We start from the raw sequence: 67,573 nt of genomic DNA on the forward strand, positions 1-67,573 counted from the left end.
GCGGGTCCAGGAAAGGCCAGTAGCTTGGGGACCGCCGCCTTGTCGGCAATTGAGACTCAGGGTCGGTGTATTGAAAACAGCATTAAAACTGTAATGTCTCGCTTTAAATTCCCAGGTATTGTCCGGGTCCTCCTTGCAGGTCATGGGCTCTGCAGGGGAACGTGAGACCCGAGTCAATCTGCAGCGAGTCAGCTCGCTAGAGCCAGCTGGAGTGTGTTGCTGCCTTCAGGAGCAGCCTGGTTTGTCTCCCTCTGTTCTTTTGGTTCTTAGGTGTGATTGTTCTGGAAAGGAGGAGACACTGCGACCCTGCAGCAAGAGGATTTCTGTGTCTTACAAAGCCGTTCTCTGGCTGGGTGCCAGGCACATAGCCCAGAGGTGGAAGGGAAAGAGTGGGAAAATGTTATCAATAATGACACTCGGCCCTTTTCTGGACCATTATCTCCATCCAGCCGACCCTCACCCGCCATGCGCGCACGCGGATGTCTCAGGGCAAGTGATTTTTGACGCAGGGTCAAACGGTTTGGTCCAGATTCCTCATCCCCTGCTCAGGTAAAGGGGCCGGGTTGGAAAGCTGCCTGCCTCCACCCGGGGGGGGGCTCCTGCTTCCCCGCCATCGCTGCGTGGCCCCTGAGGCCCTGCTGGCGTGGCAGGAGGGCCTGATCCTGCCCGCTGCCCGCTCCCCGAGGGCTGGCAAGCCGTCCCACACCTTTGCTCGCTTGGGCCAGGCCCTGCCAGCCAGTCGGTCCCTCCCGTGGACTCTACTCAGGCCCCAGCTGCAGGGAAGACGTAGATCTCAGTGGAACATCAGGGCAGCAAATCTTTGCCGGCCCAAGAACTTCCTTCATGGCCTCGGGCTTCAGGGGAAGATGCTAGGTAGGGACCCTTTGCACCAGACAACGAAGAACTAACCGCCCCAGATCTGCCCAGACACCTGCCCCTAAACCCGGCTCAGTAAGGCGGGGAGAAGGCCAGGCCTGGACGAGGGAGGATGGCTGCGTGCTGGCCCTGAGGGCCTCCCCCCCACCCCCCGCGTCCCCAGTTTACCCACCCCAGCTCCTGTGCCTTTCTTTTTAACTCTTCAAGTCACTGAGCCGTGACTCCCCTCCCCCCGCCCCACCCCCAGCCAGCCAATCCTGCGCCTCTCAGCTCCGCCAGGCAGCTGGGGGCTGGGGTGGGGGGGCTCCACGGGATAAAACCAGCTGGAAATGACTCTCTCATTGGAAAAAACTTCCTAAGCAATCAAAAGTCAAACGGAGATTTCTGGTGGTGCTTCTCCCCCCCCCGCCCCCTCCCCCGCCGGCCTGATACTCAGAGACAGGCAGATAGAGGCGTGTGCTGCGGCAGAACAGGTAAACAGCCCCCCCACCCCCCCACCCCCGATATTGATGAGTGCCCAGCTCCCTGCTCCCCAGGGCAGAGGGAGCCCGGATTTCGGGGGGGGGGGAGGGGATTAAAATCGCGGTTCCAAGTGAAGGGGGCGTTGACCCTAAGCAGAGGGTTTGGGGTGTGACCCCCCATCTCCCAGAATGGGTTGTATTTTCACCCCCTAGGGTCTGCCCCGTGCCTCTTGGCCCCCCCCCCGGCTGCAGAAGGGGGGGCTGCTTTCCTTTCGATTGGCAGGTTTTAGGCTCCGCCGGGTCGAGATCTAACCCCCCCTTTCTCCCCTTTCTAAGGCGTGAAGAATTTTTGGGGGGGAGACGACGGGGGAACTTGAGATCCAAAGGTGACCCCCCCCCCGCTTCTCTCCAGCCCCCAGCGCCGGCTTGGGAAGAAACGATCTGTCGCCAGCAGCAGAGACCCACCTTCCTTCTGCGGGGCGAGCTCCCCCGGCCCCCCAAAAGCCAGCCATGCCCCATAACACGCTCCGATCAGGTAAGCTTCCCCCGTCCCTTGGCCTGCTCGGCCGTCGATCTGTCTGTTCCCCACGCTAGGGGCGGGGGGGTGCATTTGGGAATCTCGCTTTGCGGGGAGGGGGGGGGGGCGTGTGTGTGTGAAATACTGGCTCCGTTAAAGTCCAGGGAGAAATTCAGGCTGAGATGAACCCCTCCATTATGTCACCTCCGCCTGCATCCCGGCGCTACGCTGCTCGGACCGCTGCCGGTCTGAGATCTGGGCACGGGCCGTGTCTTCCCTCGGCGGGATCGGGGCCATCAGGAGCATTTGGGCCCCGGGTGTCAGCGAGCCCCGCGTCCCCCCGGCCTGTGTGCTGGCTCGCCACGCCGCTTCGATGGCGGGTTTATCGCGGGCCCCTCGCCCCGGGGACTCTCCCCGGCAGGCGGCCTGCGTGATCCGGGGGGGATCGCAGCTTCCCCCGGCCCAGAGCGTGGGGTAAAGTTGAAAGTCAATTGCCCGGACTCTGCCCGGCTCCTTTCTCAGTCCTCCGGGTTTCCAGTCGCTTCCTTGCGTCTACATGGAACAAACCAGCTCCGCTTTAGAAGCCCCCACGTTCCGGAGTCGCGGAGGCTTCTTTCGGGCGCCTGGCGAAGTTGATTCGCTTTGTGGATCCTTTTTTATTTTTTGGTAAAAGGGGCAAAAAAATCTGCCGAGTTCTCCCGGTCACCCGCCTTGATCCCGGGGTAGCGAGGGGCTGACAACATGCCCATGGAGACACGGGCCCAAGCGACCCACCCTGAAGCGATCAAAGGGGGGATGTTGGTTGTAGGTTTCGCCATGTGTCAGTTTCACTTGATTTCCTGGGGCGCTAAGCGAGCAGCTGGGCGGTGCGGGGCGACTCGGGGGAAACCCTGACCTGACCGACGGGGGGTTGTTGAAATACCCAAAACCCGGTCGGATCAAGGGGCTGGGGGCGGTCAGGATCTGATAACGGATCCCTGGCCCGGCGGGAGGAGAAACTCCCGGTAGCGGGCGGCTCCGGGCCGGGGCAGAGAGGCGAGCTGTGGGCCGACAAAACAAGCCCCCCGGGGGGGGGGGGTGCTGCCAGCCGGCCCGTGCTCCCAGCTCCCCCGGCGCAGGTGTGTGTGGACAGCCCAGCACCAGCTGGGAGTTGGCAGAACTTTCCCCTTCGCTCCGGGGTCCTGGGGGCCCGTGGAAAGGGGGATCGGAGCAGGCGGCGGGGGGCTGGTCTCATGCTCTGCCGTGGGGCAGGCGGCGGGGCTCGGGGGGGGGCGGGTGTTGGCTTCTTGATGCCTTGCTCAACACGGGAGCCGCTGTTAAAAAGGCCATTCCCCAGAGCCGCCCCGGGTCGCCAGGAACCCAGCCCCCCGCGCCCCCCTTTTCTGGAGGGGGAGTTACTCCCAAGCGGATCCACGTGGGCGTTTGCCCCCAGACGATCGGGCTGAAGCCACTGGCCAGGGGCCGGCAGCCGGCGGGGTTGCCCCGAGGTGAGGTTCCGGGCAGGGAGGGGCGAGAAAAGTGAAATTGACAGACAGCTTCGCGGCGATCGATCCCGGCCCCCGACGTGAGAGGAAATCGATAGAGACCATTAACTCCAGCGCCGAACACGAGGCGTTTGTTATCATAACACAGCGGGTCAGAGCTGGGGCCAGGGGGGGGGGCACTGAGATATCTATTGATCTCTGTATTGTGGCTGTGTGTGTGTGTGTGTCTGTGTCTCTCTCACACACACACACAGGGGCTGTTTTCTAGGTAGGCCTTGCACGCCCTTGTCTAAATCCAACCGTCCCAGGGAACGGGGGCTGAGGATTTCAAGGGGGCCGAGCGAAACACCCGGGCCCCCCCTGGCTCGACCGGGCCGGTGCCTGGCTGGACCCCCCCGCGGCCCGGCTCTGGAGCGGGGTATCCCGGCCCGTCGGGTCTGCAGCGGCGGCATTTCAGCGGCCAATGGACTGAAGGTGGGGGGGGGCCCTGTCTGATCTGGCGGTGGGGTGTCCAGGTAAAGGGCCGGCGGGGAGATCCGGCTTCCCCCGACGTGGGGCGGGCACCCGGGGCGGCTCTGGCTGGTGTGTAACTGACCAGGCCGGCCAGGCGGCTGGTTAATTTCCCGGCTCGGTTCAGTTCAGGCTCTGGGTCGGGGGGACCAGCGAGACCCCGATTTACAACAAAGGCAGCGTCCCTGGTGCTAGAAATTCCCCCTGACCCGGCTTCAGGGAAGTGACCGAGCTCTGCCCGGCGCCCACCTTCCCTGCCATCGGGCCCCTTGTCAGATATTTGCTTTTCATTGCCTGGGATTTCAAAATAAATCTCCCGCGCCCATTTCTGGAAAGTCCGGAGTCGAACTGGAAAAGGCCGGCCGCCCGGCATTTCCACCAGCGGGATCTCGGCAGATCCCTTTCCCTTCGCCGCCCAGCCCGGCCGCTTCGAAACCGATGAGCACATCGGAGCTACACGATGGAAACTGGAGTCTGAATTGAGTTTAAAATATAGAAAAAAAAAATCAGACCAAGCCCCTGGGCTGAAATGTAACAAAGAAAATGGAAGAGGAAATCTATTTCTCCCCGGATTGCCAGAAACCAGAAACGCGGCCAGTAAACTGAAAACGATTTCGGTGATTCGCATTCGCTTCTTTTTTAATTGTTACATTTCCTTTGGTTTCTGCTTAGGTCGCTTCCTTTTACAGGGAGAAATTAATATCTCAAGATGTAAATAAAATGCGATCTCCTCTGGGGTTGGGTTTTTTTTTGGCCCCTGTGATTCAATTCTAATAAAAGCCATAAAGTTTTAAAATAAAGAAATGGTTACTTCATTAAACAGGGGGGCTGTCCTCTGTAATCTAAAGAAACCAGGTTATCCCCCCCCCCCCCCATTTCTGTGTATGTTATCATTTCCAAATGAAACTGCAACAGAAATCTTCATTTTCCAGAGAAGCTACAACCAAAAAAAAATATTTTCATTTTGCAAAGGGAGTTCTTTTATTAAGTGTCATCTTTAAAACAATTTTAATATAGATTCTAGGCGATTCTGCTCACAAAATTTCCAGCATAAACCAAAGAGGAAAAGTTTCGTTTTGGTTTTGTCCTTGTATTTTATCTGACTCAGTCTGTCTAGCTGGTCCATTATCTGCACATCCCTTGTGTCGCTGATTTTGTTTTCGTGGGATGTGTCTGGCTCTGCTTTGATTCCCCCCCACCCCTTAGCTCGCTTTGTTGGGAGCAATTGGACCATCTGAGGAGCCTTGAATTGCTAAAGTCTGCTTCTTCTGATTTTTCGGCTGTCTCTGCTGTGTGGTGAAGTGACAGCTAAAAAAAATAATTCATATCTCAACTAAATCGGTCACTTTGTTCCCAAAAGACATTGCCAAGGGTCGTTTTCCAGGGAGGGAAGTGTTTTCTAAAGGATGCATGCCAAAAAGAGGTAGCAAGACTATTTAAAAAAAAAAAAAGTTAGGGGGGAAAAAAAATCTAAAATAAAATCCACGGTGTTTTCCGGCCATATCCCAGTTTATTTCAGTGGGGGAGAATTTTGCCTTTGGGAAGACAAAGCTGCAGATGAGTAATAATTTAATCTGTGGGACTCCAGAGAAAGGATCTCAGTCTATACAGAGGCAGGCTGCAGGTCTAAGACCCATCTTTGTATTTGTATTTATTTTTTTGGACGGTTCCCTTCCTCTTCTCCCCCCCCCCCCTCCCCAAAGAAAAAGTCCTCAATGAAAGTTAATTAGGAGATAATTTAGCTACCTCCTGAATTAGTTTCCAGATAAGTATCTTTTCGGGTTTTGTCACTTTAATTGCCCCCGTGATGGACGGGGCGTAATTGTTTTTGACTGACACTTTTTTTGAAGTCACAGGCAGGAATTTATTTTGTTTTCTTAGTTTAACCAGGGTTTTTTATTATCTTGTCCTAAATCTAAGGTTACACGCCACGGGGGCGGGGGGGAAAGGCGGACGAGAAAGGTTAATTAATTTTAAAGGGTCACCCCTGCGAGGCGTCCTGCTCGTTTGATTTGTTTGAAATATGACATGGGACAATGGGGCGAAAAGGAATCAAAAGGAAGTTGGGGGCTTGCTGAGGGAAGGGGTTAAAAACGAAAAGACCTGGTGCAACCGCCGTCGAAGTCCAACGGGCCGCCGTGCTGGTGGACGTTAACACGAGAGAAACAAATGAAGACATAAAAGAAACGACGCGGGCACTGCATGACTATTCTCTCCTATTACTGTGTGTGTCTGCGGAGCTCTGTCTCTCGATGTACAGCCACGTATGCCCTCTTGCCTAGATATATGTGTAGGTTTCTGTGTGTTGGTGTGTCTACAGCCTACTTACAAAGTGTAGAGTTTGTGGTTATATTCTGGAGACACAAGGAGAAGTGTTGTGGGACGCTCTTATAGCCGTGGTGTGTGTCTGCGGAGTGCAGTGACATTTGAGAACCAGGCATTTGTAGCTGTGTACATGGTATGGATAGCCGTGTGGCAGTCTGCTTCTGATCAGCGTGTGTCTGTGTCTGCACCACGCACTAACCCACAAGTGCCGCTGTGTAAATAGTGATAAGAAAGAACGGCCGTGTCTCGAATGCAGACACACGGACGTGTTTAGAAAAGGCAGCTGGTTGAACGCGTACAGATGGGTATAAAAAGTACATAAACACACACCCGCGTTGTGTAGCTACCCTCTCGCCTACCCGCGTACCGTATACACATCGCATGCACACCTAGCGCTCTGTGCAATTCGGTTTCGTGCCGGGCCGCATCTCCGCTTGCAGCTCGTAGCCCCCGGCGCCGCTGGCCGCGTCCGTTGTGAAAGTAAAAAATTGCTTGCGGCCCCGGCCCCTCTTTCGTGACGAATTAAGGCCTGGTTTCGTGCGAATCCCGGCTCAAGCCGCTTCGGTCAAAGACACGAAGGGCCGGGCTGTACCGACATAGCTACGGCTGCCGGATCTCTCAGTGGAGGCTAAGTTTACACGGGCAAAATGCGTCTGTGGCTGGGTGTAGTTGGTACCAGATCCCCAAGTGAAACAAGCGACAGCAGCCTCTGCCAGTGGCCCAGGCTTTCGCCGGCACAGCCTGGGGGGGGGGACCAAAAAAAATCCCCCCTCCGCTCCATGGAGCCAAGCCAGCAAAACTGGGAAGCGTGGATCGGCCGTTAGGCCTTGGGAAAAAGGCCTCTTTCGGATGTTTTCCTGAGCAAGAGCGGTTCAGCCCAGGGTCCGACGGGTCAGGGCGCCCGCCCTCACCTCTGCTCCCTGATTTCATAGGATCCTGGAAGATTCGGGCTGGAAGGGATGTCAGGAGGTCATCTAGTCCTGGCCCGGCTCAGCAGGACGGGATAGGGGGACCAGATGTCCCATTACTATCGGGACCGTCCGGACATTAGGGGCTTTGTCTTATATACACAGCTAGGCCCCCCAAAAACAAGTCTCTCTATTTTTCACGCTTGCGATCTGACCCCCTAGGGCAGGATCGGGCTAATAACGCACACCCGGATCTTTCTCTCTTATAATTCGCACCAACTCCATTCCCTCTGAAGGACCTGGGGTGAAGGGGCAAGGACCGGGTCCCCCCCCCCCATCCACGGGCCTGATCCTGTGTCAGCTGCGGCGGCTGAGGGTTTGGTTCTGCCAGGGGAGCAGGCCTGGGCAGCAGGAAACGGTACCGCCCGCCTTCCCCCCACTGTAATTATTAATAGGCGCTGGTGTGCAGGTGTAGGGAACGCCCCGCCGCAGTGGAAGGGTTTAATCATTCACCTCCCGGAGGCGTGCGGAGAAATGAGAGGGTTGTTTTTTTAAAAGGCATTAAAACGCTTTAAAAACCCGTGCAGAGCCCAGGGGTGTGGGGAGCCGTGGGGCCCAAGCAGAGAAGGTAGCACCCGCCACTGCGCCCCACCCCGCCCGCACCACACACGCCCCACTGTGTCCCCACACCCACACACACGCGGGGGTGACCAGATGTGCCGGTTTTATAGGAACAATCCGGCCATTTGGGGCTTTTTCTGACAGAGATGTCTAGCCCCGATTTTTCACACTTGCCGTTGGGTCGCCCTAACACGTGTGCCCTTCAGGGTATGAACATGCATCCTCACACTGGCACCCAGGCTACACCTGTCAACGCACAGATCACCGCAATCCTACGGAGCCCTGAAAAGACCGGGACACGCACAACCTTATACGTGCACAACCCACACACACACACAGCCAGGCCCTGCGTCTACAAACACCTGGAACCCCATCCGGGCCCCGTCATGCCCCCTGGCGCGGGTATATAAACCCACACGATCAAGTAGCCGGACAAACACAGCCCTGTACTGACAGACCGAGCCCACACGCCCATGTAGCCGGAAAACACATGCGCGGCGCGCAGGAATAAATATGTTTCAGATCGGAAACTACACTGGAAAAATACTGCGCATTTTGGTTGCCAGCTGAAAATACTGCGCATTTTGGTTGCCAGCTGGAGCCTCGCGAGGTGGCGAGATGCCCAGCTGGCATGGCATTGGCACGGCCCCAGCTCCTGCAGATGCCCAGGGACGCTCCAGCCCGGCCTCGGGAACGCGGTGGGATGTTTTTTCTCTGAGACAAGGCAGGAATCTGAAAGAACCGCTGGGATAAATACAAACGCGTAAGGCACCGTGTGTTGCACAAAGCAGGCAGACGGGGCTTTTCCTTCCTGGCAGGGACTGACGGAGTCGGGGGGGGGGGGGGCATAATGGATAGTCACTTCTCCTGCGGTAATAATAGCGCTTCACGGGGTGGGGGCAGATTTTCAGAGGGGAACCCAGGCTCCTGGGAAGCCAAAGGGGCTCTGAGGATTTCTTCCCCCCTTCTTTGAGCCTTTGGAAAATCAACCCCCTACTTCATTGCTGATTTACACCAAGTAAAGATCTGGCCCTTTAATCACCATGTCACACAAAGGCACCCTCCTGCCCGCGACCAGGTTCCAAGAGAAAAGAGGGGACTGGAAATGGCTGGGCCGCCCCTGAAATGCCCACCGCGGGCGCCCCAATTTTTGCCCCAAGGAAACGGCTTTTCAAATCCCTGGTCACCCCTGGGTGAGCTGCAGACTCCAATCCCCCCGTGGGGAGCGGCTGGGCTGGGACGGCCCCCCTGCCAGCAGAGGGGTGCCCCGAAAAATGCGGTGAGGCGCGAACCCTTTGCAAATGGGCAGCTGGGTAGCCCCTGCCCCCCCTGGCATCTCAATGATGGCCACTCTGGGCAACCCAGCGTTCCTATTAATTGCCCAGGCGAGGCAATGTGACGGCGTGTGGGGCGGTCACAGGTGGGGGGGCGATGCCACCCTGCAACCCGGGGGCATCTCTGGGGGGCAGGGTCCCGGTGGGAAAAACCCCCAAGCCTGGAGCAATTCACAAGGCGACCGATCTCTGACCAGCCCTTCACTGCACAGATAGCATGAATCCCTCCTTTGCACTCTCTCTTGGAAAGGGCCCTGGATCTGTGCAGGGAAACGGACCAGATGGTCTAAGGGCCCCCTGTTTGTATGGCCGAGACCGTGTTTAGGGCTTCTCTACTCAGGGGGCCGGGGACTGTGTCTAAGGGGGCTGTGAAGGACTTAGACTGGAAACTGACTGAACTGAATTCAGCCATCTGTGCAGCCCGTAGCTTTGCAAAGAGATCCGCCCCCCCCCCCCCAGCTGAATTTTTTTAGGCGTCCGCAAATGAAAAAAGATTGGGGACCCGCTGGTTTAGGGGCTGTCTGGGGAGCCCGCAGCTGGGGGGCCGGCGGGCGTTTTACTGCCAGGTTCTCTGGGGGCCTTGCGCTTGGCTTCCTCTGGGCCGCGTGACGCGTTATCTCGGAAGGGAAAAGCAATGCTTCGTGGAGGCGGCTCAGCCGGAGAGCCGAGATCATCAGCGCTAATGGTCCCCAAAGAGCCACTCAGGCCGTTGCGCGCCAGCCGAGCGTCGAATGGGGCCGTGCGCCGCGCTGATCGCGCTGGGGATTCGCAGGCCAGATTCTGTCGCTCGTTGTAGCCGGGGCACGGCTCTGCTTTCTGATTCAGGCCCTGCCCCGTGCCTCGGTTCTCCCCCACCCCCCGGGATGATGGCGGTTGGGGAGGGGTGGCAGGCGCAGCTTCCCAGAGGGAAGGCGTTTGGGGCAGTCGTTTTATTATTAACACGTGGCGATTTCGACACACTCTGGCCAGAAACACGGCAGCTGGGGACGCTTGGGCCTGGCTTAGCTCGCGGTGTGTGAGTCCTTCCTTTGGCTGGCCTGCGGCGGGGACCGGCGGCTCCATGGGGCAGGCACCGGGCTAATAAATAGGGGCTTTCATCCCGGCTGGATCCCCAGCCCCCAGGGCTGGAATCTCTCCAATCCCACCCCCCCATACACGGCGAGGTTGGCACGGACCCTCAGTCGCACCCCGGAAATGGAGAGTTGGGGTCAGGGGGCCCTGATGTGAGCGTGAGCCCGTCACTGGTTCTGGGTGGTTCTGGGAACGGTCTGGCCCAGGGGGCAGATGAGGTTGGGGGGCACGAAGCCACGTCCCTTCTCCCCGCAGAGCAGAATTGGGCTACTGGCTTTACCCCCTGGAGTCCCTCCTGATTCACACCAGCTGGGCCGTTCCCCTGGTGCCGTCGCTCTGCTGACCTAAGCCCCAGTGTCTCCCCGTGTCTCCGCCCACCCCGGGGACCCTGGCCTTTGCTCCTGGCGCCCCAGGCGCTGGCATTGGGCTGAGTCACGGGGCGCGAGTTCCCTTCCCCCCGGGGGTTTTGCCCCGACCCAGTCGCCTCGTCCGCACGTTGCTTTCAGATCTAAAGACAACACTTCCTTTCCCGTTGGCCTTTTCAGGCCTCACGTGAAAGGGCCCCAGCTCTGCCGCCAGAGACAAAAAATTAAGGCGTGGCTCCATCCCTGGGCAGCGCTTAGAAGGTGCCAGACGCCAGCAAAGCACCACGTCTATCAGTGTACCAAATAATACTGAGCACAGTCTGGGCGGGAGGTCAGATTCCCCGGCCTGGGCCGTACGCAGTGGGTGGTCAGACTGGTCCTTTCTCCGCTTGAAATCTACAATAACGATGATGAATAATCAATAATATTCCTGGTTAATAATAACATGGGTAGCCAGTTCCATGGTTATTGGCGTTATTGCATGGCACCAGTATGTGGTAACAGCAATGAGTAGCCCCTTTTTGATTATCATAATCATCTAGCAGGTAGCCCGCGGAGCAGAGTTCTGCTAGCGAATTTCGCGCCGGCGAAAGGCTGATTTTCATAGACTCAGAGAAGAGGAGGGTTGGACGGGACGTCAGGAGGTATCTAGTCCAACCCCTGCTCAAAGCAGGACCAACCTCAGCTCAATCATCCCAGCCAGGCCTTTGTCAAGCCACAGCTTAAAAACCTCTAGAGATTCCCCCACCTCCCCAGGTAACCCATTGCAGTGCTTCACCACCCGCCTAGTGACCAACTTTTCCTAACATCCAACCTAGACCTGCCCCACTGCAACCTGAGACCATTGCTCCTTGTTCTGTCATCTGCCACCACCGAGAACAGCCTAGCCCCATCCTCCCTGGAAGCCCCTTCCAGGTAGCTAAAGGCTGCTATCAAATCCCCCTCATTCTTCTCTTCTGCAGACTAAACAAGCCTAGTTTCCTCAGCCTCTCCTCATAAGTCTTGTGCTCCAGCCCCCTCATCATTTTTGTTGCCCTCCACTGGACTCTCTCCAACTTCTCCACATCCTTGTTGTAGTGGGGGCCCCAAAACTGGACCCAATACTCCAAATGTGGCCTCACCAGAGCCGAATAGAGGGGAATGATCACTGCCCTCCATCTGCTGGCAATGCTCCTACTAGTGCAGCCCAACGTGCTATTAGCCTTCCTGGCACCCACTGCTGACTCCTGTCCATGACTTTCCCCCGACTATATCTCCACGCCAAGCTAAGGTCGCCATTGGCTCCCCCAAGCCCATGGGCCGCCGGCCCTCGAACGCAGGAGGACCCCCGAGGCGCCACGATCATAAAACCAGTCAGATGCTATAAGTGCCGCCATAAAAGTGGCTGAGCCGCCGCCAGCGCTTGGCAAGGGGCTGGCTTTTAATGTTACAGGCATTTTAACGGTGTGTGGTGTCTCCCCTCCCGGCAGGGGGGAGAAGGGCCCGGGCCTGGTGCCGCGTGTCTCTCCATCTACAACAGCCATTCTCAGCCCTGGAGAATGAAACGCGTCCCCCTGCCCGCTCGCTTGTAGGATGGGGACCTCTCTTGTGGGGCTGGGCCCTGCAGGGTGACCTGGGGCGGCCTCACAGCTCCCCTCAGCCGTACTCAGTTTCCTGGGAATGGGCTGTGAGTTGTTTGGAAAAAACCACAAACTCTGCCCTAGAGGCAGTGTCATGGAGCGCCCCCTTCTGGCTGGGGTTGAATTGCAGCCCCAGTGGAGAAAGGGGAAAAAAGGCGATTGCTGGGCGTTGTGGTGGTGGTAGCAGCCTAGAGGGGCCGGCCTGGCCCAGCAGCCCATTGTGCTCTGTGCTGTACAAACGCCGAGCAAGGAGACGCTGCCCCGAAGATCGGGGACGTTTCAGGCTGTGTTGCCGGCCTCACCGGAGGAGAGACTGGGTCCAATTTTTTGAATTCAACTTCTTTTTTTCATTCCAAACCGTCATTTTACTTTTTTTCAAAATCAAATATTTGGGTGGAAAATTCTCCATTTCTTTGCCAGATTTTGGGGTGCGGTTTTAAAAACGCGGTCAGTGGGCAAGCTTTATTTTTCGCTCCCTTTTTCCACCCTCACATTTTTTTAAATTGAGTTCTCTCCCTTCCCTCCCCCCTCCAGCACCATCCTTCCTCCCACAAACAACTGAGGGGAAAGCAAAGAGGAAGAAGGAGAAAAGAAAACAGAGCCACAACAAATATTTATAAAACCATACCAAAGTTTTGTGGGGAAAAAAACGGGCTTTGAAATTCCATCTAATTCCATGGAATCATTTTCCCTTCCCTCCACACCCCGATCTGCTGCAGCCTGGTTGTAGGTTGGGGCAATGGGTCAATAATGACCTTTGCTCTTATCAGCCCCCTTTTGCCCAACCTTGATAATGATGCCAAAGCTGTGTGAGACCCCTGGTTAGGAGCAATGCTCTGTGAGCCCTCTGGCATGGCCAATGATAAGGGAAGCCAAAGGACACAAGGAGAAATCTCTGGCCAGGAGAATTAAGGACAATAAGGGGTTTTAAAAAATATATATCCAGAATAAAAGGAACCCTAACGCTGGTATTTGTCCATTACTAGATGGTAATGGTAGAATTATCAGTAATAATTCAGAAAAGGCAGAAGAATTCAATAAATATTTCTATTCCGTGTTTGGGGAAATGCCAGTGAAGTATTCATATCATAAGATGATGAAATACTTTCCATTCCAACAGTCACTCAGGAGGCTGTAAAACAGCAAATGCTAAAGTCAGACATGTTTATATCAGCAAGTGCAGGTAACTTGCATACCAAGAGTTTCAAAAGAACTGGGAAGGTGCTTCATGGACCGGTGATGTTGATTTTTTTTTAAGAAGTCACGGAGCACTGGAGAAGTTCCCGAAGGCTGGAAGAAAACGAACGTCGTGTCAATATTTAAAAAGGGGACGCCTTGGGTAGTTATGGGCTTGTCAGCCTGACGTCAGGCAGTAGGATGCTCCTTTAATAACGACTAATGTCATTAATGCCAATCAACGTGGGTTTGTGGGAAACAGATCCTGTCCAACTCACTTTGTATCTTTTCTAATGAGAACACAGGTCCGGTTGATAAAGGTGATGGTGGTGTTGTAATAGGCTTCGACTCTTCTAAGGCATTTGACCTCATCCAGCCATTTTGATTAAGAAACTGGAACACTAACGAATCGACGTGGCAGACCGTGCACGGCTTGCTAACTGGCTAACCGATAGGGCTGGAAATGTGACTGTAAATGGGAAATCCTCACTGAGCAGCTGTGTGTCTGCGGGGCTTCTACGGTGCTAGACTCATGGTGCTGCGCTGTTTAATATTTTGATCGGTGACGGAGAGGAAAACATCCAGTCTCTCGGAAAGTCCGGAGGTAATGACAAGGACCGGTCACTGGTGCAAAGCCAGCTGGGACGCTGGTAAACTGGACCTGCAGACATCACAGGTCAATGTAGGGCAATGCATCCAGGAACAAAGAACGCAGGCCATGCTGACGGGCTGAAGGGCTCTCGCCTGGGAAGCAGAGAGGTGGCGGCGTGGCGGAGACTCAGCTGAACACGGGTGATGCTGGGGCCAAGAGGGCTAATGCGATCCTGGGATGGATAAACAGGGGAGCTAACGTAGGAGCCGAGAGATCTAACGCAGTCCAGTGGCTGGAGGTTGAAGTTCGACAAATTCAGACTAGAAATACGGTGCACATTTTTGCCTGTCCGGGTAATTAGCCGGGGGAACAACTTCCCAAGGGCCGGATGCTTGCTCCATCCCGGCCCATTTTGAAAGTGAGGGCAGGATGTTTTGCTCTGCTCTGGTTCGAAGCGGGATTCGTTCAGGGAAGGCCTGTGGCTTGGGTTACACAGGAGGTCGGGCGAGATGATCCTCAGGGCCCCATCTCTGGATCCATCTACCACCCCACTGCCAGGAACCCAGGGATAGCCTGGCGGTGGCTGGGGGGAAGCAACGGAGAGCAGGGAGCTGGGGCGCTGGCTGTACCACTAATACTCACAGGAGCTCAAGGGAAGGGGTAAAAGGGCTGGGGAGGGAAGTTGAAAAGCCTGGGGGTGTGTGGGGTGCTGTACGAGGGGAGAGGCGATGGAGGATGGTGTGTAGGGTTGGGGGAGCAGGGGGTGGGGGTAGGGGACAGGGAATGGAGGCGCAGGCATGGGGGAGGGATGCTGGAGTGGGGTGGGGATAGGAGTTGGGGTACAGAGCTGTGCCATTAACTCACCAGAGCAGAATCTTATCCACAAAGCCAACCCCGAAGGGTCAAAACCCAGGAACCAGGCCCCCCAGAACCAAGAGGTGGGCTCAGAACGCATAGCCCTTTTGTCTTTGCCGTCCGGTGGTGGAGCCTTTTGCGGGGTGGGGGCTCTGGGGCTCTGCAAACGGGCAGGCTGGCGCCGAGAGTCCCCCCTAATCCCATGGCTCCGGGAGCTGGGGCTTCCCAGTGCGAACAGTGAAAACAGTGCGAGACTGGTGGCCAAATCCCCAGAGGCTGCTGGGCTGGTGCCAGGGACGGGCCTGGCTGGGTCAGGGCCTTGTGGGGGGGTGGGGTCTGGCTGTAGGGCAGGCCTCTGGTGGGCGGGGGAGCTGGGATCTCGGGACTCGGAGGGGGGCATCTGTGATGTGGCTTGTTTCTGGGGGTCCCCAGGGCAGGCAGGCTGGTTAATTTAAAGGGGGCGCAGTTTGGGGACGCACGGCGAGGGGAAACCAGATTAATAGAGAACTGGGGGGGGGGGGCAGCGGCCCATTAGCGAGATGAAAAGGAAAGCAGGCCCGAGCAATAGAGAAGCAAAAACTAATACCAACGAGGGAGAAATAAATGGAGATTAGGGCGAGCAAATTAGCCATAATGGGCTCGGCGCTAATACAAGAATAACAGGCGAGTGGAGAATGCCTCAGAGGGGAGCCGGGCGGCGGAGCCGGAGCACTCATGCGGGCAGTAATGATTATGCAGGGGAGGGGAGATGGGGGTGGGGAGAGATGGGGAAAGAAAGAAAGGGGGGGCAGCTGGCGGCCAGGCAGTGGGTGTCGTGGAGAGGACAGGCTGCGGCTCTGGGCAGGGCGCAGCGCGGGGGGCAGTGCCCCCCGCCCTCCTCCAGTGATTCCCTTACCCGCTCCCGGGCCGGCCCAGAGACCCGCCGTCCTGCCGCGGGCCGTATGGGGCAGCCCCAGGGCGGGGCAGAGCAGGGCGCACTCCATAGCGCTGGCCAAGGGGAGCGGAAAAGGCCTCTCCGAATCTGTCGCCAGTGGGGGCTCTGATAGGGCCGGATCCTGCGAGGTGCCAGCTCTCCTCAGTCACTGGAGGGGGGGTTGCTGCACCCCACAGGACCGGCACCAGCAACAGGGAGTCGGGGACGCTCAACTTGTCGAGGTAATGAACATCGCTCCCCCGGCGATCACAGCAACAGAGCTAGCCGTCCGTCCGTCCACATGCACGCCCTCTTTCTGTCCGTCCATCCATCCCCCCCCGATCCACACCTCTCTCTGTATCTGTCCATCTGCTCGCACACTCCCTCTCTGTCTGCCTGTCTGTCTATCCATCCCCATACACACGCCTTGTCTATCCATCCATCCCCATATCCAGCCAGCCGTCGCACTTCTCTCTCCATCTAATCGGAGGGTTTCATCCTTCTGCCCATCACGGTGGTATCTGGGCACCTTCCACATCAGATCAATAGAAAAGTCCCTAGTGGATTTCAGGGGGTCTTTGGTGTTTCTCCCTTTCCAGGGGCAGGACTCTGCTTGGGGCAGGTGGGTGAGTTTGTGGCTGTTGTTGTGAGGGGCTTAGAGGGAGGGGAGGGTGAAACCTCCCAGGGGGGCTAGGGAAGGGTCGCGATGCTCCTGCTGGACAGAACCAGGCCCTGCAGGCCAAACAATCTGGGAGAAAAGGGGCGGAGCCAGGACAGGAAGGGACAGTATAAAAGGCCGGCCTAGGTACTCAGTCAGGGGGAAGTTGTTGCTGGAGGTAGATGTGTCCCACCAGAGGCTGTGGGCTAGCCCTGATCTAGGCCCTGTGGTTGTGTGGAGTAACTGCCCTGCTGCCCAGGGCCTCCAGCTGTATCCCCGCTGACTCAGTGGCAAAATGCTTTACCAGTGCTAGGGCCCTGGGCTGGGATGCAGTGGAGTTGGGTGGGCCTGTGTCCCCCTCCTCCCTTCCCTAGCCACCCCGGGAGTGCTTGGCTTCCTCTGAGCACCCAGAGGCTACTGACTTTACCAGCCCCACCTGCCAATATGGCCGGGGGCTTTAGACTATTTTGCCTGCCCCGCTTGATTGAGCGCCGGAGGCTATTGACTCCTTCACCAGCCCTGCCCGGCTTGAGGGCCGGGGGCTATTGACTCCTTCACCTGCCCCACCCTGCTGCGGGCCGGGGGGCAATAGACTGCTTGCCTGCCCCCGCCTGTTGGGTCGTGGACTCCTTACCAGCCCTGCCCTATGTGGGGGCCAGAGGGCTACAGACCAGTAAGCCATAAGCTTATCCGTCTAGGGCAAGGTGCCGTGGCCTTCCTCGGAGCCTGGGCCCGAGGAAGGGGCGCGACGTCCCTGGCTGGACCGTGCCATCAGCCTACAGGCTGTCTAAGGGCTCCTAAACCTGCATTCATTAAGCCGTCCAATCCCGCTGTGTGCTGGGGTGACAAGGCAGCTGCTTGGGTTTCCTGAACACAATGCACACAAGCCGCAGATGAAAGGTGATAGCTACACAGAAAGAACGGTAATACGTCCTATGAAATCACCCGACTTTCTGGACCTGTCTGTGGACAAGATCTTCCAAAGTGAGTTTTTAAAAGACTGCGCCATGAGATGTACACGCAGGACAGCTGGATGCAGGTTGCATGGGCAGCCTGCAAGATGGGGTTTCCTCACGTTTGAGGGCTTGACTTTGCAACGTGAGCACTCTTTTAACTTTTTATAGATAGGATTTCCTGTGGTTTTCAAAAATGTAGCAAAACCCCTGCATTTCATCCTGTGGAAGTCTATTGTCACCCTTCCTGGGCCAGCAGCGGGGCTGGAACTGCTACGTCCCCAGATCTCTGCCATCTGAGCTAACTGAGTAACTGGCAGCAGTAGTAGGCTGTTATCTTCTTATGCGGGCGAGCCACTAGAGGGGACAATGCACGGGACAGTTCCAGTGCCCGGCAGCCCTAGCCTCTGGGAGGATCAGTTGCAGGGGAAGTCCTGCTCACTCCTGGCAGCCACGCTCGGTTGCTCTGTGGGGATGGCGCAAGCACTGTCTGGTCACACGCAGGAGCTGTGAGGGGCTGGAGCGCGCTCAGCGCAGCAGGAATCTTTGGAGAATTTAGTTGCCAAACTCTGACAAGTCTCCGCTGAGTATGTGCGAACTGAGATTTTAGGCCAAATGTAGTGAATTTTCATGGGGCTGGCAAAAGGCACCTCACTGACCCCGGGGAGACCCTCCCTCCCGCCAAATTGCAAGTCCTACCTCCAAAGCATGGAGGCGCTGGAGCTGCTTGACCAAAGGGTTGTAAGACGTTTTAAACATGGGCAAAGCGTTGTATTTCCCCGCCCGCCCCCACAGTCTTTTTCTTGGAAACAGCAGAACCGTTTTAGCTGAAACTTTCCACATCGTTTCAGATGGAGGCAGACACCTGGCCTGGAAATTTTCAGCCCCAAATGTTTAAACTGGTATGCAACTGAAAACAGGGGCTCGTGATGGGAAGTATCAGGCCACCTTAATAATGGTGTCACGATCAGTTCCCCCTAAAATAGCTCCAGTGGGAATTCGTAAACCCTTATCCCTGAGATCTGCACGATGGGGCCCAGATCTCGGACCAGGCTCCTAGGCGCTACCATAATATCCCTGGTGAGGCTGGCATGGGGAAATGCCTGTGCCATCCCTGGGGCCAGAGGCTGTTAGCACGGCTGTCAACGCCAAGAGATCACAAATCCTGAGTCAGGCTAAACAACTGATGAGATTGAAAATAAATAAATGGGGGGTATTTGTATTTGCTTTCTGGGGTCACGCTGGGGGTCACATTTTCTCCCCAACCACGGGCGACAGAAACTTACTTTTAAAAAAAAAAAGCCAGCTGAGATTCTCCTGTAATCCCATGACTCCGGGAGCTGGGACTTAAAAGCCAATATCGCCAGACATGCAATGAAATCATGGGCATTGTTGGCTCTGCTTTTGGCTCCGGGACTCTCATTTGGTAGCAGCCCAAGGTTTGCTAAAAATCTCATTGATCCCGGGAGTGTAAGGCCAGGAGAAAGCGCGATGCGACTGCTGCTTGCATGGCTGCAGCTAGAGAACCTGCCCCTGGAGGTCTTTCACACAGCCCGGGCCAAGCCAGTGTAACCAGCCTCTATTTCCAGTGGCAGTAGGCGACCCACTAAGTAATCCAGGTCTCTCCTGGCCTGCCCGGGGCTGGCTTTGTCTCTTGGCAGGGCACGGCGGGTTGAATCAGCTGGGCGGGGCCTTCGTGAATGGCCGCCCCCTGCCGGAAGTGGTCAGGCAGCGCATCGTGGACCTGGCCCACCAGGGCGTGCGGCCCTGCGACATCTCCCGCCAGCTGCGTGTCAGCCACGGCTGCGTCAGCAAGATCCTGGGCAGGTAAGCGCAGAAGTGGGAGCGGTGGAGGCGGGCTGGGGCACCCGCAGTCTCCCTGGCCAGCCACAGCCCGTTTCCCCATCTGACTCCAGCGGAGCGCCCCCAGCCTGTCCCCCGTGGGAGGGATCCAGGCCTGGCGCCGTTGCAGGCTGTCACCCAGTCTGGGAACGGCCCCGCTGCAAGAGAGTAACAAGGGCCTGTCTGGGCAGAGCCTAATGTGACATGTGGTACTCAAGAGCCGTGGGTTCAATTCCCGGCTCTGCCCCAGATGCCGTGTGACCTTGGGCCTGCCCCTGTATTGCTGTGTGCCTCAGTTTCCCCTCCGTCAATGGAGATGATGATCTTGGGGCCTGCCCTTGGCTCTGCGGCGTGGGCGTTAGTTACCCACGCAGCGTACGCTAGGCTGGGGACGGTCCCGCGGGCCAGGGCCTTGAAGGGTCATTTGGATGCTCCCTGACTACTTAGAAATTCCCCATCTGACTCCCCGTGAGACTTTCCCCGCTCTGTGCCTCAGTTTCCCCATCCAGAACCTGGGGCAGCCCATAGGAGCCCCTGCCTCATTCAGCATAGACGCCCTACGCCCTCGTGCCCCCGGCTGGGCCCGCCCTCTGCTTCCCTCGGTTTACCCGGTAACCCTATCGCTTTCTCTATTGGAGTAGGTACTACGAGACCGGCAGCATACGACCCGGCGTGATCGGGGGCTCCAAACCCAAGGTGGCCACCCCCAAGGTGGTGGAGAAGATCGGGGACTACAAGCGGCAGAACCCCACCATGTTCGCCTGGGAGATCCGCGACCGCCTGCTGGCCGAGGGCGTCTGTGACAACGACACCGTGCCCAGCGTCAGCTCCATCAACAGGTCCGGGGGTGGTGAGGGGGACTCTGAGAGCAGGGATGTCCCATACAGGGACCCCCATCCATCTCCCCTCCCATCTCCTCAGGTCCCCCTCCGATCTATCGGGGATTCTCCCACCCTCAATTAGCTGGGACTCCCATCCCATGGGAAGGGCAGGGGGGCGCCTGACATCGATTGAGGGGAGTTATTACGCCTCGGAACCACTTAAATCCCACAGGGGCTGGGCCCCACTTGGGTGAGTCCCTTTCCGTGCTCTGTGCCTCGGTTTCCCCATCCGGCCCACGGGGCTAAAGTACTTTGAGATGCCCCACAGGCAAGGGGGGCCTGACGTGGGACCTAGGATGTAGCGTTGGCTCTGTGCCCAGGGGTGACTCGCCCTCTAATCGGTGCTAGAAACCACGCCCCGAAGTCAAGGGGATCTGCCTTCACCTAATTCCTGGGCAGGACTGGGCCCAGCGAGTCTCACAATTTGCACACTGGACACGCCTGTGCCCACGGCTGCCATTTAATCTCCCTCATGCCCCTTTCTCCCCGTCAGAATCATCCGGACCAAAGTCCAGCAACCATTCAACCTCCCGATGGACAACTGCGTGACCTCCAAAGCTCTGAGTCCCGGGCACAGCCTGAGTAAGTTCCGGCACTGGGTCTGGTATGGCGGCTGGGCCTTCCAGCGATTCCCCGGGCCGCAAGATCTGCCTCTAAGGCAAAGGCAAAATTCAGCACTGTCCCGCCCTGAAGCGGAGTGGGGACTGAACTCACTGATCTCAAAAGACACCCCACTACACTAGCCCCCGTTAGCTTCTAGGCAGTAGCAGGGCTGGGCAAACAATGGATTTAAAAAAAAATCCCAGGCCATTTAAAAAGTTAAAAAAAAAAAAAAAAAAAAAAAATGTGGGGTGGGGCTGAAATGTCGGGGGGGGGGGGGATCAAAAAGCCGGGGGGCATGGGGGAGCGGCTTGGGGTTGAGTGAAAGGCCGTGTTTCAGTGGTGAGCAGTTTTGCGCATTTCTGAATTTGCAAACAGCGCGTCCAAGGCCGTTTTGAAACAAAAAGTCATTTCAAACCAAAAAACGCCCCCCCCTGAAATTTCTTTTGCCCCCCAAATCTTCTTGGTTTCTTTCCCCAAACAACCATTTCAATGGCGAAATGTTTCTGGAGCCCTTGGTCTGCATTTGTTTCTTGCCCCCGGAAACATTTTGACCAAAAAATTCCTCCCAGCTCTACTCATGAACCTCTGCGTGGCCCAGTCCCTAGATGGGCTCAGCTGGCCCTGCCGTGGGCTACAGAAACAGGGCAACTAGCCCTCCTGCAGACGCCTTTTTTCCCCGTCTAACCTGTATTTCGATAGAGACTCGGGGTTTTCATGAAAAGCCTCTGTTTCCTGCAGAAAAAAATCTTGATTTTTTTTTCGATCCCCCCCCGTCCCTCAAATGCACCAAAACTGAAATATTTCTATTCAGAAATGCCGCCCCGGTGCCTCATGGGAGTTGTTGTTTGGTTGCCCCCTATCACTGTTCTCCTCTATGGGCTGGGCTTCCCAGCTGACTACAACTCCCATGATGCCCCACGGGCCCAGCCGCGCTGCTTGCACGGTGCATCATGGGAGATGTAGTCTCACCAGGAATCCTGGCCTATAGGAGAGACTGGGGGCACGAAGCACCAGAACTACAACTCCCAGAAGGTATGGGGGCAGCATTGCCACATAGAAAATGTTCAGGTTTTGCCTGACATTTTTCAGCCTTTGAATTGCCGCTGGGGGAAAAAAATCGAAATTCTTTGCGGAAAACGCCCTCCACTTTTTTTGACCATCCTGTGCCGTTGCCCTCAGACAGGGAAACTGAGGCACAGAGAAGGGATGCTGGCATCCGGGTGAGAACTCCCAGCTCTCCCGCCGCAAGTCTGCACCCCTGGCGGCGGCTGTCTCAGAGCCACCGGTGCACAAGGGATGATGCTGCTGGGACGCCCAGCCTTGCCCACCTTCGGGGCTGGTGGCACAACCCAGCGCCGCGTGGCTCCGGGCCCCGGCTCCGGGCCTGCCCCGGCTCTCGCTCCAGCGCTCGCTGACCTGGGGTGGGGGGGGACGTGTGTGTGTGTTTTCAGTCCCCAGCTCGGCCGTCACCCCCCCTGAGTCGCCCCAGTCAGACTCGCTGGGCTCCGCGTACTCCATCAACGGGCTCCTGGGCATCGCCCAGCCCAGCAGCGACAGCAAGAGGAAGATGGACGACAGTGAGCGGGGTCGGGATGGTGCCAGGGAGCGGGATGGGGGGCGGGGGGCGGGGGGCTCTCTGGGGCCGGGCTGGCAGCAGATTGGTACAGAGGGGTCAGATACCACGGGGATGGGCACAAACACTCCAGGCCGGTGACAGAGACCCGGTCTCCTCTGCCCAGCCCAGGGCCACAACGTGGTCATCGCAGACTCTGCCAGGTTGCCGTGTGATGCCCGGGCATCCCTAGAGCTGCTGGCCAGGCCTGGAGGACCCAGAGGCTGGCAGTGGGAGTCTGGATGGGTGGCAGGGCTGGGGGGCTGGTCAGGCGCTGGCCATGCCCGTGGCTGGGGGACAAGGGGGGCATCAGGCCCTTGGCGTGGCCAGCGGTGGGGTCTCACGGCTGCTTCGCCCGGCAGGCGACCCGGAGAGCTGCCGGCTCAGCATGGACTCCCAGAGCAGCGCCAGCACCTCCCGGAAGCACCTGCGCCCCGAAGCCTTCGGCCAGCCCCCCCTGGAGCCGCTGGAGTGCCCCTTCGAGCGACAGCACTACCCCGAGACCTACGCTGCCTCCGGCCACGCCAAGGGCGAGCAGGTCTGTGTCGCTTCTGAGCAATGGCGGGAGGATGGGGGGGTGAGTGATGTCGAGGGGGTGATGGTATCGGGGGGGGGGTCCCAGCGGGGGGTGGAGCAGTACGGGGGAGGGGATGAGCAGTATTGGGGTGCCTCAGGGGCTGAGCAGTATGGGGGAGGGGATGAGTAGTATTGGGGTGCCCCGGGGGGGGTCTCAGGGAGTCTTGGGGGGGCTGAACTCACCAGGGGTTGCTGACCTGTCCGTTGCCCCCTCGCCCCAGGGTCTCTACCCGCTGGCCCTGCTGGGCAGCTCGCTGGACGAGGGCAAGGCCGCGCTGACCCCCTCCACCACCCCGCTCGGCCGCGGCCTGGCCGCCCCCCAGCCGTACGCGGCCGTGACGGGTAAGTGCTGGCCCTCGGGTGGGCGGGGGGAGCTGCTGCACTCGCCTGGAGCGGGCGTGGGGAGATGCCAGGGGGTCGGGGGCCACAGGGCCAGCACCCGCCGGGACCCTGCTGTATGGGGGGGGGGGCCTGCGGAGGGTGCTCCCAGCTCGGTCCCTCCCCCGCAGAGCCGGCCCTCACCCCCGCCCTGCGCCCCCCAGGGAAACAACCTCTGGGGAAGACAAATATGGAGCTGCAGTTTCTATTGGGACCTTGACCTGCGCCCCACAGCGACCCCCACGGCACCGCCCTGCGCCCCACGGCACAGCTCTGCCCCACTGCGCGCACACGGCACTGCCCTGCCCCGTTCCCCCCACCACACAGCAGTGGCAGCCCTACAACACATGGCCGCCCCCCTCCCCCCAGCACAACCCTCCCAGGACCAGTCCATGGCCCTGCCCCCCTGTTATTACATAGCCCTGCTCCCCACTCCCCCCCCCCACTGCACAGAGCCAGCCCCACTTGAGCCAGCCCGGCCCTTGGCGCTGCCGGCTGCCCCTGCCCCACCAGTGGGGTGCTGAGCGTGGGGGAGAGAAGGGGGCCTGCAGGGCAGGGGTTCGCACCCCCGCCGTGATCCCTCTAGGAGCCCCCAGCTGGGCGTCGGCGTGATCATTTCCTCTCCTTTTCATTTCATTTCGTCTTTTTTTTTTTTTTTTTCACCCCCCCCTCCCGCCCCCCCAGACTCCCACCCCCCCTTCCTTGTAAAGCAGGAGACCCCCGAGGCCTCCAGGGCCAGCTCCACCCCTTCCTCTTTACCTAGCGCCGCCTTTTCGGACCTGCAGCCCGGGCCGCCCTTCAACGCCTTCCCCCACTCCTCCGCCATCTACGGCCCCTTCACCAGCCAGGGCCTCGCCCCAGGTACGGGTCGGCGTGCACGGGGCCCAGGCCAGCGGCCGGGGGCCATCCCTGGGGTTCTCGAACGGCCCGTGTTCTAGACTCGCTCTAGAGCCCCGCCTGTGAGGCGGGTTCTGGATCGGGGGCTCCAGTCCCCAGTTGATAGGACAGATTGGGGTTCCAGACCACCCCCGGCAGTTGTCAGGGGGTGTGGGTTCTAGACTGCATCCAGAATGGGGCCGGGTTCCAGACTCGCTTGGGGGGGGGGACAGGTGAGAGTTTGAGTCCACAGGCCCCCCCTTTGAGAAGACAGCTCCCGGGTGGGTTCTCGAGTGAGGCCAGGTTCTAGGCTCCCTCCAGAACCCAGCTGGCCCAGTGCGTTCGGGGGTCCAGCTGGTGCTGGGGGCTGGATAAATGGGCTCCATGGGTGACCGGCTTCTGGGTTCCCTGCAGGAACCGGGCAGTGGTTCTGGAGCGGAACCCCCCATGGTGCCCTTGGGGTTCTGCCTTAGCCCCTCCCATGTGCATCTTTAGGGCCCATTAACCCCTTCGCTGCCGGATCCGAACCGCCCCCTCCCCTTCCGCCTTGGCCTGAGATCAAAGGCCTTGGCACCTCTCCTGCCTTCTCAATGGTCCTTTTGTTCCGCTTCCCGCCAGGCTGGAGTCCAAACGCTGCTCACGTGCAGCTCCCCAGCCAGGCCTGGAGCCCTGCCCGCCCCCTCCACGCCCCCCACCCACAGCTTGTCTCCTTCCCCCAGGCCTGGGAGAGCCCTGCTCCTCAACTGTGTGTCCCTGGCCCTGCACTGCTCGTGGGGAACGGCGATTCTCCAGCAGCAGACTGGCCCAGCGGAGGGGCAGCTGCCTGGCCCCGGGGCCTGACACGCGAAGGGACTAGAACTCCAGGCTCTGAGGCCGCCCAAGATTTGGGGCGGTTTGGGCCATTCTCTGGGGGCAGAGGCTGCAGCACCAGATCAGAACCAGACCCATCCTCCTGGGGTTTTGTCTCGCATGGGCCCCCCCTCACAGATGGGCAATTCTGGAATCTCTGGCCCCCAGGGGACGTTTCTCTCTGACCCCGTCAGGCCGTGGCCGGCTCACGTCCTGGGACAGGCCCCCATTCATCCATCCGGGTCTCCTCTGCCTCAGAACCTGCCTGGCCCCAGTGGCAGAGAGTTCCACAGGCTAACTGCTCTGGATTGGGACTGCCCTCTCCCATCCCCGCGGGGCTCGGTTCTGGGGTTCTGATCCGGTCCTCGAGGGGGCAGGGGTGGAACAGGCTTGCCGGGCTCCCTGGAAAGCAGGGGACCCGCCGAGCCGGCTCTGGCCCAGAGGCCTCCCCGCTCTTGGCCAGGGGAGAGGAAATGGCTGGGTCTCGGCTCGCTGGAGGGTGACGGGTGGGAGGTCAGGTTGCAGGTCCCTTGGCAACCTGCCAGCTGTGCCGATCCCAGGGGGAGGGGCGTTACGGGCCGTGGGTCCCCCTCGGGAGGGCGGGGGGAGGATTCCAGGCCTCAACCAGCGACAGAGCTCCCGACTGAAGACTGGATCCCCTGGCGCCCCCCCCCCCCGCCCCTGGGTGGCAGCTACGTCGCCATCTCAGAGCCGGCGCCCGCCTGCCCGGCCCGGGGGGGCAGCAGGGGTCACTGACGGGGTGGCCAGGGCAAGTTGGGGACACACCCCGAAGCCTGGGTAGGACGGGCAGCTGGGCGGGCGGGCATGGAGCTCGGTGGCAGCCCCAGCCGGGCAGGGCTGGCCGGGGTCATCTCAGCCTGGCGCTTTAGGGCACTGAGCTTAGCCGCAGGACGCCTGGGTTCAAAGCCCAGCTCTGCCACTGACTGCCTGGGGTTAGTCCCTGCCACGCTCCGTGCCTCGGTTTCCCCCCCCCTGCTGTAAAGGGGGGACAGTCATCCTCTGTGCGCGTGTTTGGACCGTTGGCTCTGTCAGCGGGGCCGTGGGGCGCCCGGGGCAAGCGTTTGCCTTGCCGGCACCCAGCGAGAAGCAGGTTAGACAGACAAGTGGGGATCTCCAGGTACGGGGGGCAAGTGGGCGGGGGGCGAGGTCCAGTTAACCCCTTAGCGTCTGTCTGGACTGTGGAACGCGGCGCGCATTCAGCGAAGCGCTCCTGTCTCGTTAGCGCAGCCACAGCCCCCTGGACCCGTCAGGGACTAACGGAGGGAGCCAGGGGCGTGAGGAGCCCGTGTGTGTGTGTGGGGGGGGGGGGGTCTGCCAGGAGAGCGCAAAGGGGCTGGAGAACAGCAACGGCGCCCTGGCCCTACAACGCCGGCCAGGTGTGGGCCGGCCCAGACAGGCACCGGCTGCAGGAAAGGGAGAGCAGAGACAGAGGAAAAGCTCCCCCAGGTCAGCAGGCGGGTGGATCCCTAGGTAGGTACTAGATCCCCCCCAGGGAGATCCTGCAGGTCGGTAAGTGGGTAGAGTTCGGCAATGTCCATTCCTCAGCTGGGTGGAGGATCCCCAGGGAGATCCCAGCGGGAGATCCTCAGCCTGGCCGGAGGATCACGCCTGCACATCCCGAGGTGGATGCCCAGCTGGGTCGCTGATGTCTGCACGGCTCCCTGGCAGGCTGATGCCAGGCTCAGCCCCCCCCCCCCACCCACGCCGGCTGGGCTGGGGGTTCGTGGGGGCTGCCTCCTGCCCCCTCGGAGGTCCCCGCTTTTCACCTGCTGTTCCTTTCCCTTGCAGGGCGTGAGATGGTCGGCTCCACCCTGCCCGGCTACCCCCCGCACATCCCCACCAGCGGGCAGGGCAGCTACGCCTCCTCCGCCATCGCCGGCATGGTGGCAGGTAGGGCCGGGGAGGGCGAAGGGGCTGCCGGGGCAAGGGGCAGTGGGGACAGGGGGGCAGCGGGCGCTGCCAGCCAGTGACTGTCCCAGGAAGGGCCCGTGCCCACCTGCAGGAGAAGGGGAAGCCCCGGGATAGTTGGCAGGGGGCCCCTCGGTGCCAGGCAGCTCCCATGGGAAGGATGGGCCTACGGGTCAGGAGTGAGGAGCACTGGCCGAGCGGTGGTGGGGGGAGCCTGGGCTCGGGGATACAGCGTGTGAGGGGGTTAGAGCAGGCGGGGTGATTAGAAGCCAGGACTCCTGGGTTCTGTCCTCAGCTCTGGGAGGGCAGTGGGGTCTAGTGGTTAGAGCGGGGGGGCTGGGGCCAGGACTCCTAGGTCCTGTCCCCAGCTCTGAGAAGCCAGGGGGGGGTCAAGGGGTTAGAGCAGGGGGCTGGGGCCAGGACTCCTGGGTTCTTTCCCCAGATCAGTTTTGCAGCTGTCTTTGTCTGCAATGCAAAACCCAGGATTCTCCCCTTCCATCCGCTCTAGCTGTGAGTTTCGGCTCCGGGGAGCTGGGAGGAGCTGTGGTGTGGGGCCGGGGGATGCCTGCGTGTGCATAGCAGGTGGGGGGGGGGGGGTGGACCCACCCCTCCCCGTACCACCCTGATGCTAAGAAATGAGGTGAGGGGGACGGGGCGCTGGGAACCAAGGGGGAAGCGCCCCGGTGATGCAGCCAGCTGCCTGCGAAGGGTTAATCTCCGTGGGCCGTGGCCCAGGTAGCTGCGGCTCCCCTGGGCCGGGAACATGCTGAACTGGCTTGTTGCCGTGTTACCCTGGAGATGTGTTTAATGCAGCGTTGAGAATCCAGAGCCACCCGGGCCGCCCCAGCCCCTCTCCTGGAGCGTGAAATGAGATTGGCGCGCACAGGCCGGGGGGAGGAGGAGGGGGGGAGGATTTGGTTTGACGGCGTGTGCGCCCCTTCAGGTCGGTTCCTTCCCCCCCCACCCACGGCCCACCAGGCCCCCGGCCCGCTGAGCCCTCCAGAGAACCAAGCGCCTCGCTCGGGGCTTCCCCCAGCCGGTGCCAGGGAAAGGCTGGGCATGGACCGACTGATCAGAGCGATTGGCAGGGGCCGCTGTGCGCATCCATCCCCGTCTGTCTGTCTGTCTAGCCCCACACACCTCCAGCCCACCCGCTGTCTTGGCTGCGGGGTCACCGGGGGCCGTGGAGTGGGGAGCGGCCCGGAGCTCCCGGCGTCACGTGGGGTGAGGGCATGGAGGGCCCATCCCCTGCTCTCTGGCTGAGCCCCCCCCGGGGGCCGCAGGCGCTGACTCCTCGTTCTGTCCCCAGCAGGCAGCGATTACTCGGCGAACGCCTACAGCCATTCCCCCTATTCCACCTACGGCGAGGCCTGGCGTTTCCCCAACTCCAGCCTGCTGAGTGAGTGCCGGGCGCGGGACGGGGGGCGCTCCGTGGCGGGGGCGGGGGGAAGGTGTGCCCAGACCCTGCCCGAGAGTGGGGCCCCGTCGGGCCGGGTGCCGCCCAGACCCACCACCTGCTCCAGAGAGCGCACAGCCTACAAAGATGAGAGGGGAAACTGAGGCACCAAGGGGGACAGCGCCTTGCCCAGGGTCCCCCAGCAGGCCAGTGGTAGAGTCAGGACCAGGTCCCGGGGCACCGGCCACGTCCTTCTCCTTGTGGCCGTGAGGCCTGGCGGGTGGGAGATGGGCCCAGTGTGTGTGTGTGGGGGGGGGGGGTTAAGCTGTGATGTCCCGTGTGAATGGCTAATTCTGGGGGGGCAGACTGGCGTTCCCCTCTAACGGGCACTGTTGGTCCTGCCCAGGTTCCCCGTATTATTACAGTTCTGCCTCGAGGGCCCCCGCGCCCCCCGCAGCCGCCACCGCCTACGACCACCTGTAGCTGCCGTGGGAGCCACGACCCGGGACCCCCGGCCGGGCCCGGGGCAGCCAGCCAAAGGGCTTGTTATTTATTACCCGGAGAGAGAGCGGCGCCGGCCCCGGATGCCCGCGGGGAGGGGAGAGACACGGCCGCCGGGAGGCACCGGCAGCACCACAGCGGCGGGCGCAATGGCCTCGTGGGAACACGGGGAGGGGGCAGGCGGGCGACGTGGCTCCACCGGGGAGGGGGATGGGCAGGGGGCACCCGCCATGAGGACGCCCCTGAGCACCAGGGATTTAGGGCAGCGTCTCTGGGCCTGTCCTGCCCCTGGGCTAGAGACGACCCCCCCCTCCCCCAGCCAACTGGGGCTTGAGAAAGGACTTGGGGTCTTCACGTGACCGCTAGAGATCCAGATCAGAACGATCTGTCTGTCTCTTGCTGTATCCCCGTCCGTCTGTTTGTCCCAATGCCCCCATCAGTCTGGGCCCATACCCCCTCTATCTATCTGTCCCCGCCAGTGCCCTATCTGGAGATCTCTGTCCCTTCAGCCGTAGCCGCCCCGTGGCCTGGGGTCCGGCTCTGGGGCGAGGGCCCTGCTGGGCTGCTGCTCCCGTGTTTTTCCCTGGCCCCGTTTCCCCGCTGGCTCTGTTCTCTCCTCTCGCTGGCTGCCCAGCCATGCTGGGCTGCCCACGGGACCCTCGGCTCCCGCCTGGCTCCCACTGAGGATCGGGGCCTGGGAGCTGCCGGGCCGGGGCCTGGCTTTTTTGCCGGTGGCTGGGGAGGGGCAGGGTCCCGGGGCAGTGGGGAGGACCCCGTGCTGACAGCCTGATCCCGCCCCTGGGGGCAGCACCAGCGCCCCCCCCCCCCCCCCCCGGCGCTGCATGACAGGCATCCAAACCCCCCCGGGGGCCGCACCCAGCGCCAGGTGCACAATTCTTCACCCCAGCCTCCCCTTGCTTGTGTATAGACTATACCTTCGCCCCCTCCCCAGGGTGGGGCCTGGGGCTGCCCCCCCCCCCAAACTCTTGCTCTTTCTCCTTTCTCCCCCCCCCCCCTTTGGATGCTCCTGCTTTTTATTAAAGGTTCAATAAACCCGTTGTCCTGGCGTGCCGGTGCGAGCCATCAGCAGCGTGTGGGGGTGTATCTGTCCCGACCCTCTGGGGCAGGGATCGGGGGGGCTGCCCCTGCAGGGGGCTCTGTGGGGCAGTGGTTGGGGAGAGCGTGGGGCTAGGCAGAGCGTTTGAAGAGGAGCGCTGTGGTACCCGGGGAGGAAGGGTGGACGCTGGGATGGGCTGGGAGGCTGCCGGAGGCGCAGAGACCAGGAAATCTGTCCGGCCAGGTGCAGCGACGCCCACGAGCCAGAGGGAGCCCCCGGGGGGGTTAGCCCCTACGCAGCACCAGCTGGGCCCTGAAGAGATCAAAGGAACCCCAGGGTTTGGCTGAGACCCGCAGCCTCAACAGAGAAGCTCCCGTAGCTTCCCCAGGCCTGAGGCCACCAGCCCCTGCGGAGACAGGACTAGGATCCCAGCGCCCCCACGCTGTAGCCAGCCACGGTGCCCACACGGGCGGCCAGAGCCACGTGGCCTCCACAGGCGGCAGCTCCCGGCCGCGGGAGAGGCAGCCCCACAGCACAGAGGTTGGTGGGGCCTGGGGTGGGGAGCCCCTTCCTCCGGCCAGGCAGCTTTGCCCCCTGATCTCGCCGCCAAAACCAGGCTTTAATTGATCCCTCCTCCACTCCCTGCAGCCTCAACCCCACGGCCTGCCCCAGCCAGCCACCGGTTCCGGCCCAGTCCAGGGCAGTACGGAGCAGACGCTGGCCCCAGGCACAGGGCAAAGCCATGGCCCCAGCTCCCCAGTTTCGGGCACCGGCTGGGGCACAGTGGTGAAGGTTGGGGGCAGTGGCTGGCTGGGGGGGGGGGCTCACCCCACCCCTGTCCTGCGGAGAAAGGATTGGGCATCCAGCCCCAAATGTATGCAACAGCCAAAGGGGAGAAGCAGCCGCCTCGTCTGAGTAGCGGGGAACCCGTCTGAGCGGCAGGCCCTGCTGACACCTGACAAGGCGCCCAAGGACGGCAGATGGAGCGTTGGCTCCACGAGGGGTGAAGAAAAACCCAGGGGCTGCCCCCAGGCTGGGCCGAGAATTTCAAGGCTGCCTGATTTAGAGACCCCCAGACCCGGGGGCGATCTGAGCCTTGAAGGCTGGTCAGTTTCAGGCCCGGTCACTTTCCGCAGTTGGTTGTGTGGCTGCATCCCCAGGAGAAGCTGCCTGGCTCTGCAGCGAAGGTGGGGAAACTAAGGCAAGTGGAATAAAGACACCCCGCCCCCCCCATCTTTCCTCTCTGAGCTCCTCCGTGGGTGGTTTTCCCAGGGGGTTGCCTGTAACAATCCATTGCTACAGATGCCCTGGGCTGGGCCTGGCTGGGGTGTGGGGAACTGTGCAAACACACCCTGGCCAGCCCTGAGCGTTCACAACTCACGGCATTGGCTTAAAAAATCAGGTTTAGAACTAATCATACACGTGGGGCTGTCTGGGGCTGCAGCCTTGGTGGGGGGGGGGGGGGGGGTCACATTTTCAAGTCTTTGGGGGGCAGCCACGAGGGCTGGAAATGGACTTCACGCTGCAATTTGAAATCACGGGCATCTGGGGGAAATCCACGCGATACGGGATTAAAATCACCAGCGCTGACACGCCGCCACCGGGCAAGAGACAGGCCCGTTCCCCCCGTTCTAGCATTCCCCCCCCCACATCCCTGTGCCCCAGTGATTGCTCAGCGGGCCCCGTCAGGCGCCACGGTGAAGACGACACCAGTGAAATCAGTGGCAGTTAGACGCCTGACTGGCTTTAAAATCTAGTCCGGAGTGACTGGGCCAACCTCACACAGGGGGTCCACGGGAAAGCCAGGAATTGAACAAAGAGAAAGTCAAGGGGGGGGTTGATCCCAGACTGTCAGCACCTGTACGGGCAACAGCCATTTAATAACAGGCTCCTCCATCATCTACCACACTCCAATGGCTGGAGGGTGAAGCGAGACAAATTCAGCCAGGGCCGAAGATGTGAATGTTTAACAGGGAGCGTAATGAACCCTGGGAACAATTTACCAAGGGTCTTGGTGGATTCTCCAGCCCTGGCAATTTTTAAATGAAGCCTGGACGTTTTGCTACCAAAGAATGAGCCGGGGAGGGGGAGCAGCTCTCTGGCCGGTGCAATACAGGAAGGTCACTCTAGATGCTTCTTTCTGGCCTTGGACGCTCTGAATCTCTAACCACTAGACAAGCCTACCTCTGCAGGGAGGCGCAGCGCACGGAAGGATTTTGATTTGCTGATCTCTGGGCTTTCAGCACGACGAGGCGCCCTGCCTGGGAACACGCCTCGGACAGGAGAGACGCCGCCCAGAGCAGCTGGGCGAGGTGAACCCCTCCTGGCTGTTCGTGTTTTATGGTCTGCGGCGATAAAATATGACAGGTCTCTCTCTCCCAGCCCGTTACCTTTATCGCAGATTTAGACGGCGTGCCGTGAACACTGCTGGCATGCCCGTGGCAGGGGAGGAGAGCTTGATCTGCCTGCTGAGAATGACTGAAAAGGGTCAAGGGATTTCTTTTGGGGGGGGTGGGAACAACTCTTTGGCGAAAGAAGCTTTTCCAGGGACTGGACCTTTTGGAAAAGGCTAAAATGAGACCTGGGTTCTCGTCCCAGCTCTCCTGTTGGCCTGCTGGGTGACCTTGGGCAAGTCATTCCCTCGCCCTGTGCCTCAGTTTCCCCGTCCGTAGCATGAGGATCAGGCCGCTGCCCTCCCCGGCGAAGCGCTTTGAGAGCAATGGCGGAAAAGTGCTTGATCTTATCCCGCGGTGTGTGTGTGTGTGTGTGTGCAAGAAGGCATGTTAGGATTGCTTGTGTTTATGGTAGGACCTACGGCTCCCAGCTGAGCCTGCGTTTGGGGTTGTACAAACACAGCGTGAGAGACGGGCCCTAAACAGACAAGGGAGGAATGGAAAACTGATTAGCCCCATTTTACCGACTGGTAAACTGAGGCCCGGGTCGATTCAGTGGCAGGCCCAGGCTGGAAGCATCCTGGATCCGCAGGGCAGAGGGGCCCCTCTGTGATCACCTAGGCCCATGGTTCTGGCCTGCGGCCACCTGGGGGCGCCTATGCGGTCACGAGCAGCTGGGGAGGGAGGGTGGGGCAAGGATGCCCCCGCCCCCGCCCCCGCCCCCGCCCCTGCCCGGTTTCACCTGACCCAAACCCCGGGGCTTGTTGTAATCAGCCCCCGCAGGGCGAACAAGCCCCGGCTCTCTGCTCCCAGCAACACCATCCACCGCCGGACTGCAGGGCCAAGGTAAGTGACTCCCCCCCCCCGCGTGTCTGCCTTGGGGTCCACACCCCTCCCTGCCTGCCAGCACCTGGGGTCCCATTTACACCTGCCTCCCTCTGGATTCACTCCAGGGCCCTTGCAGGCACCTGCCCTCTGCCACCGTGCAAGTGACCCCCCGCCCCCGCCTTGAGCTGCAGTTCTCCCCCCCCCCCCCCACCTGCAATCAGCCCACTCCCAGGTGGCTCAGGGCAGCTGCTCTGCAGGGCAGAACAAGGAACTCCCCCCAGCTGCCCCCCACTCACCTGTCCACCCGGCAGGTCAGCCAGGGGCCTTCCCGCTCACAGAGCGCCTCCGCCTTTGCTAGTGTCCTGACGCACGCAGTCGCTGCATCCAAACCTGGAACGCACCCTGAGGCCACCCGAAAAATGGTGGGGAGACGCACTGCTCTGGGCTGGCCTCCCGTAGGACACGGGCCAAGGGCCTGTCTGTATTAGTGCAGTCACACAGGGCGTCTGTCACACAGGCCAGATCTTGGGCGGCCTTAACCACAAGAGACACAAGCAGCTGCCGTGCTCCTCCTCAGAGGTAGCTGCATCTGATCACCAGGTGCTGGAGCTCTGTGTAAAAAGCTGCCCTGCCCCACCCCAGAGGCAGCTGCACACTCACTCCCTTTACAGCCAGGAAGCTTTGTTTTTTTTATTTTTTTTAACTCGCTCTAAATTAAAAAACAAAACAAACTTCCCGGATCCAGTGACAATGCGTTCCTTCTCCCACCCCATAACTGCCAAGAGGCAGGCAGGCGTCTGATAAAGCAAGGATTTCATTATGTCGTGCTAGCGATAAAACGCTTGAAAAACTTCTGGCGAATTCCAAGTTGTAAGGAAAATAACCTGCTTCAAAATGTATTTGCTAAATTTAAAAAAAATGTCCAGCCGGGAATGAATCACAGTTCAGGCCCTTTGCATGCGTGGCTCTTCTTCCCCCGCCGCTCGAGTTTATGGCGAAACGCTTGCTTGCGGAACCGGTTTGCCATGCCAGCTTCGGTGTAAAAAGAGGAGTGAGGCTGGGATGTGCTTCGCACAAACCCAGCAGGAAGCCACGCTAGCCAGGCGTGGGTCATGTCGCCTCCTCCTCCTCCAAATCCTGAGATGTTCAAAATAATGTGGGGAGTCGCTTTGGCCTTCACTTTCTGGGGTCCCAGGAGTCCCGTTTTCCCAGCTTTTCTCCCCAGCCACGAAGGCCGGACACTTACTTTTCTTCTTAAGCAAAAGGAGAGAGTCTCCCGCATTCACGGGGCTCCGGGAGCTGGGGATTTAAAGCAGCACATGTGGGCCCCGAGCTGCTCCCAGGCACTCACGGTTTGCGCCTCTTTAGCACCCCCTGAAGCAGCCAGGGTCCCCAGACTTGACAGTGGGTTCAGTGGTGCAACCCACATGCATAAGCCTAGGGGAGTTAGGATCAGGCTCCCCACGTCCATCGTTCTCCAGGGGGGAGCCTGATCCCAGTGTCTGAGTTGCTCGTCTTCACCCTGGCGCCGGGCGGTGCCGCTGAGCAATCGCTGGAGGATGGGGGTGGGGGGTGCTAGAACGGGGGGCAATGGGGTGGCTGGCGGAGCGGGGGGGCCAGGCGTGGGGGGGAGGAGGGCGCTCGGGCATTTGCAGCCTGCACTGGGGGAGGACAGCTGGGGGGTGGAGGGGGAGCACAGGCCTCCTGGGGCAAGAGCTGGGCAGAGAGAGCGGCCATACCGTGGGGCCAGCCCCCCAGCCCAGCTGGCGGGGGGGACGCTATGATTCTCCGCGGCTGGGGCTGCCTGCATCCGTTCCCCTCCGGAGGGGGGCATCCTCTTCAAACTTGCCCCCCCCAGCACGCTGCACCCCCAAACCGCTGTATGCCCCCCACACCTGCACCCCCCAATCCTGCACCCCAGCGTCCCCCGTGCACCCCGGACCCTCCCCGTGCTCCCCGCAAGCCCCCACAACACCGACGCCCCTGTGCCCCTCCCCCCTGCGGCCCCCTCCCCCTGGCTGCGCCTGTCTGACCCCCCCGGGCCGGCCCCCCCCCCCTTTTCGCTCTTTGTTTCCACGCTCTGGTTCCCCCCTTCCCCCCGGGGGGGGCCATTCATCACGGGGCCCGGAGCCGCCAGGTGCGGGGGCGGGGGGGGGCGCAGCGAATCCCGACGAGAGGCGCGGGGGGGGGGGGGAGGTGAATAAATAATAGGAAATAAAAGTTCATGAAGCAGAAAATAAAAGGCAGATTATACAGATGTGGCAATTTGAAGGATCATTGCTCCTGGCCTCCTTTTAACGGCTGCAGCTGGAGTGTCGGAGCCAGGGCTCCCAACCCCCTGCGCCCCGCTCCTAACCCCCCTGCGCCAGGCGGGGCCGGGCCGGGCCGGGGAGCCGGGGCTTGAACCCGCGGCCGGCAACGCAGCCCCCCCCTGCCCTCCCAGCCACCAGGGGGCGCTATGGCTCCGTGCGTGTCCGCTGGCGGGTGTTGGGCGCGGAGCCCTCTGGTGGCCGGGACGTGCCACTGCAGGAGGGTTATAGCGGACAGCCCAGTGCTGGGCAATATTGGACGAGTAACGCCCTGTGCGGGGGCGGGTGGCGACCTGCTCAGCAGGGCCAGGGCAGGAGCGGCCTCCTCCTTAAGAGACGGGAGGTGGCGAAGCCCAGTGGATGGGGCAGCATGCTGGACCTCAGCACACCTGGGTTCTACTCCCAGCTCAGCCGCTGACCTGCTGGGAGACCACAGGCTGGGCACAGCCCGCCCCATGCCTCAGTTTCCCCCCCCCCCCCCCCAACACATACACTCTTGTCTAGTTAGACTGGTGACTCTTTAGGGCAGGAACTGCTTGCCCTGGCACAGCTCCGTGTCCCCGGCGCCTTCCCACCAGTGCCAGCCATGCTGGCTGCAGCCTGGGCCCCAGCAGATCGCTGGGCAGAGCCCGGGGCTGGTGGGTTTCTCACGTTTCCCTCTGCAGGGGGCCGTCGGGCTCACTGTGTCCGGCCCCCGCTAGCCCCGTCGGACCAGCCCCTTCACAACCTCCTCACGCTCTGTTGCCCTCCTCTGATGGCCTGATTCCTGCTGCCTCCCTCAGCCTCCAGAGCCAGGGGCTGGGACCGGGCAGGGGAGGGCGAGGGGTTAATGGGACTGAGTGTGACATGCCGCCGCCCCAGCTGGATCCGACGTGAGGCGTGATGGGGCTGCAGCACACCGGGACAGGCCAGAGCATGTGCCCCCGTCCCTGGGGGCTGGAAATCTGTGCAGCTGTCGCATGCGCCCCTGCTCTGAGCCCCACGGCACGTGCTGAGAGCAGTGACCCCGGAGCCCTGGGAATGGATCAGTACTTGGCCCAGAGTCACAGCAGCCCCCACCCATCTGAGCCAGGGATAGAACCCAGGAGTCCTGGCTCCCAACCCCCCCCCTCCAAATGCTTGGGGAGCCAGAGAGCTCCCCATGCTGGACAGGGCAGTGGGTACCTGTTTGTGGGCATCCTTGGGGGGCCCAGGGCCAGTGAGGGAGTTCCTAGTCATGGGAAGCGCACCCAGGCCCCCCTGGAGCAACCTGAGCCCCCCTGGCCAGGCGTTGCCAGAGCCCAGGGGGCAGCCAGGGGTTGGGAAGGGGTCATGGACCATTAGCACCAGAGCCACAGCACCAGAGGAGCAGCTAGTCCTGAAACCAGCATCTGCCCCAGATGGGGGGAGCCCGGGGCTGGGCTAGCAGGGGCTGTGGGTCGGGAGCGAGGGGCGCCGGCAGAGCTGGGGGGCAGCGCATGGCCGGGGTAGCTGGCATCTTCTCTCCCTGGCTCCCAGCCCCTCTTGGCTGGGCCAGGCCACACTCCATGGGGCCGGTTCAGCCCCAGCGCCCAGGCGCCTCCGCTGGCGGCTCTGCATTCCCAGCCGGGCTATTCAGTCCATTAGCCCCCCTGGCGCCCGCCCCCACCTTCATGCTGTCCCGGCCCCCTGCGGCTCGGCTCTGCCCTGGCGAGCGCTGGAGGGCTCTTCACACGGCGCCAGCGCCCTGGTGGGGAAGGGCCCGGTTCCGGCCCAGTGGGGTATAGCTGGGCAGGGGGGCACAGGCCATGCTGGGGTTTCTGTATCTGCCCGGTCCCCGTCACTGGAGTGTCGCCGCACCCGTGGGGCCCAGTGCCCACTGGTGCCATGTCCTGCCCTGCCCCGCAGGAGGCAATGTGCAGCTCCGGCGCAGTTTGGGGCCTGATCCTGCCCCTGGCTGTTCCCTCTCTCCTCCCCTGCCCCGCTGCCCCCCCCATCTGGGCACCCCCTCCTCCCCCATTTGGGACCTGCGGCCCCCGTGTGGGGGAGCTCTGTGCGCAGCCCCGCACCCGCTTCCCAGCCCCCCCACCCCGCCCCATGCAGCCTGGGCACGGTTCCATGGCTCTGCTTTATTGCTCCGGCGGTGCCAGTCTCTGAGAACAGGAATCAGGAGCTGGCTTGTGAGGGGTGCGGTGCCCCCCCTGAGAGCAGGGGCTGGCGCCCGCCCGGGTACCCAGAGACCAGCCCGGCCAGCAGCATGGATCGTCCTGCACCAGGCGTCCATGGGGGCAGCCCTGCCCCAGTGCTGACTCTTTGGTTCCTCCTATTCCAAGGGCAGGGGGGCTCAACGCCTTGGGCTGGGACCCCCCCAGAAGGGGGCTCACGCTCCCTGAAGCCTCCATCGCCCCCCTTGGCCTCAGGCTGAGCTCCTGTCAAAAACGGCCCCGTTGCTGGGACGCTGGTGCCACCTAGGGGCTCCGTGCTGCATGCGCCGCCCCGTCCCTCTAGCTGCGGGTTCAAGTCCGGGCGACGGCTAGTACCGTGCGCTGGGGCCCGGGGCAGGCCCTCGATTTCCCCGCGTGGGGTGCGGGGGCCGTCCCGGGCGGGGGTCACAGCAGGTGCTTGTTCCGCTTGGGGATGATCTTACGGACTGTCCTGCGCTCCGAGATGTTGCGTTTGACCTTGACGCCGGCGGGCGGCGGGTCCAGGTTGAGGGAGGGGCTGGAGTGCGACTTGGTCAGGCCGGGCCCCTCGTCGGCCGAGTCCTGGGCCCCCAACCGCGTCTCCCACTGCTCCAGCGTCTCGTCGCCGCCGTGCAACCGCACCTCCAGCAGCCTCACGTAGGTCTCGTAGCGGCGCTTCTGCGGGGGCAAGCGGCTGCGTGAGGCTGGGGTTCGGCCGTCTCTGGGGGGCAAAGCCGGGGCAAAACAGCGCCCCCTAGTGCCACACAGGGCATCGGGGCCAGCCCCGCCTGCCCAGGGAGAGCGCCCCCTGCTGAGCCCACCCCCTCCCCGCGGCGCGACGCCCCCTGATCTCGGCTCCGTCCTGCCCGCGCCCGCCCTGCGGGTGGTGCCCACCTCGTAGAGCAGATACTCCTTCTTGAGCCGATACTCCTCCAGGTCGCGGCCCCGGCCCCGCTTGTCCGGCAGGTTCCGCTGGTGATCGCCCAGCTCGTCAGAGAACTTGTCCATCCACGACTCGTGGGCTTGGTGCTGGTCCTCCTGCCGGGACACGGGCTCAATCCAGGGGTTCCTCATCCCCCCCATGATCCCAGGGGTCCCCTGCCATGGAAACCACAGCCCCTGGGAGCCATGGGGAGGGCCACGGCGAGCCACCCACGGTGGTACCCAATCCACGGCGCATGTGGCCCCATAGGCTGGGTCCCTCTGGGGATCTGAGCCACCACCTATGGTGCTCTGATGGGCCCACAAATCACCCAGGGTGCAGAGCCCACAGAGGGGCACTCGGGGGTGGCACCAGGGGGGCGAAGCTGTGCCACGGAAGATGCCCCTTCCTGGGCAGTTGTCCCCTGAAGGGTCTGGGGGGTCCTCCTGCTGGGCGTTGCCCGTGCCGGGGGTGGGGGGCAGCAGCACTGCGGGGGGGGGGGGGGGACTCACCAGGGAGCTGCGGCACTGCGCGGTCGGGAGGATGGGCCGGATGAACTTGCGCTGGGAACCCACAGCTGCCGGGAAGGGCGGGGACGAGAACATGGCGGCCACCAGGTTGATGCGGGAGATCCAGGAGTTCATCTCCTCCGCGTTCCTGGGGAAGGAGAGAGGGGGAGATTTGGGGTGGGTTCTAGGGGGGGAGGCAGCTCCCCAGGGGGGCACAGAGCAGGGGGCTGCGGGTTGGAAGTGAGGGGCACCGGCAGAGCATGTGACACGCGGCGTATGTCCCCGGGGTGGGAAGCAGAGGCAGCGTGCTCCAGGGTGGGCAGGGGGCCACGGAGTCAGGGCGCTGTGCCCCGGGGGGGGCAGGGGCGGCAGGCTTAGGATATCGGAGCAGGTTCCCGGGGGCAGAGGAGTGGGGGCAGGGCGAGCGTGTCCCGGCGGGGGGGGGGGCACTCACAGCGCCTGGAAGAGGAAGACGCGCCAGTCGGCAGTCTGCAGGTGGAAGACGTGCGGGCGCTTGGTGTACTTGGAGGCTCTCTCCGCCAGCGCGTGGTGCACCCCGATCGGCTCCTCCCCACCCGGCGTCTCCGGCCGGCTCTCATCCTGCGGGGGGCACAAGGGGCATGAGGCGGCAGCCACACCCGCCCCCTGCCTCCCCGTCTGCCCTCGCCTCCTGCCCCCCTCCCAGGCTGAGCCACCCCTTGTGCCCCCGGGCCGGGGTCCTGCCCCCCTGGATGTGCACTGGGACCCCCCGACACATAGCCAGTGGCCCCGACAGGGGCTGGGCTGGTGGCTTGTGCTGGCCAGGGGGGAGACAAGGACCTGAGCCATGCTAGATACGGTGCCCCACAGCCATGGGGAAAGAGCTGAGCGATTGGGGGGCCAGGAATTAGTCCCTCTAAGGGCTGCTCTCCCGGTGCCCCCAGCCCCACAGGCCGCCCTCCCCGCACTCCCAGCTCCATGGCCCTGTCCACCCCACCCCTCCCCGCGTGCCCAGCCCCACAGGCCGCCCTCCCCGTGCCCCCAGCCCCACAGCACGACCCTAGCTTCACCTTCAGGAAGAGGAGCACCATCCCCTTGAGCACGGTGTGGAAGGTTTTCCAGCCTCGCTTCCCCCAGGGCGCTGGAATGGCAAAGGTCAGGGAGGGTGAGACCAGGTGTCACCCTCCCCATGGTGGTTGCCAAGCGACAAGTGTCACCCTCCCATGCTGGTTGCCGGGTGTCACTCTCCCCCATGCTGGTTGCCAGGTGACAGGTGTCACTCCCTCCAGCTCATGTTGGTTGCCAGGCGACAGGTGTCACCCTCCTATGCTGGTTGCTAGGTGTTGCCCCCCCATGTTGGTTGCCAGGCGACAGGTGTCACCCTCCTATGCTGGTTGCTAGGTGTCACTCCCGCCCAGGCCGGTTGCCAGGCAATGGGTATCACTGCTTCCGCCCGCCACGCGCCGGGTGCCACTCACTCTTTTTGCCATCGGCTTCGGCGTGGACCTTGCGGGTGAGCAGCCCCTGCTTGTACGTGGTGGCCTTGGGGTCATAGTTCAGGCTCAGGAAGGGGTTGCTTTTCTTCCGGCTAGATGGGGTGCTGGGCGGCCGGGGTGTCGGGGCGCTGTCCTGCTCCTCCTCGTCCCTGCAGGGGGAGACATGCAGCCCACCCCCCTGTGGTCAGAAAGGAACAGGCCCTGGCGCCTGCAAATCCCCCCACCCCCACAGTTAGAATGGAACAGACCGTGGCTCCCCATAACACCTTCTCCCCCCCCAGCAGAATGAAACAGGCCGTGGTGCCTGCAAATCCTTCCCCCCCAGTTAGAATGGAACAGGCCATGGCTCTCCCTTACTCCCCCTGTGGTCAGGGCCGTGGCTCCTGCCCACCCCTTATGGTCAGAATGGAACAGCCTGTGGCTCTCCATAACCTCCCCCCGTAAGAATGGAACAGGCCATGCATCCCCCCCCATTGGTCAGAACGGAATGGGCCGTGGCTCCCCCTGACCCCCCACTCCTTGGTCAGAATGGAACATGCCATTGAGTCGAGGGGTGGGGGTGGCATGAGAGTTGGACTTGGCCATGTGGCTGTCGGGAGGGACCACGGCAGACAACGGGGGGGGGGAGGGGCTCGCAGGCCCTGGGTACTCACAGCGCCCACTCCAGCTTCTCGTTGCGGATGGAGTAGTACAGGAGCTGCCGGGAGAGCAGCAGGGTGTCAGTGGGGCCACGGGAACCCCCCCACACTGGAACCCCGCCCCCTTCCTGGGGCAGGCCCCACGCTGCCCCCTAGCAGCCCAACGCCCATGTGGGGCTCTTCCTTCTGCAGCCAGGCTGCCCAGCCGCTGCCCCGCTGGGTACCCCCACCCTGGGGGCGTCACCCGTGCCGCAGCCACTCACACCCCACGTGATTAGCAGAGTCGGGGTCCTCCCCGCACGCACGGGACGGCCCTGAGCCCCGTCCCCTCCACCCCATACAGCACCGAGACATGGCTCTCTCGAGACCAGGGGCAGACAGACAGACAGAGGGGGTGGATGGATGCCTAGATAGATGGATATAGGAGGGGACAGACGGACATATGACCAGCTGGCCGGTGCTGTGGGGGGAGCCTGGCTGAGGGGTTCAGTACCTTGAGCTGGTCTTTGGGGAAGTTCTGCCCGTCCCTCATGCCGTCCAGGTTGGCCACAAATTCGTGGCAGGTCATGCTGTGGCCGATGTTCTGCAGCCACCGGGGGGCGATGGTGCGACACACAAATGGGGGTCGGGGCGGGGGGAAGAGGGGAGGCACAGATCACAATGAGAACCAGGCTGCGTTTGTGTACCCAGCCGCCACATGTGTCCCCCCCACATTCCCCAAGGACAGAACCACGATCCCGGCCTGGGTCATAGTGCAAAATAATGTCTATTCTTGGAGCCTGCCTGAGCTCATGGAGGGGAGCAGTGCGGGGACTATGACACCACATCCCTGCTCTCCCCTCTGCGCCCAGCTGCACGGAACAGCCCAGCTCCGAGCACCGGCCTGGTGCCTCCTGCCTGGCATGGCCAGTCGGGCCACGCTCGGGCTTGGTGGGCAAGATACCCATTGAACCCGCTCTGCCCGCTGGGAGGGGTTCCCAGATCACCGCAGGCCAGAGGCTGCCCCCCAGAGTCCCCCCACGCCCTGTGCCTGTGGGGCTTACCTGCCCGTGCAGGTCCGTATTCAGCAGCATGAGGGCACAGGTCAGGGTGTGCACAGCGTCTGGGGGGCAGAGAGGGAAGCGGCGGGCAGCATGTGTTCAGCTGATCCGCAGCGCCCGCTGTGCGTGGACAGCGGGGGGCCCACGCCCCTCCTGGGCACAGATCGCCCCCCCCCGGCACCTCTCCTGAGCCGGCACCGGGGCCGCCTGGCAAACTAAGCCAGCTCTCCGTGTCCCAGCCAAACTCCAGTGCCGCTAACCCGCACCCCTCCCTCGCCACTTCCTGGGGCTGCGGCGCTCTTCCCTCCCGGCGCCATTAAACAGCGGCCTGGTTCCAGCCCAGAGGCGGCTGCTTTTCACTGGCAGGCGCCGTGAGCGCTCCGAACGCCAGCTCAGGGGGTAGGAGGATTCCTGGCTGCGTGGTGGGTCTGCCTCTCAAGCGCCCTGGGGAGGGAAGATGGGAGCCACCGCCTCCTAGTGCAGGTGGGGAAACTGAGGCACAGAGCGGCATGGGTCCAGCGGGGAGTGAGTGGCAGTGTCAGGCCCAGGGTGCAGCTGAGATCCTCGTGTGTCTGTGAGTCGGAGGGGATGAAGGGGGTCCCGGGGAGCTCACCTGGCGAGGGGAAGGCGTCGGGATTGCTGAGGTGGTAACGCTTGGAGAAGTGTCCGAGGATCCGTTCCCGCTCCTGCGTCTCCCCGGTCAGCACGAAGGCCTTGAGGAAGGACCTGCCCGGTGCAGAGGAGACACCGCCCAGGGAGACTTACAGCTGGCGCCATGGACCGGCCGGGTCCTCCCCTGGACCCCGCACGCCGGCAGCTCCAGGGGTGTTGGTGCAGACCCTGGCACCCCACAGCCCCAGACCTGTGCAACAGGGACCCTCCCGAACCCAGAGCTGTGCAGGGGAGACCCCTCATTCTGGGGGCATTAGGATGCAGGCCGTGCCCCTCCCACGCGGTCTGGGGGCTCTCTCTGCCCAAGGCTGATTCAGGATGGGGCCTGTCTGCTAGGCCTGGCACCCCAGGGCCCCCCTCCCTCTGCCCCCCGCCCCGCAGGCTGCCGTCCCACGCTGCTCCCCTGGCTTCGCAGGCTCCGGATGGGCCGGCGGTGCTGTTACCTGAGCGCCCGGTCCAGGGTCTGCCCGCTGAACTGGAAGAAGGCGAGGTACTGCTCCGTCACCAGCCGGCTGAATTCATTGCTGGGAAGCAACATGCGCAGGTCAGAGCGCAGAACGGGGCTCCCCGCTACTCCGGCACCCTCCCCTCCCAGCAGGGGGTGCTGTGGGGAGCGGGGCAGGAACTGGGGGGGTGTCCCGGCTACTGTGGCCCCGTCCCCTCCCAGCAGGGGGCGCTGCGGGCAAAGGGGCAGGAGCTGGTGTAGGGGGGGTTTCTCTCGGCTACTCCAGCCCCGTCCCGTCCCGGTGGGGTCACTCGAGGACACCGTCCATCCTGCCCAAAACCTCACTTAAGTCCTTACTTCTTCCTGAGGTAGGAGGCCACCTGCGACCTCTTGAAGCCGTCCAGGCGGTAGAGCCGCGCCGCCAGCCGCTGAGCTGCTTCCTGCTCCCCAGAGGCCCCGTTGGCCAGGATGGCCTCCTCAGGCGGCGCCGCTTCCGGGTCTCCTGGCTTCTCTCCTGCCTCTTCCTCCGCGGGCTGCCTGGGGGGGGGCAGGAGCATGTGCAGCAGCAGGGAGGGCCCATTCCCCTTCCCGCATCCCCCAGCTGCCGGGGTCACTAGCTCCATGCGCCAGGTTGCCTGGCCCCGCTCTGCTTCCCACGCCCACTGAGCTGCAGCGACCCAGCATAAGTGGCATTCGGGGCCTGGCAATCTGCCCCTCTGCGCTCGGCACGCAGACGCCAGGGCTATGGACTCTGTGGATGGATGAGGCTAAATCCCCACGGGCCCGCGGCTGGATTCTTATGTCTGGGAGGCCCCAGGACACTGCAGGGGGCTGAGCGGGCAGTGCCAGCTGTGGGGCGGGTCCTGGACCATCTTGGGTGGAGTGGGGGGGTGAAGAGGCAGGACAGCCCGCCCGCCGCACAGCTGGGCCCGAGGCAGAGGTCGCGTTAGGCTGGACAGATGTGACGGTGAGACAAAGCCGGGGAGAGGCTGAAAGGGCAGCAGAAGCTGAGGAAGCGAAGAGCTGTTCACAGGGAGAAGGAGCGGGGCCCGGTGCCCAGATGCCGTGGGGATGGGCATCTCAGGAGGGAAGGTAGATGCACGGGATGGATGGATGGCAGGTCCCATTAGCTCTCAGCTCTCTGCATCAAATGGCAGCCAGCGCTCATTTCACCTGCCCATGCCGTGAGAAGCTCAGCCCAGCCCCAGCGTCTAACCACAGCCAGAGGATGTTGTGGCTGCCAGAGCCCCGTGGATCCCCGCCGCCCGACTCGCGAGCTGGCTTACCCCCGGGGGGCCTCTGGCCCGCCCTCCCCTGGCAGGGGCTCCTCATCTCCAGGCAGGGGGGCTAGTTCTTCCATCTCCGGCTCCTCCGCCGCGCCGCCCGGCTCCCCCTCCGCCCCGTCGAGCGAATCAGACCGAGAGTCGGCCTCAGCGACTTCCCCCCGCGGGCAGGAAGTGCTCCGAGACACCTCTGCCCACGTGCCGGGGGGCGGCGGGCTGCCACGGCCAGGGGGTGGCTGTCCCAAATCCCCCTCCTGGCACCAAGCTGGCTCCGCGGTGTGGGGCGGGGACGCCTGGGGGCTCCAGGTGCCCCCGCCCGGAGGAGGACTCAGGGGCCGGACCTCGCAGGGGCTGGGGTGGATCCACTCTTCCTCTTGCAGCAGGGCTGATACCACAGAGGTGCCGGAGGCTGAAAACAGCAAGCCGCCCTCCAGCGGGTCCACGGCGCCACTGAGGCCTGTGGGGAGAAGCCAGTTACACGATCACCCTGGCACAACCAACCTCCAGCTGGCAGGGCCCCAGCCAGACCTCCCGCCTGCGATGTGGGGCCAGCCCCCCAGCTGGCGCTGCGCCATGCAAGAGGGCAGAGACGGGGTGACCCCCAATGGTCTGGCGGGGCCGGGTGCCAGCATAGGATGTGGGTCCAGCCAGGAGAGCCGTGCTAGGCCAGTGGGGCTAGACCAGGCTGCAGGGGGGACCCAGCCTCTGCGCTGCCCCACGTCAGCCACGGCGCCTGCAGACTCGGCAGGAAAGGTCCCTGGATTCCCTGCCAGCTGAGCCGGCGCCAGCCCTGCCTGGGAACCCTCGGATTGGCTACTTGCCCCTCTGTCCCGCCTCCAGCACAAGAGAAGCCAATCAGGAGGCAGGCAGAGCTGTTCCCCGACTCACCCGACTCCAGGAGAACCGGGGGTGGCAGGGGGCTCCATCCTCCAGCTGGTCGGGAGGGCGTCTCGGGGCCTGGAAAAGAAGCAAAGACGTGTTAGAAGATCTGCAGGCGCCCGGGAACTGCCGGGAGCAGAGCAGGGGACCAGGAGCCAGCAGGGGCTTGCTCTGATCCAGTCCGGCCTCCTGCATAATGCAGGTGGAGAATCCAGCCGAGACCTCCCAGCTTTTCGAAAGAGACGCCCAATCTCCACTTGAAGATGCCGAGGGACAGAAAATCCACCCCGTCCCCAGGTCCGTTGTGCCAATGCTTCATTCTCCTCCCTGGTAACTATGTGCACTGGCCCTTCCAGCCCACGTGCGTGGCCCCCACAGTGACCGGCACCAGCAACTGTCACGGAAGCAGCTAAACTTCCAAATGACCTGGCCAGGAGGGGGAAATTTCTGCCTGGCCCTGTCAGCAAGCAGCTGGATCATGCCCTGACGCAAGCGGGTTTATAACACGCCGGAGGGTGAGCAGGCCTGATTTGACTCTGAGCCTCTTTTGTCTGCGATCTCCTGTGGCAGTGAGTTCCACAGGTCAACGAGGCACGGCATGTGTTTTTATTTAGCTGCCTTTAACACTCATCAGCTGTTGCTTTGCAGGGGCATTACAAGATGGGAGCACAGCAGGGCCTGACCTATCTCTTTCTCACTCCCTATTTTACAGCCCTCTGTCATCTGACCCCCAGCCGACCCACAGGGCTAGATGGCAGCTGAGCAGAAATCGCAGTTTCCATCCAGTGGGGAATCCCAGTATTTCAACACCTGGTTTGCTCCTGAATTGGGTCGAAAGGTGAAGATGCTGACATTTTTTGCAGAATGGAAAGGTCAGAAAAATTTCAAATTTCGGGTCAATTCCATATTCAATTGTATCCATCTATGGAGCCGCGGTGCCTCCTGGGAGTTGTAGTTTGGGTGCCTCTTGCTCAATTTTCCTCTATAGGCCAGGCTCCCTGACTGGACTACATCTCCCAGGATGCACCTGCACTCATATGCCCATGATACAGCATGTGCTTCAGTCAGAGGTGAGAACACGGTGCATCCTGGGAGAGGTAGTTCATTCAGGGAGGCTGGCTCAGAGGCAAAAATGGGACATACAGTGCCTGGCACAACAGGGCTGGTCTGTGACGGGGGTGCCTAGGCACTACCATAATGCACCTATAGCAATAGAAAAGTACAGCGCCTAGCGCAGCGGGGTCCTGGTCTGTGACCAGAGCCCCGAGGGGTTATGGTAATAGCCGCCCCCGTGTGGGTGGTGAGAAAGGGAACCAGATCTGAGGAAATCCTCCCCCATTGGCAATGCAGGGTCAGGAGCAGTTTGGGGGATGGCGTCTGGTTTCAACACATGTGGGTTTAACCCAGCAGCGGCGATGGACTCCAGAGATACTTGGTGCCCGCTGCTCCCCCGGGTGGAGAACCAGGCCTCCAAACCTGCACCCCCCAAAAGCAGTGCCGGCCCTCACCCCTGGGCCCAGCCCCTCACTGTCACCCGAGCACTGGCCGTTCCCCTCGGTCACTGCAACGGCAGGAAAACCAGGCTCCTCCTGCTACCCCGGCAGCCCCCCGTCCCCAAGCCCGGCGTTGCTCCTGGCATGTACTCCCGAAACGCGTCCCTCCTGCCCCGGCAGGATGGCTGACGCCCCCCAAGCAAACCCCGACCCACCAACCCGGCTGGCTCGCCCTCAGCCCAGCCTCACGCTGCAGACTGGCCAGGCGCCAAGCCACCGGCTGGAAACAATCCACAGGAAGACGCGTGCTGAGCAGCGCTGTGGCGGAGCCAGGCTCCAGCCACACGCTCCCCAGGCCAGCTTTAAAAATAGAGCCCTGGGCGGAGGGCTTGGGGGCCCCAGCCCCTCGGCATTTCCTTCCCCAGCTCCCCGCCCGCGGGGAGGGCAGAGCACACAGCCCGACGGGCTCCATGCTCCAGGGATCCAGCCCAGGCAGAGGTTGCCCGTTCCCTGGCTTGGTTTCCCGGCGCACTGGTTTGACACCTGTGTCACTCCGGATCCTCGGCCGGCCGCTCAGGCAGTGGGAAGAGGCCTTAGGGTGGGTGGAAATGGCCCCCTAGGGCTCCCTCCTGTGCACGGCCCCCCAAGCTTGTGATGAGCCTTTCTCCCAGGACTGTAGGGGGCAGATCGGGCCGTGGCCAGGGTGCCCTGCAGTGTTGCTGTTCTCTGCCCCCCAGGGCCATAGGGGACAGATGGGGGCAAGGCTGGGTGCACTGCACTGTAGCTACTCTCTGTCCCTAGGGCCAATTGGAGGCTATGTAAGACAGGTCACGAGTTAGAGCAGCCCGGAGGTCGCTCTAACTGACTCCAGGGGCTGGGCAGGACCCTGCATGATCCCTGAATATGGGAAGAGCAAAGGGGGCCAAACACCCCCTTAACCTCCGCACTCCCTGCTCCAGACTAACGGAGAATTCGGCCCCACTGCCGTCCCACCGGGGCTAGAGAGGAGAATCTGCCCTCTGGGCCGCGTCCCACTCTCAGAGCCACCCGTGTAATCCGGAGTCACTCCACTCAGCTCCCTGGGAGTGAGGCTGGATTAAGCCCGGCCTCGCTGAGTGACCCCGGCGACTGCTTTGGCCTTGGCACCCCCACCGCCCCCAGCCTGTCACAAGGCCCCGGGCAGAGAACGGGCACCTGGCATGGCCTTGCCCTCCTGCCTGAGGCCACGGTGAGGGGCTGGAGGGCAGGCACGTTGCTGAGAGCTGCATGGTGGCAACACAGCAACCTGTTTGATTGGTCCGAAAACCCCAGGACGATGCGTAGCCCTGTTCCCAGGAGCAGGGGGCCCATCCTCTGTCTCCCACCGGTGTGAATCAGGAGTCACTCCACATTGAGCCGTGACATCTGTGCAAGCACCAGGGGTCTCAGGCCCAGAGGAATCGGCGCCCCACAGCAGTGCTGCAGCGTCTGGATGGATGCAGCGGGTCGAACTGGACGGGCTCAAGTTTCCCTTCTGGCCTTAACGTCTCCGAATGGATAGGTCCGGTCATGGCATGGGGACCCTCCGCTCCCCCGCCTGAACCCCAGGGAACATGATATTCACCGGGGAGAAACTGAGGGACCCCCCGGGGGGCTAAAGGCAGGCGCTCAGTACTGCAGAGCAGGACGGACCCAGGCGGGCACTGCCCCTTCGTGCCCCCCTCCCGTTCCCTGCGTCTGCCGAGGGACATCGCGCAGCTCCACAGTGCCGGCCACGTGGGGGGGGCGGCTTTCTCCAAACCAAGGGGGCTCGGATTTGCCTGGGTGGGCGGGGCAGGGGGCGGAGCCACTGGCTGTCCCTCCACTAAAGCCCCTCCCTCCAGCCTGGACGGCAGAGGCGGACTGCCGGGAGGAGGCTGGCACCGGGCCGCAACGCTTCTTACCTCCGTGTCCTCGGCCCCCGAGCCGGCCCCGTCAACGTCGCCTTCCCTGATCACCAAGGGGGCCCAGGTGCCGTAGTGCATCGTGTAGGCGGGCACGGCACAAGGCGCCAGCTCCTCCGCTTCGTCCTCGGCCCCTGGACCCGGATCCGCGGGGAAGCCCCCGGCCTCCTCGCCGGCCGCGTCGGCCACGGGGCACGGGAGCTCTTCCTCCTGCCGGCCGCCCGCCGGCAGCTCGCCCTCGGGAACCCCTTCCTCTTCATCGGTGGAACCGGCGCTGTCCCCCTCCGCGTCGTTCCAGAAGGGGGGACCTTCAGCTTGAGGACTCTCTTGGAAGAGCGGGTTGTCGTAGAAGAGGCACTGCTCTTCCTCCTCCTCCTCGCATGACAGGCTCTCCTCCTCATCCGGCCTCCCCAGGCCGTCCTCTTGCCCGTCATCACTCTCGCTTCCATCCAGCGGCTCCGGCGGCACGGCCAAGCCCTGGGAATTTGGCGCAGTCGGGCAGCTGCTCGGCCTTTCCTCCAGGCCACCGGCACGGCCGCTTAGCCCATCCGCAGACCCATCTTGCTTCTCCAGTTCCTCTTGGAGGTCCAGCATGCACAGCTGAGCTTGGAGGATCCCGGCCCAGAACAGCACTTGGGCAGTATCGTCCTTTCCCTCGCCCTGCCCTTTTGAGTTCTCCGGCCGAGCGGCCTCTCCTGGAGGGGGCAGGCCTTTCCCAGCGGAGGTTTCGGAACCGAGCGCGTTCGCTCTGGCGCACGACGGCTCTGCCCCTCCCGGGGCAGACGCGGAAGCAAATTCTCCCGGAGACGTCCCCCAGTCCCCGGCAGCGCCTTCCAAGTTGGCCAACGAGCTGCTGCCCACATCTGGGCCCTGCAGGCCCGAGGGGGTCTGGGAGCTGAAGGCACTGCCTGCGTCGGTGTAATTATCTGAAAACACAATGGCGTCTTGAGTCCGAATGCGGCTTTCCCCAGGCCTGCGACCCAGATCTTCGGTGGCGTAAAAAGCCAGGCAGTCCACGGGCTCCGTACGGCTGGAAGGGCTCACGGGATCCATGTCCCCGTCCACCAGGAACCAAGCCCGGGAGCTGCCAACGCGCCTGATTTTGCTTCGAAAGTCGGAACTAAGCCAACGTGGGCGCGCCTCCCATCTCGTTCGCTAGGCGTTGAGCGCGGCCGGCTCTCTAGAGAAGCTTCCCGTGGCACTCAGGTCTACCCTGGAGCAGAGGAGGGCAAGCAAACAAAACCACAGGTTAATGTTCAATGAAACGAAGAGCAAGAAACGGGCACTTTGGACACCTCAGGGAAGGACGGTGTAAGCCGCTGGCGGTGAGAGACCGGCCCGTGAATTACCAGCGATGCTGAAAGCAGGGAAACCTGCAGAGAGGTTGCAGCGTTGGGTACGGTAGAAACGGCGAGGCTGGTTTATTTGCCCACCCGGGCACGTGGTGGGTGCAGCAGATGAACGTGAGCAGAAAAAATCCTCCCCCCCCACCCCGTTGGGTCGTTGATTTCTGTGGACACTGAGGCGGGGCTGCGTGGGAAATTCCTTTCTAAAGGAAGCGGTGATTAAGGAAACAGTGGTTCAATTCTTAGCTGCGCCACCGGCCTGGGTGACCTTGGAGAGGTCACGGCCCCGCTCTGTGCCTCGGTTTCCCCAGCTGTACATTAGGCATATTGAAACTGAGCTCCTTCGGGATCCCCTGAGGAAGAGCTGGGAATTGTTGGTACTCAGCACGTAGGCCAGTGACTAGGGCATGAGTTTGGGAGACTTGTGTTCTAATCCCAGCTCTGCAACTGACTCTCCGGATGACCATGGCCCTGCTCGATGCCTCAGTTTCCCCATCTGTAAAATGGGGATAACGACACTGGCCTGCTTTGAAGTGCTCAGAGGAGGAGTGTTTCTGCTCACGCTTGCAGCACTCCCAGCGCGCTTGGGATCGCATTAGCCCAGGGCCGGATTTAGGGGCAGGCACCAGATTCAGGGTGCTGTTTTTGTTGTTAGCTTATATCTGACGTGAACAAATGCAGATGTACAGATCCCAGCGTGCAAGTTTATATGACAGGGATAAATCAGGCGTGCAAGTTGTGCAGCGAAGTCGTGAAATGGGCTACAAATGCAATGAAAAAGAAGGCATTCAAATAACAAACAGGGGGCATCAAAGAAGCTCTCTGCCTGGGGCACCACTGGGTCTAGGGCTGGCCCCACATTAGCCCTTTTGGCCCCAGAGTCAGCCCTGCGGGCCTGAGTCCTTGAATCGGCAAAGTCCCATCTCTGCGCACGCTGCGCTTGGACCCAGTCGGGCGCTAACTCCAGAGAGGAGACCACAGAGGGGCCCGAGGGGCACGCGCCGGCGCTGGGCGGGTGACCACAATTGCAAAGCCTGAGCCGGAAGCGTTTTGCGCTTAGCCACGGGTGTTTCCGCTGCCTGTTTTATGCATCTGAGTCACAGCTTACGCACGCGAACCAGACACACACGGGCCTGGTAAAGTCACGTAGAACGGATCCCCATAACCAAGTGCTCTGTCTTGCTAATCGGCACGCTGGCCGTTAAATCCCACCAGCCCCAACATGAATTCTGTTAAGTAGCACTGGTAACCCGTACCGTGGTCGCACCCGTTGTGGACTGGGCCCTATTGTGCAAGGTGCTGTCCATGCCCAGACCAGCTGAGATTGCTGCCAGTACTCAAGCCAGGTTTGTGATTTTGGGGGCGTCTCTAGACCGGCTGGGGCGGGGAGATTGGCTTTCCCTGTCCCATGAAAAAATTTCAAGATTGCAAATATTTGCCTCATTCCACATCAGGATGAACCTGAGACCTTTCCCAGAAACTAGCCCTCCCCCGGTGCGTGGGAAAGACAGGAGCAAGAGCATGATCCGGCCTGAACCCGTGTCTCCCGCCTGAGCGTCCTAGCCACCGGGCTACAGAATTGGTCAATTGCTGCTGTTTCCCTGGGTATAAATAACTAAATATTCACTGGGGCAGAGAGAGAGGCTCTAGCCGGGGCCATAGGGCAGGGGCACGGGTTCAAATCCCTGCGGCTCTGACCGGCCTGTGCCCTGGCTGCTTTGGGATCTCACTCTCTGCTGAAACAGAGCCGCTTCCCGGCAAAAGTTTAATCAAAACCAAAATCCCATGAAAAAGTCTGGGTGAGACATGGGCCTTTCTCAGCGAAAAGCGCCCGGGAGGCTCGCCGGTCCGTAAAGCCCCAGCTCCTGGAGTCAGGGGAGCAGGTCGGAAGCGCAGCGTTTGTGAAACGAACGCGGCTGGGCAGGCCTCGCTGTGCACCGGTGAGATACAGCAGCGTGGGGCGCGGCGGCCGCAATCCGGGCAGGGGGCGCGGGAGAGGTTCCTCTGCCTGCAGCCGCATGGGCCTCTGCGGCCCTGACTTGCCTCCTGGCGGAAACTGAGGCCTCTGATGTCTGACACTGAGACAAGCTCATGGATTCGGGGGCCTCCCTCGTGGCGTCGGACCACTTGGAATCAGCAGACTGGGACTGGTGCCCCCTCGTGCGAGGTGCTGTGTGTACGAACGCGGGGAGCCGGCCCCGATCTCAAAGTGCACACAGGACAGAGGGGGAGCGAGGGAACTGAGCAATGAAGTGGCCGGCGTCAGGGAGACAGCGTGGCCTAGTGGGCAGGGCGCTGGGCTGGGACTCGGGTTCTGGTCCCAACTCTGCCAGTGACCGTGGGTGAGTCACAGCACCGCGCTGTGCCTCAGTTTCCCCAGCTCCGTGCCTCAGTTTCCCCATCTGTAAAGTGGGGATAATGACCCTGCCCTCCTTTGTAACGCACTTTAAGAGCAGCGGATGAACAGCGGCAGGGATCGTTATCCAGGCCCTCATGGACGGGCCAGGCTCAGCCTCCCCCCTACTACCCGTAACGGCTCCGCGGTAAAGGGGCAGAGCAATGGCTGGCTGCGTGTGTGGCTGTGTCGCAGTTTGTACTGACAGCTATCGAAGGCATTCCCTCTGGCTGCCCAATGCCTTTATCCTCACACCCGGCCAGAAGGCCAGGCAGGCTTGCCGTTCCCGCTGTACAGCGGGGAAACTGAGGCACAGAGCCGCTATGTCTCTGGCAGAGCCAGGAACGGCACCCGGGGCTCCCGAGTTTGAGGCTAGTGTCCTAACCCCTAGGCCATGCTTCCTCTGAGACCCTGGCCTGCTCACCCCCACCCCCCACATTGGCACAGGCCTGGCGTCGATCCCACTTAACCCTGGTTCCCAGGATTACAGCGCCCGTGGGGTCTGCAGGGAGGGCATTCCTGGAGCGACCAGCGTCACACTGCGGCTGGGCGACTGGACAGGAAAGGGCCCCCCCGGCATCCCAGCCCCAGTTCCCCAAGCTGGATATACCCGGGCACCCCTGAACCCCCCTGCCTCTGGCCAGCTCCCAGCTTCAGCCGCAGGGGCTCTGCCGGCACCCCAGCCCAGGGAGAGTCGCCAGTGGGCGCCGGCACCTGGCCCCAGGCCACTGCAAGGGGAACAAGAAAATCAACTCGTGGGGTCCCGGGGCCGAAAGAATGGGAGGGGCTCTGTGCGAGGGGGCTTGGGGCTAAGCTCCCCCCCCCCAGTAGCTTCAGCCCAGTCGGCACTGACCCACCAAGAGCAGAAGGGAAAAGATGAGATCAGAGATTTTTACAGGCTTCTGAAAGGAGGGGGGCCCCCGCGGGGACAGACAGACAGACAGAGGGGTGTCCGGGGATGGACAGATAGCTCTCCCAACAGCGGTGAGTATGGGACGGACGGACGGTTAGATAAGAGGCAGTGGTGCAGTCCATGCCCTGCTCTGTGCCTCAGTTTCCTCACCAGTACAATGGGGGCGCTGAGTCCGAAGGGGCGTGAGGTGGGTTGGAAAGCCAGAGTTCGCTGTCACTGGAGACCCCCCCTCCCTCCCCACGGGCAGCCAGGCCAGCCGGGTGTCCGGCTTCTCTTATCTGCGTCTGTCTGTCTGTCTGCTTCTGCGGAGCCATCTGTCCAGGTGCCCCCCGGCCTGACTTCCAAGGGGCTGGGCTCCCGCTAGCGTCTGTGGGTGCCCGGCCCGGCTGTGGCTGTCCATCTGTCTGTCTGCATGTCTGTGGGTGTCCGTCTGTGGCAGTGTCGGCACCCCTGTTTCCGGCTGTCTCTGTTTGCAGGGTGTGGTTGTGTGTCTGTCTGCGGAGGTGTCGGTGCCCGTGTTTCCGGCTGTCTCTGTGTGCAGGGTGTGTTTGTGCGTCTGCCCAGGGGGCTTTGGGAATCTCTACGCCGCAGCGGGGAACGAATCCCCCGGCCGGGCAGAGCACACGCGCCAGCCTGGGCAGTGTGCCAGGTGTGGCCTGGGCAGTGGCCAGGGCTGGCCCCCCAGCATGGACCTGGGGGGGGCAGGCGGGCTGGGCCACGAGCGGCTAACTCGAGCCACCCCTGTGCCACGACGGCCCCCCCGCCACGAGTTTGCACGGCTGCTTCCCCAGGCTGGCAGGCCCATCCGGCCGGTGGGCTGGGTCCCTCGCCGGGGGGGCCGGGAGGGAGGGTGTCCATCTGTGTCTGTCTGTCTGCCCCAGTGCGCGTTGCCCAGCCCCACACCCAGCCGGGCAGGACCAGCCGAGGAGCAGATGCTCCATTCATAGCCCGGGACAGCTCCGCCAGCCTCCTTCCAGAGCCGGCTCACAGCCATGAGCTCCGGGGGGGGGGGGCCAGGCTGCACGGGGGGGGGCCCGGCCACCTCACTCCCCCCCCTCCCCCCCCACGTGTCCTCCTGGGGTCCCCGCAGCCGGCTCCGTGCTCCTGCCAGGATTTTCCCTGGCCCCTTCCCCAGCCGGCTCCCGGCCCAGCCCCCCCCCTCCCCGCGCGGGACACGTACCCAGCGGGGGCTTCTCCGCCCTGCCCGCCCGGGGGGCAGCCGGGGAGACCGCTCCATCCCTGCCGGCTCCCGGCTGGTGGCAGCTCTGGCTCTCTCCTCCCCGCCCCGCCACGCTCGCTCTGCTGTCACTTGTGTGCACACTTCCTGCCCACGGGGTTTAGAAACGGGGGGGGCCCCCCCCCACCACCACCACCACCAGGCCCAGGCCTGGCTCGCCTCCCACGGCTAAGCTAAGGGCATGCAAACAGCTGCACAGATGGGGGGGCATGACCTCCTCCTCCCCCCCCCCCTCCCCGGCCAAGCCCAGAGCCCTGGGGTGGCAGGGGCAGGTGGGGGCAGGCCTGTTTCATGTCCCCCCCCCCACACCCGGGCTGCTGACACACTCTTTCCCGGCCGTTTCCGGAGTCGCTGACACGCACAGGTGCGGGGGGGGGCGTTCCTCTCCCAGCCCCGGCCCCCATCCCGGGGGGGGGGGCATCCCCAGGCGGGAGTGGGGCCTGCAGTTTGGCTCAGAGCCCCCCCTCCCCTCCCCCAGCAAGCAGAAGGTTGCCCCACCCCCAAAATTGCGACATTCAAAAAAAGAAAAAAAATCAAGTCATGGTTTGCGGCCGGGTTGATTTTTGCCTCCCCCGCCCCCCAGGCCAGCCCTGCCCACGTTAGCGTCACTTCTCACAACTACCCAGAGGGCACTTCAGCCCCCCCCGCTGCGGCAGAATGGGACAGAGCTGGGGGCCCCCATTGCGCCAGGTGCTGTACAAGCATCTAGGGGTCAATGGGGGGGGGGATAGTTAACCCCTCCTAAGCTGGGCCACACTCAGCCGGTGTGAACAGCTCCAGCTCCCCCAGCGGCTCAGCCTTTGCCCCTGTAGCCAAAGGAGGAGCTCCACTCGCTAGCGCTTGTAGTAGACCATTATCCTCATAATCATGCCAGCCACTAGAGGGAGACAAAGAACCACCACCGCCACGGGTCCGACGGGCGGAGCAGACTCAGACACTGAATGAGGCACACACCTTGGGGGGCTGGGCCTAGAACCCCCACCCCGGAGTGCTCCAGAGCGGAGCGCCCCGACCCGCCAGCGGCACCATGGAGAAATCCCCCCCCCCCCCAGGACCAGGCCGCTCACACCAGCCTTTCCTAGGCAGTGGAGACGGGGCCTACGCCCCAGGACGCCCTCCGCGCCGGAGCTCGGCCCCGGGTCCCGCCCGGCCCCAGCCCAACGGCAGGCCCGGTGGAGGGGAAGTAAAGGCGCCAGTTCGATCCCCCCCCCCCCCGTGGTCCCCCAAGAGAAGCGGCCCAACGACTCACCCAGCGCAGCCCTGCAGCCACCCAGCCATCACCCGCTTCCGGTGCCGCGGAGCCAGCCCGCAGCTTCCTGTTTGCTGCATGGCGCGGGCCGGCACCGGGGCTGGCAGGAAACACGCAGGCAGGTGCAGCAGCTCCCCGGGGGCTGCGATCTCGGGGCGCACGGCAAGGCTGCCCCCCCCCGCAGCGGCTACCACGCGCCAGCGGGGAGACAGCTGAGCTCCCGGGGTCGCAGACGCGGGGGGCAGAAGAAGGGAAATTGCTTATGGGGGCAGTTCTGGGATTTGCTGCTCCCTGCCCATGCACAGACATTTCCACACGCACGGACACACGTGGACACGGACGTGAACACACACACCCAGGCACTGAGCCGTGCACACACGGATACGGACACGCACACGGTGACCTCTGCACACTCGGATGTGAAAACGTGGACACGCACGGACCCGTGCATGCACGGCAGCACACACACGCACCGACGTTCCCGCACACACGCTGAGTCGTGCACAGACACAGACGGACACGGATGTAGACACACGCAGAGACACTAATCTCCGCACACGTGAACACACATGGACACAGATACGGACACACACACCCTGAGCTCTGCGCACAGATACGGACACACGTGGGCCCGTGCGCACACAGATGCACGCTCGTGCACAGACATAGACACACGAGCTGACCTGTGCACACACAGACGCACACACGCAAAGACACCCCCCGTTCCCGGTTACACTTTCCATGTCAGGGGGGCTCGAGCTATTGTGGGGGGCGCCGGAGGCCGTCGGCAGTGGGCGCCGTCCCTGGACCACGTCGTGCTCTTCCCCCGGGCTGCTCCGCGGCTCAGTTCAGGGTTGGGGCGGTCGGGGGGGGGATTGCCGGCCTAGCTGTCCTGCCCTGGGGACGCCCCGAGGCCTCTGATCTCGGGGCTGTAGCCAGGGCAGGGGGGGCCGTGGGGATGCCCTCCACCAGTGAAGCGCCGGGGGCTGCAGGAGACCCAGGCCAGACTGCGCCGGGGCCCTCCCCGGCCAGGGGAGTCTCCGAGGGAACAGCGGGGTCCGGGCCCCCTTCGACCCAGGGCCCAATAGTGACCATGGGGGGGGCAGGGCAGCTGTTGTGATGGGGACCCCCCAAACTCATCTCCCAGCAGGGTGAGCACAGGCTGAGCGCCAGGGGAGGCTGGAGCCGGCGCAGGGGGGCTGCAGACGGGAGCCCAGCTGCAGTGATGGGGCCAGGCGGGTGGAGGAAGAGGACAGAGCGGCCACCCCACCCCACAGCCACGTGCCCCCCCCCAGGCTCAGCCCCTGGCCCCCACCGGGAGCAGCAAGCCTGCCCACACCATGGCCCCTGGCCGTGTCAGCCTCCCTGCACCACCGACTGCTCTTACCGGCCTCCACCCTTTCCCCTCTCAAAGCGGCTCTCCTGGCTTCTCCCTGGCCCCACTGCCCCCTGGCTGCCCCTTCCCTCCACGTGGGGCAGGGCACTGGGCTCCACGCCAGCCGAGGTCCTGCCCCACAGCCGGGGCTACCTTCTGTGATCCTGGACTAGGCCTGCAGTCCCTGGCTCTGCCCCTGACTTTCTGGGTGACCTTGGTCAACTCCCTTGGTTACTCTGCTCCATCGGGGTGGGGGGGAGCCCTTCTTCCCCAGCTAGGGGGCTGTGAGACCATGAGGAGGGGGGGAAGCTCACAGCAACACGCTCCCCCAGATGACACCCCCCAATCACAGCCATCCTCTGATTGTCCGCCCCTCCCCAAGCTGACCCACAGCAGAGCCGCGGCCGGCTGTGGATTTCTCGCCCCTGCCCCATCAGCCTCCCTGCGCTAACCACTGGACGACGCAGCCTGGCACACGAAGGGGGGGCTGCCGGGCCCTGCTAACGCACGGCCCTCTGTGCTGGTTCATTCTGGCGCCAGTGGGGGGGCCGAAGGGGTCTCAGCTCTCCCCCGGCCTGGATCCCCCCCTTGGTTATTAACAGCCCCCTTGCGAAGCCCCGGCCAACGAGCTGGGTGCAACCAGCTGCCCTTTGCCTCCCCAGCCAGCTGCCGGGCCGGTGTGGGTGGCAGCGGGGCTCCGTGCCAACGCTAACACACCCTCTGCCCAGGGACGCCGGGCGGCCGGCCGCAGTGGCAGGCAGCCCAGGCATTAGCAAGCCCCAGCGCAAACAGAGACCCACGCAAACCGCCCTGGCCCAGTCTTCTGGGCCGCCACCCGGCCTGCCGCGCCCACGCCGTGGGCAGGGACGAGGGCTCAGCGCCAGGCCCCCCCGGCCCCTCGCTCCGCCACGACCCCGCTGCATATCACTGTTTTGCAGGGGTCCAGGCTCCGGGCCCGGACGGTGAACGCCCCAGCTGGGGCTGGGGCCGGCCCGGTGCCAGGCCCGGTGCCAGCTCTCACCACGGGCGGTTATCCCCATCTCACCCCAGCCCAGCATCTCGCTCCCTGATCTGGGGCAGGACTGGATCGGTGGGCAGAGGTGTCGCTTTAATGCTCCCGCCTTACAGGCCCCACGGATGCCAGGGGCCAGGGCTGGCGTGGGCACGGAAGAGCCAGGCAGCCCCTGCCCCGCTCACCTGGGGACGCCCATCACCCTGACTCACGTGGGCATGACACCCCCCCCCCACAGATGCGCCCGGCACCCGCGGGGAGGGGGCAGGATCTTTCTAGATTTAAATCCCCAGCAGGTGCTGGATACCCTGGTGCCGGGCGCTGGGCCTCCCCCCCCCCCCCCCAACTAGCCAGCGGGCCGGTCTCAGCCCCCCCCCGGATGGCTCTGCCTGGCAGAGGGAGCCCGGCTGCATTGCCCCCTCCCTCGCCGGGCACAAGCACCAGCAGGGCCCGGTGCTGCGGGAAGCCTCCTGATCTCCCCCCCTCCACTCCCAGGGGCTCGGCGGGTGTCAGGGAGCTCAGTGCATGCTGGGAGGTCGTCCCACAATCCCTTTCACCACGGCCAACCTGCCCCGGCCCCTCCGGCGCGGCCGGCCGGGCGGCTCCCTCCTTACCCGTCTGGCGGTGCCGCTCAGGCCCGGAGCCGCTCGGCTCTGCCTCCCCCGTCCCGGCAGGCTCATGGCTCCGGCTCCGGGAGCAGGGGGCCTCGGGGGCCACCCTCCCCCAGGGGCGCGGGGGAGGGGGGCCGCGCCGGGACCAGCTCCGGCTCCGGCTCCGGTGGAGCGGAAGAGCTCGGCGCTGGGCGAGGAGGAGCCGGGGGCTGCCGGACGGGTTGGCAGTGGCCCGCCCAGACGGCTCGGTGCCAGGGTCCCGGCGGGACGCGGAGCCACGCGTGACCTTCAGCCCCCGCTGGGGCCCGGGAGCTGCGCTGGAGCCTGGCGGATCCGGCGTCTCGGCCCAGCCGCTCCCAGCCGCACGCCCGGGACGGAGCTGCTGGGGCGGGCGGGGAGTCCCGAGGCGGCGCCCCAGAACAGGGCGGCCCGGCTGGGCCAGCGGCTCCCCCAGCTGAGCCTGGCGGGGGATGGGCGTGCCTGGGCCTGGGAAACCGCTGGGCCCGATCCTCCTCGGCCGGCTCCATGGGCCCGATCTGGCCGGCTCCATGGGCCCGATCCTTCCCGGCCGGCTCCATGGGCCCGATCCTTCCCCCAGCTTCTTGGGCCCGATCCTTCCTCCTCCCCCCCCCCAGCTCTGTGGGCCTGATCCTCCCCGGCCTGCTCCATGGGCCCGATCCTTCCCCCCAGCTTCTTGGGCCCGATCCTTCCCGGCCTGCACCATGGGCCCGATCCTTCCCCCCCAGCTTTGTGGGCCCGATCCTCCCCGGCTGATACCGTGGGCCCGATGCTTCCTGACTGGCGCCATGGGCCCGATCCTCCCCGGCCGGCTCCATGGGCCTGTCCTGGTTCTGTGGGCCTGATCCTCCCCACGCCAAGCTCAGTGGGCCCGATCCTCCCTGTCTGGCTTGGTGGGCCCGATACTCCCTCTTGGTTCTGTGGGCCCGATCCTTCCCTTTCTCAGCACCACTGGCCTGATCCTCCCCTGTCCTGGCTCCGGGGGCCCGATCCTCCCCTGCCCCAGTTCTGTGGGCCTGATCCTTCCTTGCCCTAGCTCCATGGGCCCAATCCTCCCCTGCACTGTGGGCCCGATCCTTCTCTGTGCTGGTTCTTTGGGCCTGATCCTCCCCAGCCTCTCACCAGGGGCCCGATCCACCCCACCACTCCACTGAGGGCCTGATATTCCCGGGTCCCAGCACTTTGTGTTGTCGTGGACACCCCTGCCCTGCCCTGCCAGGGGAAAGTGGCGCCAGCCTGGAAGGGGCAGCACCTTGCACCGGCTTTGCCCTGATGTAGGCGCCGGCAGCGAGGTGCAGGGAGATGGGCTCCCCCACAGGGAGCATTGCAGGGGTGGGGAGGGGCGTAGGTTAGAGCCCCCCCCCCAGCTGCTCTATCCCACACACAGCCCAGGCTGGGGTGGAGCCAGATGGGACTCAGGGCCCTGTCCCCACATCCCCCCCCCCCAGACTCTCGGTCTCACCCGTGGCTGGGCCCGGGGCCCCTCATGTCCCTGGCAGAGATGAACACATCTGCCCAGGACCAGGCACATGATGGCTTGGGCCGGAGCCCCCCCTTGGTCTCACACACACGCCCCCACGGCTGGAGGGTCATTAGTAACCAACTGGGTTCCTGTCCCAGCTCGGCCTCTTGCCAGTCCCCATCCCACCCTGTGCCTCAGTTTCCCCCTGCAGACAATCCCACGCTGCCCCCCCCAGGAACGTGTTGTGCTCTTCTCCCCCATGCCTGTAGATGGCAGCACGAGCAAGCACATGGGTGCCAGGCAAACACCGCCAACCTTTCCAGGTGCAGGCACTTAACGGGGAGTTTGACAGGTGGGCAGATCCTGGGGGACTACAACTCCCATGATGCCTTGGGGCGAGGCTCCCTCTCCCAGGGAGTCAGAGGACAGCATGGGTGCACTCCAGTTTGCTCTGGGGTGGAGCGTGGCCGAGGCTGGGAGCTGCTGCTGGAGTTTTGCTGGAGCAGGGAGCTTTGGAGGCTGGTGGCATTGGCCAGGCTGGGGCAGGGACTGAGCGAGGTGGGTCTGCGGTGTAGGTGCTGTGAGAGCCCCCAGCCCCCTTTGTGTTTGGGGCAGGGCTTGTAAAGGCAGGGGCACGGCAGAGACTGTGACTGGGCGGAGAAGGGGCAGAGAGTCTCCGAGCCAGGGCCAGGACTGCTGACATTTGGTGCGGCCAGCTCCAAATCTGCAGCTTGATGCCTGGGCTGAGCGGATCCCCCGAACCCACCGAGCTGTCTGCTGCTCCAGATCTTCACGCGCCCCCGCCAGCAAGGGGTCAGGCTCTGAACTCGGGGGGGTAAATAGTGGCCATGTAAATGCCCGTTAGAGACGTTTCATTTATTGCTGTGTGCTGTATTTATGAATTGATTTACTCCACTGCCCCTGGGGTTTGAAAGCGTTGTGATGTTCAGTTTCCGTCTGTCCTGCCGTATTTCCTGGAGCTGTTAAGCAGAGGGGTGTTAACTCTCAGTCAGGTACGTGGGATGTTTCGTTTGCATCATTGCAATTGTGGAGTTAGACCCACGGCTCAGATCATTATAATTATATTAGACTAGGTTTAGTCCAAGGCCGGCTACTGAGCAGGGGCAGGGTCCGGCCAGGTGGAGACAGGGCCAGTTTTAAATCCCTTTAGGAGCACAGGGGTGCAGCAGAGGGGTGGACAGAGGATTCCCACCAATCCCACATCATCACCGGGATACTCAGCGTCCTGAGACGTCTGTGCACACCGGTGAGCGTTGCCTGCTCCCAAGTGGCCCAGGAAAAGAAGGGCTCGCATGGGGACTGAAGCATCGCAGTGAATGGCCCCGTCCACCCCCCGCCGATGGCGACAGACCCAGCGTTCGAGGTTGCACCACTGCCCAAATCTGCCCCGGCTGCCCCTTCGCGGATGCCCCAAGGGAGTTAGGATCTGGGGCTCTGTCCCTCGCGAGCCTGAGCGGTGGGAACGGAGCACCTGCCTCTGCCGAGATCCCCCGGCGTCCAGGCTGATTTACCGCCGCTGAGGATCTGGGAAATTGCCCATAATGGTTCACAGCCCAGGATATGCAAACCAGGGACGCTAATTTAGGGTCTGCGTTTAACTAGCCGGCCCTTCCCAGGCTCTCAGTTAGGTCCCAAATAAGCCTAATGCTGCAATTTGCTTAGGGGATTTATTCTCATCCAGTGCCCAGATTACAACACCCCAGGAGTGTGTGGTGCTGTCTAAACCCCAGGACCCCTGCAGGCCGGCGCCGCGCCCGCAGCTGAATGCCCCGGCCAGCCGGACCCCAGTGAGACAAGGCGTCTTTGTGTCTCATCTCCCCACGCTGCAGGGGGGAATGGTCCCCCCAGAGCCCATCCAACACCTGTGCACGCCGGGCTCTCACGTAGGGTGGAGCGTGGGGTCAGGCGGTCGGATGCGGGGGTGCTAGGATGGCGTTCGGGGGATGGTGCAGGAAGGGGGTGGGAGCTGCGGGGGTGTCAGGGTTTGGAAATCCTTTCGGAAAAGAAGTGGCTGCTGCTTATTGCATCACGCACGGGCCGTGTTTCTTCCGTAAGCGTGGCGGGTATTTCATCAGGGCAACTGCCATTTCCCATGATTAATGGCCCCGCTTGCCTGCCCTGTCTCCCTAATGAAATTCTCTTCTGTCATTTTACTGAGTAGCGCCGTATTTTTCAAGGATATCTGATCGGCCGACGGGTGTTGTTCAGTTTGCATCTCAGCAACGGCCGAGCCCCTTTTGTTAGGAAATGTGTGACAAACCAGTGCTGGATTGGGGACTAAACGAAATCCAGGCGGCCAACAGCTTTTGAACTGAGCGAAAACACGCGGGGTTTTCCCCTGTTGTTGCATTTCCTTGGTTCTTCCGTGTAATTACCGAAAACGCTTTGAAACCCCTAAACTAAAGTGTAGAAAGAGGGAAGCGGTCCCATTCCCACGAGCAAGGGCGCGTCATGCCTGGGAAATCATTCCAGACCCAGGACTGTCATTTCGCCCGACTTTCCTCGGAGACGAAGGCTCCAAGCGCTCAGAGAAGCCGGCAAGAATTGAAACCACCTGCCCTGGGGAGGAAAAATGCGTTTGCAGCTCCCGTATACTGGACTTCTGGCTTGGGGGCTTAGAAGTGCAGTAATTAAAGCCTCTCTGTCGTTATGGAATGAATGTTGCCAGTTCCTGAGCGCGTGGCTATCAGATCCCAGAGCCACGGGCAGGGCGCATCGGGAAAGCCTCCCGGCCCTGCCATGCGGCGGTTCAAAGAAGTGATAAACTGACCCCGCCCCGCCATCAAAACAACGGGCCCGAGCAGATGTGTGGCAGGACCCTCGCGCGCCCAGGGGATTTACTCCAGCCGGGAGAGGGCGGAAAGATCCCGACGCAGGGATAGAGCCGGCAAACCTAGGGGAAAACGGACACTGCCCGGCAGCCTGGGAGGACACCAACGAATGGGGCAGATGTTCCTTGGCCTGAAGAGTTAAGACCCTGAGCGAAGGAAACATACGTCTCAGTGCCCAGGAAATCCAGGCTGGAGGAGACGCAGCCTGGGGCTGCCCCTTGATCAGGCCCTGGAGCCGGCGGGGTTTGCAGACGCGGGAAAACATCCGGATCTTCCACAAGGAATGATCCCCATGTCCTGCCAGCGTACAGAGGTCACAAAGCCTGGGGCCTCCCGGCCACCCCCCCGCTGCCGTCTGCCCAGCTGGCGCGTGCTGGGGGGGGACAGACGTGGGAAGACGCCCGGAGATAGCCAGGAGCTGGGATCATGTAATTGTATATATGGTGCTGGGGGAGCCAGCCATCCCCCCTGGATCCCCGCCCCGGTCCCCCCGACACTGCTCCTCACGTCTCCCCCCCCAGTTATCTCCCATCCATCCTCTGCTTCCTGGATCTCCATGGTTCCCCTGCCCGTCCTGCATCCCCCTCCTCCAACCCGCTGCCCATCGCTCCTCTTACCCCCACCACTAATTCTCAGGCTTCCCCCCCCTCTGTATTCACACCCCCCCAAGTGACACTCGCAGGCTCTGGCGTGCTCAGCTGCGGGGGGACATTTATTTATCAAAATAGACTTTTACAGAGAGAAGGGGAAAAGCCAGGCCCGGCAGCTGGGGCCGGGAGACGGTTCCGAAGCCAGAGAGACTGAAATGCACCCGAAACGATCCAGTTCCTCCAGGGGAGAGCCAAGCCCTGCCACCCACCCTCTCATCCCCCGAATACGGCGCCCGAGGCCACGCTTCTGGCTTTAGCGTGTGTCGGTGGAAGCGCGCCGGAGGCGGGGGGGATGATCTCCGAGGGTAACCCCTGGGGCTAGCGTTATCCAAAGGCTGCGTCTGAAATCAGCTGCCCGCGAGCCACGCTTCCTAGCGCCGGGGCGGGTTCGCCCTGGAGCAGGTCAGGTGAGGCTGTGGGATCCCCGGCACTGGGGCGGTTTTAAGGACAGGTTGGAGACCTGTCAGGGACGGTCCTGATCGCCTCGATCCTGCCTCAGCGCCGGGGTGGGAGGAGGAGATGACCTCTCGAGGTTACCACAGCTCTCCGATCCTGTGACGTTACCCTCCTCTGCGTGGGCAGCCGCGGTACCCTGATGGCACTGGGCCAGTCCAGTTACACGCCCGTCAGCTTGCACAGGACTGAGGTTAAAATGCAAGATCTCTTCCCATCCGTAGGGCAGGACAGTGCGTCCGTCAATCCCTCCAGCGGGACGGGGCGGGGGAATAGGGGGTCCTGTGAGAGCTGAGAAGTGGCTGAGTTGGTGGGCTGCATTACAAATCAGCTGCTTGGTTCTCCCACGGGCAATAACTTAGCTGGGAAAGACGCCGGGGCCGGGAGACAGCAACTCAGCCCCGTTGCATGTATTCCAGCTGCAGACTCTGCCCCAGGGAGCTGCCAGCCCGGGAAACCGAGGCTGGGTCTGCATTTAAAACTTAAGTCACCCCAGCTACGTTGGGCAGAGGTCTGAAACCCCCCCTCAGCGTCCTAGCTGTGCCAACCCAATCCTCGGTACGCTGCTTGCTGCCAGCCTCAGGGAAGCTTTGGAAAGTCGAGCCCCACTCACCGGAGGGTGGCTTTAACCCCCCCCCATGGCTAGATGCCGAGAGGGCAGGCCGGGCCCACCCAGTGCCCGCAGGCTGCCTTGGCTCGGCCCCTGGCATGCCCGCCCCGGGGGGCTATTTGCGCTGGAAGTAGAAGTTGGTGATGGCGGCTTCCCCCGGCTTGGCGGTGAGGCCGATGGGCTCGTTGGCCTGGGGCGAGGTGCAGAGGAACCAGCCGGGGTAGGCGGCCGCCTCGAAGCAGTGGGTGCTGCCGTTGTAGGTCTTGAAGAAGGTGAAGCGCTTGGCTTCCTCATCCTTGAGGAAGAGGTCCATGAGCTGCATGTCCTGGAGGGGCGGGAGGGGGTTAGAACTGGCGATGCCGCGGGACAGCTCGGCGTGGGGCTGGGGGGCCGAGCTGGGCCCTGGGGGGGGGCTGTCTTTATGGACTAGGGCAGGGGATTGGGGCCTGCTGGGTGTCACCCGGCGGAGGCTGGGCCCCCCCCAGAGCTGTGGGTTCAGGCTCTCGGCAGACACAGGCAGCGGCCCCGCTCCGGTCCCATTCTGCACAGCCAGAAAGGCTGGAGACGAAAATTTTCTGCCAGGAATGCTGCGAGAGCGGGACACGCCCGTGACTCGGGGGCAAGGAGGGGCTCCGGGTGCCGGCCGGCAGGGCCTACAGGTCTGAGCAGGGCGTGGAGAACCCAGCTGCGGAGGCTCAGGGAGGGGCCGGCAGGGGGGCCCAGGCAGGACACTCACCTCCAGCTGCAGCTTGGGCTGCTCGGCTGTCCCGCACGACAGACCCTGACTCCCGCCTTTGATGCCCAGGATCAGGGGACATCTTTTGCGCTCGAGCACCCGGTTGGGGACCACGCTGACCTTCTCTGCGGGGGGGAGGGGGGGAAAATGCGATCAGAGCACAGCCAGAGCCCCCTGCTCCCGGTCCCCCTCCTGACCACCAGCGATGGGGTGCCCTGTGTCCTTCTGGGGGTGCTTCCGTTTCCCCAGGGGGGAAACCAATGTAAAATGGTCCATTTTGGGCCAGTCTGGCCCGGATCGAGAGAGGTCGGGGCGAATCGCGGCGTCCGCCGGAGCTGCTGCGGGGAGCTGTAGTTCGGGTGCCCCGTGGCCCCGTTGGCCTCTATGGGCCAGGCTCCCCGGCTGGACTACATCTCCCAAGATACACCATGGCAGAGCTGTGACAAGGCATCCTGGGTGCTGTAGTCCAGCTGGGGCGCTCGGCCCAGGGAGGAGAGAGACGACCGAGGCACCGGAAACTACAGCCCCCAATCCGTCCCAGCGAAGCGACCCGGAAACTCCCGTGGGGAGCAGGGGGAGGGCCTGGCTCTGCCGGCGTCTCAGCCCCATAGCGGCGGGCGGCGCTGCCTGAGAACTCCCAGGTGCATCGTCCGGGGGGCAGAGCCTCACCTGGCATCCCGCAGCGGCTGGGAGACAAAAGATGCCCGGAGCCGGCCGCCCAGGGGGCACCGGGGAGGGGGAGTCACCCCCTGTAGGCGCGGCTCGAGGGGGAAACCCCAGCCGGGGACCCGGGGGGCCACCAACCTTCCTGGCTGGCGTTGTCGCTCTGCAGGTTGGCGGCCACCAGGCTGTTGTGGCGCAGGTAGAAGGCCTTGTGGTTGGTGTCGCGGATCTGGTAGTGGTACGGCTGCTTGCCCGGCATCGACGTAATAACGGCAGACTCTTCCCTGCCGCCTGCTGGGAAAGAAGCAAACGAGTCCATGGCCAAAGGTTCTGCTGGAGCCGCTGCTAACGCGGGACACCCCCTTCCTGCACCCACGGGCGAGGTCCCCATCCCCGCACCCCTGCCACTGGGTTCCCCCTCCCTGCCACTGCGCCACTAGGACCCCCCTGCCCACCTCCCCATGCTGGGACCCCAGCCTCCCACCAACGCCAGGGCCCCCCTCATGGTCCCCGCCCAGCGGGGAGGCTGTGGGGGTCATTCCTGAGCATTTCTGACCCCCCCCCCCCCGGGCCGGGGTCAACGGGCAGAGCTCCGTGCCGGTCCAGGAGCTGCGCTGGGAGCTGGGCCCCGATCTCGGTCGGCGTCTCGGCCTGGAGGGACCCCAGCCTGCCCACCCCCAGATGGCACTGGGCCGTGATGGGCACGGCAGGTGCGTTACTGCCACAGGGTTCCCCCCCATCCAGTGCAGCTGCCCCGTCCCCCGCCGGGCGCTACCTTCGTCCAAAAACTCCTTGAAGAGCTGCTCCATCTCGGGGTCCACGACTGACTCCATCGTCAGCACGACCCCCGATCCCAGCCCGGACCCCAGGCTGGCGGCTGCACTCTCTGGCTGCAGAGAAGAGACGGGGGTCAGTTAAGGGGCCCCTTGGCCCAGGGCTCAGCTGCTGCTGGGTCTCAGGCGCCCCCCCATGCACAGAATGGGGGTCTCAGAGCCAGATCCCGCTGTGGGGGGCCGGCGGCAGCCGGGAAGCCGACGGGTCGACCCTGCCCCACGGCGTCACCTCCCCACCTTTGACTCATGGGCCTGGCATGGACTCAGCTGTGCCCCTGGCAGGGCTGGCCATGGGGGCAGACGTGGGCCGTAGCACCCGGGGGCACCTGGCTGATTCAGGCACCTGGCTTGTGCAGCTGGGGGGTGGCATCTTCGCTGGCGTCCAGTAGCAGAGAGTTCCCCAGGACACCTGGAAGGCTGCATAGTCACTGCCGGCACCATCGCGCTCTGAGCCCCAGCTGGGGGGCGGGC

At 62.8% G+C, this 67,573-nt stretch overlaps 3 protein-coding genes across 13 annotated transcripts; 1 reads left to right on the forward strand and 2 right to left on the reverse strand.

Annotated features, from left to right (window-relative positions):
- The first annotated feature begins 1,238 nt into the window (after window positions 1–1,238).
- PAX8 (paired box 8) lies at window positions 1,239–29,410 on the forward strand. Of its 11 annotated transcripts, none has more exons than XM_067540311.1 (12): window positions 1,239–1,349; window positions 1,674–1,872; window positions 18,858–19,065; window positions 19,719–19,919; window positions 20,455–20,543; window positions 22,016–22,150; window positions 22,539–22,714; window positions 22,974–23,094; window positions 23,815–23,991; window positions 26,665–26,766; window positions 28,094–28,183; window positions 28,587–29,410. In XM_067540311.1, exons 2-12 carry the CDS (start codon window positions 1,848–1,850, stop codon window positions 28,661–28,663), a joined length of 1,401 nt encoding a protein of 466 aa, XP_067396412.1. In that variant the 5' UTR covers window positions 1,239–1,349; window positions 1,674–1,847; the 3' UTR covers window positions 28,664–29,410. The 11 variants fall into 11 exon arrangements, with proteins under 11 accessions (XP_067396412.1, XP_067396415.1, XP_067396416.1 ...); XM_067540314.1 differs by having other exon boundaries at window positions 28,097–28,183; XM_067540315.1 differs by having other exon boundaries at window positions 22,016–22,141.
- A 7,930-nt stretch (window positions 29,411–37,340) lies between these two features.
- PSD4 (pleckstrin and Sec7 domain containing 4) lies at window positions 37,341–54,611 on the reverse strand. Its single transcript, XM_067540322.1, is given in 16 exon segments — window positions 37,341–38,087; window positions 38,304–38,447; window positions 38,844–38,988; window positions 39,295–39,440; window positions 39,890–39,960; window positions 40,298–40,464; window positions 40,969–41,012; window positions 41,447–41,536; window positions 41,997–42,055; window positions 42,607–42,719; window positions 43,109–43,189; window positions 43,468–43,647; window positions 44,397–44,894; window positions 45,298–45,350; window positions 48,688–49,900; window positions 54,522–54,611. Coding segments are annotated over 15 exon segments (3,096 nt in total). The 5' UTR covers window positions 49,741–49,900; window positions 54,522–54,611; the 3' UTR covers window positions 37,341–37,835.
- A 10,357-nt stretch (window positions 54,612–64,968) lies between these two features.
- On the reverse strand, window positions 64,969–67,111 carry LOC137147911 (interleukin-36 receptor antagonist protein-like). The gene is made up of 4 exons (XM_067540326.1): window positions 67,045–67,111; window positions 66,411–66,563; window positions 65,607–65,731; window positions 64,969–65,195 (listed from the first exon to the last, which is right to left on the reverse strand). Exons 1-4 carry the CDS (start codon window positions 67,100–67,102, stop codon window positions 64,986–64,988), a joined length of 546 nt encoding a protein of 181 aa, XP_067396427.1. The 5' UTR covers window positions 67,103–67,111; the 3' UTR covers window positions 64,969–64,985.
- Window positions 67,112–67,573: the final 462 nt, after the last annotated feature.

The sequence above is a fragment of the Emydura macquarii genome, unplaced genomic scaffold (assembly GCF_026122565.2).
Source record: "Emydura macquarii macquarii isolate MOO-44397 ecotype Brisbane River unplaced genomic scaffold, CSIRO-AGI_Emac_v2 contig_573, whole genome shotgun sequence".
NCBI lineage: Eukaryota > Metazoa > Chordata > Testudines > Chelidae > Emydura > Emydura macquarii.

What these genes read in the sequence shown, in the direction of transcription:
- LOC137147911 (XM_067540326.1), bottom strand. Translation starts at nt 67,102, where the DNA reads ATGGAGTCAGTCGTGGACCCCGAGATGGAGCAGCTCTTCAAGGAGTTT. An exon ending in CAAGGAGTTTTTGGACGAAG is followed by an intron (nt 66,564 to 67,044) that starts GTAGCGCCCGGC and finishes CTTCTTTCCCAG; the next exon opens with CAGGCGGCAGGGAAGAGTCT. An exon ending in CGACAACGCCAGCCAGGAAG is followed by an intron (nt 65,732 to 66,410) that starts GTTGGTGGCCCC and finishes TCCCCCCCGCAG; the next exon opens with AGAAGGTCAGCGTGGTCCCC.
- PAX8 (XM_067540311.1), top strand. Translation starts at nt 1,848, where the DNA reads ATGCCCCATAACACGCTCCGATCAG. An exon ending in GATGGACGACAGTGAGCGGG is followed by an intron (nt 22,151 to 22,538) that starts GTCGGGATGGTG and finishes TTCGCCCGGCAG; the next exon opens with GCGACCCGGAGAGCTGCCGG. An exon ending in CAGCCAGGGCCTCGCCCCAG is followed by an intron (nt 23,992 to 26,664) that starts GTACGGGTCGGC and finishes TTTCCCTTGCAG; the next exon opens with GGCGTGAGATGGTCGGCTCC.